This window comes from Synchiropus splendidus, chromosome 1 (genome assembly GCF_027744825.2).
Source record: "Synchiropus splendidus isolate RoL2022-P1 chromosome 1, RoL_Sspl_1.0, whole genome shotgun sequence".
NCBI classification, from domain to species: domain Eukaryota; kingdom Metazoa; phylum Chordata; class Actinopteri; order Syngnathiformes; family Callionymidae; genus Synchiropus; species Synchiropus splendidus.
Window position 1 is genome coordinate 41,187,206 of NC_071334.1, and position 72,089 is coordinate 41,259,294.

Genomic DNA, 72,089 nt, shown 5'->3' on the forward strand with positions numbered 1-72,089 from the left:
TTTTTTGCAACTGCCAGGGAAAAAAAAAATAAGTGAGGCATTTTAAGGGTTGTATAAAAATGTTCATAAAGGGCCAGAGAGAGAAGGATGCTGGCTATTGTGTGTGTGTGTGTGTGTGTGTGTGTGTGTGTGTGTGTGTGTGTGTGTGTGTGTGTGAGAGAGAGAGAGAGAGCGAGAGAGCGAGAGAGAGAACATGGCATCAGAAGTGCCAATGAACATCTGGCCTATATGCTGGTGATTGGTTGGGGAAGTTCCTTAGGATATAACACTTGAAAATGTCTTGGCATGATCCTGCAGCAGTGCATGCATGTTTGTATGCTGAGACACAGAAAATAAGTGATTTTATGTGTATGTGTGGGATGATTGCTCTCTGTGAGTGAGATTATGTGTGTGAGTTTAAGATGATTGTATTATACATTGGTGTGCATAATGTGTGTGTTGGGAGTTTTTACTTCCCATCATTAGCTCTAAACTCTCTTTTTGAGCAGGCGGCTGATTCTTCCCTTGATTACTATTTAGACTTGCTCTCATTTACCGAGCGCCATCTCGTCTATGTTTTATCTCTTGGTTTATACCTTCTGCAGCCTCATTATTTCTCCGAAATGGTTCAGTTTCCTTCACACTCAGGTTCAGTCAGAGGCCAGAGGAAGTTTGATGACATCGTCTCTCTCGTGCGATCATGTTTGTCAACACTGTTAATGCTCCTGTTGTTCCCAATAACAAGGAGGAGGTGGTCTTCATCTGGAGCAGGGGTCCAGTGGCAGTGGCAGTGTTCGGTGGGGTGTGGACGATGTTATTAAAAGTGTTGTTAAGAGAGCGGCTGCCAGCTGCTGCTGACAGGTTGAGGATAGAAGCACAGATGGTGTTTGATTAGCCAACAGACTGCTGTTGGTCCGAGAAGATGGGATGCTAGAGATGGGGAACTATGGATGACAAGAATGGTGTAAGGAAGGGTGCGTGTCAGAAGTGGTGCAGAGAAGACTCCATGGGCAACGATTATGTACCATCACCTGGGTGCGATCTTGAAGCGGCAGCTCAGAATCCCACTGTGGTGGCTGATTCAATTCAGCTCAACAAGACAGAAGTGATTATGGAAGCCAAATTTGTGTCTGCTACTTTCGTATTTGAAAAGTTGTTCAGAGAAGGCCGTAGTAGGGAACCCGCTCAAGATGTTGGGCCTGTCCCAATTGTCACCCTAACACTGGGGGACAGGACAGGTAGCCGTAATTCCAAAATGTTGCCAGCACTCGATGTACCACGAGAGCCTATGACGCTCATGTTGTCTTTACGTGTGAAGTAAGTAAAGCGTAACATCATGAAGTGCCGTTCTAATTTGTGAGGACGTCAATCACATCGGAGGGCACTTCATAGTGGAGGGCAGACAGAACGAAGTGCTTGTGAGAATGGTGCGAAATGGGATTGGGCCATTGTTCTCATGTTCTTGATTCACGAGGAACAACATGGAGGTCCTTTGACATAAATGCAACACTGAATTGAGTCAGGAAAATTGGTGTGGCTAAGAAATCAGATGAGAGAAATTGGAATGGGCTTGGACATATCCAGTTGATGGCCCCAATCTCCAAAATAGAACCTGATGATTGGGAGCCAGGTGAGCATTTGCCTACACCCCTCTTCAGTTTCAGTAACGTTCTGATGTCCGATGAAGCTGATGAGGACCCTAACTGGCACTGGGAGTGTGAACAGGTTAAAAGTAAGGATGCACCAAAAATTTTGCCAGATAAAATATTCGCCTGAAAAAGGACATTTTCACTGTCCATTGTTCACTGACATCTTCAATGCTTCCTTGGTGTCCTGTCATGTTCCTGCCTGCTTTAAGTCCTCCACTATCATTCCTGTTCCCAAGAAGGCCAGGATCACAGGACTGAATGACTACAGACCGGTGGCACTGACGTCTGTGGTCATGAAGTCCTTTGAGCGCCTGGTTCTCTCTCACCTGAAATCCATCACTGCTTCTCACCTGGACTCATTGCAGTTTGCCTACAGAGCCAACAGATCTGTGGACGATGCACTGAACCAGGCCCTTCATTTCGTTCTGGAGCATCTGGACTGCCCAGGAACCTATGCCAGGATCCTGTTTGTAGACTTCAGCTCTGCCTTTAACACGATTCTTCCAGCTCTGCTTGAAGACAAGCTTCGCCAGCTCGACGTGCCTGACTCCCTCTGCAGTTGGATGACAGACTTCCTGACCAGCCGCAGTCAGCGGCTGGGGACGACTGTCTCCGACACTCGGACCCTCAACATCGGGTCTCCTCAGGGCTGTGTTCTCTCTCCATGGCTCTCTGTACACTAACTGCTGCACCTCCAGCCACGAGTCCGTGAAGTTGATCAAGTTTGCGGATGACACCACCATCATCGGGCTCATCTCAGATGGAGATGAGTTGGCTGACTGGAGGGAGGTGGAGCGGCTGGTGTCCTGGTGCAGCCACAACAACCTGGAATTCAACGCACAGAAGACAGTGGAGATGGTCATAGACTTCAGGAGAGTAACAGTTTCTCTGTCCCCTCTCATGTTGGCTGAGACCTATTCCAATTGCAGACTCCTTCTGCTTCCTAGCAACCAACATCACCGAGGACCTCAAATGGGAGCCAACCACCAGGAAGGCCCAGCAGAGAATGTTCTTTCTAAGGCAGGAGGAGTACTTGGATAAGTGTGATGGAGCATTGTCCTGCATGAAAATCATGTTTTTCTTGAAGGATGCTGACTTCTTCCTGTACCACTGCTTGAAGAAGGTGTCTTCCAGAAACTGGCAGTAGGGCTGGGAGTTCAGCTTGACTCCATCCTCAACCAGAAAAGGCCCCACAAGCTCATCTTTGACGATACCAGACCATACCAGTACCCCACCTCCACCTTGCTGGCAGTCGGACTGGAACTCTCTGCCCTTTATCAATCCAGCCACGGGCCCATCCATCTGGACAATCAAGACTCACTCTCATTTCATCACTCCATAAAACTGAAAAATTAGTCTTGAGATATTTCTTGGCCCAGTCTTGACGTTTCAGCTTGTGTGTCTTGTTCAGTGGTGGTCGTTTTTCAGCCTTTCTTACCTTGGCCATGTCTCTGAGTATTGCACACCTTGTGCTTTTGGGTACTCCAGTGATATTTCAACTCTGAAATATGGCAAAACTGGTGAAACCCCTTCTCATTACAGAGATGCACATCATCTGATATGCTTAATTGGTAGTAGGCTTTCAAACCTATACAGCTTGGAGTAAGACAACGTACATACTCATTTGCCTAATAATTCCGCACTCCCTGCACAATAGTATAAACACAAAGATGAACAGGACGCCAAACACGGAGTGAGGAAACATGAGGGCAGGAAAAAACCTGAAAACAGAAAACGGGCAATTAATCACAAGCCTCACTAGGGGGGTCAACGGAAGACGCACTCGGCGGTTGCTCACCAGGCCCAAATAACGAAAAGCGCTCAGGGGTGGATCTAAATCATACACACGAGGAAAAACTCTGACACGGGGAAGCAGAAAAAATGAGTCAAGCCAATAACACTCACACGCGCTACAACAGCAAAGAGCAAAATGAAGGAGCGAGAGAAACTAAGGAGGCGGCTGAGAAAAGCCGTCAAGCACGCACTGAATTTTGAACGACAGGGAAGCAAGAGAAGCATGGATCGAAGGAGTTTTACAGTGAGGGCACGAAGCAACCCTCTGGCCACGCAGACTGGAACCCGGGTGTAGAAATCCGCGAGGCTTGATCATCAAACAGGCTTCCGCTGCGCAGCCATTAAGCTGGGAAGGAACAGGAAACGAACAGACAATAACAAAATAAAAGCATGGCAGAAGACACAGAACATGACACCATGACCTGAAATGCATCATGATTTTGTCATCTCTGTGGACAATTGATGTGTTTCCATGTTTATGACTAGTAGAAGTAATATAAGACTATCAGTGGCTGCTTTATTGTCATGCTTCTCAGCTGCATCTCAACAGCAGACAGTTTTTTTTGCATGTGTCTGTGCGTGTGTGTGCTTGTGTGTATGCGTATGTGCGCCTGCTATTATTTAGAGCAAGTCTCCTGTTCAACTTCTTTATAAATGGAAAGATCTGACATTATCCTTGACTTTTCGGAATTTTTCTTATATTTATAAATACGTGTATTTACCTGCAAAATCTGAAGCTTCTACAGACAGCAATCCGCGGTGGAAGTCTTTCCAAATTGTCTCACTGAATCTGTCCTATGCCAGCTTGAACATAGATCAAAACACATAGGCAAGAAAAATGGGAAAAATACATGACTTTATCTCAACAATAGCTGTGTCAGAATGAAATGGTAGCTACAGTGACTCAGACTGAAAAAAAAAAACAATCATTGAGATAGTTTTTTCTTGGCACTATTAAAAGTCAATATGTCTGCCCAGGATAATTTTCTTTCCACAGGATGACAGCGGCAAGACTTGACATCATATCCGTTTCCTGGTTAACAGTTGGAAGCTGAGCTCAAGCTCAAGTCTCCTGCTCAACAAAGCAGCCGATCAAACACACCAATTTAATATTCCTTCATTCACTGAACACCTGACGCCCCATTCCCCCACCTTAAACGGTGACAGCTCCCAACACTTGAATGGTCTGCTGATGATCCTGACACTGATCAAAATTACTGTATTTGGACTTTCCGACCCCTGTCTCACATGTGTGGGCTGCAGTTCATTTTATTGAGCTCTCTACATACGGCACACAACGCATGGTGACTCTGTGTCACCATGGACGACCAGCCACTGGTCGCTCCACAGTTCCATTTTGTGAGAGCACCACGGACTGCATTCATAATCTATATACATACTGTATTAGTCATTTGGCTAGAAAGGCGAGACCTGATCTACATGTTTGCACCATTTTTGGAACAGGATCTGTTTAACACGAGTAGAGACGGCACAGAAAGGTGGCAACGTGTTGCAGTTGACCACCAAGCCCACGATGCTTTGCGGTGTGACATGCCCCTTTCGAGCTTTATGCATCTGACTTTGTCAAGAGACACAGTCCAGCCGACAATAACATTGGCAAAATGTCAAAACTGTCGTCACGCCACAGTATTCTGTTGAAAAACAGAGAACTACAAAACAACAGAAAATATTGAGCATTTGGTTTACTGATTGTAAAATGGAACATGAACGCACAATGACGTGTGAAGCTGGTGTTGAGTGATGGAGAGAAGGACGGTAAGGGCACCAAGGCCAGATGTGCCATATCTCTGCTCCTCTTTATATGTGTGTGTGTGTGTGTGTGTCCCTGTGTCTTTGTACTGGCTAATCTAGGCGTCAGCAGCTTTTTGAGGCTTTTGTGCTGACAATAATCACATAGCGATCTTTCTTTTCAATTCATCATCAGCAACAACAACGATCACATGTCCCTTATGCACAGAGAGGGAGAGACAGAGAGGACGAGGACAGTTAGTGGCCGTCATGTTGCCTGGATATGTCACTGTGCATATGTGTGTGTGTGTGTGGACAGCCATCACCTCTGCAAACAACACACTTCATTTTGTTTGTTTTTTTCAAAGAATAATTTATTTAATGTGTGGCGGATGGACAAGGAATCAAACCACTGGTCAAACATGTAGCAGGCATTAGTCATCAGTAAATGTGAGTTGTTTCTGTCAGTTATAAATAAAAGAATGTCAGAGTCATAATTACGCCTATACAAGCTACAAATCACAGCATTTTCATTGTTTTCTTTTTTTTTTTGTTTTAAGTCTGCTGCGGCATAGGAAAGAACTTCACACATGAACTGACCGGCACAGATGACGTTCATGGAGACCCAGATCAAAGAGACAGTCTCAAAAATGTTTTATTGTCTGACACCACATTGCTAGAAGTAAATTTGAATAACTGATCCTCTGGATATAACTTGTTTATATTTCAAACACAAATGAAATGTCACAATTTATTTTCAATGAATGATGTAGCAATGGGTCAACTTCCCGTACAAAAAGTGTCTCATCTTTGACTCCGTGGGCACCAGACATCGTCCATCCCAGAGGGAGGTCAGGGAGGGTGTTCAGGAGATCCACACAGTCAAAAACAAACATCGAGTAAATCTAATTACAGTAAGAAGAGAATGTAGAAAGAATAAGGAAAGGAAACATCAACTGCCTTGGTTGAGAATTGGGAATGCTACTATTCTTCTCTATGCAGTACATGTGTGTGTGTGTGTGTCTACTGCGTTTGTCGGTTCATAGAAGAGAAGGTTATCTTTTACCAAGAAGGAAAACAACATTTTTTTATCATGAAAAATGTCCATGAAACCCAAAGACATCCACAATAAAAAGATTATTTTTCATATATTATCTTCTTTATTTTTAGGTCACTTCTTCTGAATCCCCCCCGCCCTCAATAAGTCAAGGTCACGGTGAAACAAGGGGTTCAGGGAGTCTTAAAGTAGCTGCATTTTCCTTGTTTTTCACCACAGATCTCGCATTTTCAGCTGTTTGTCCTTCATTTAAGTGTGTCTTCCTCCTTTCAAGATGATCGCAAATGTTGTCGTCCCCAAACCTTTTTGAAAGATTTTACAAGCTTCTTATGCTCCTCTGCGCTCTCCCGTGTTTTCCTGGGTTCCTCCCTTGTTCTAGTCAGTCGTGAAGGAGTTCTTGTAGACAATTTGGGGATTTAAAAACTTCAGGAACCTCACTGTCCAGTTTGCAAATCACTTTGTAGATGGCTTTCTTCCATGATGGGTCAGCGTCCTTGCCAGCCACAATGGCGTTGAAAAACTCTCTAAGTGTCACCTGAGCCACCTCCAGGAAGCGATCCGGGACCTGAGAAACACACAAAGAAGTAGGACATTGTTGTAAACCTGTTTGTTGAATGACACCAACGAGAACTTGGCAAAGCAGGCTACCTCATTCTGCTCCAAAAAAATAACATTTCAGTAAGTTCAGCTGAACAACAGAACTGTCTCTTCTGCGCAAACGAAACACTTCCACATCACTGAAGACGCAATCAAGCTGGGAACCTTGTTTTAAACCTTGATCTTAATTCAGCCTGTTTTTGATACTGATTCGTCACATGTACAATAAATTAACATGACGTTCTTGTTTTTTTTTTTTCTCTGGTCGCAGATGCTGTGATTATCTATGGGGAACAATTGCTTGGAATTACTGCGAGTCACTGCAGATGATTAATGACTTAATCATGATTTAATTAAAAGTAAAACCTGTAAAATTACTATTAAGGCCCATTTATGCTCCCTTTGCAATGAAATTGTACCCATCCTTTTCAAAACATGTTGCCATCACTGATCACATGCTTCCATGCATTCTTTACGTTGCTGTTCACCCATATATCCAAAGGTCCAAAGTCCAAAGTTTATGACAATAACAAACCAACATGGCGACTGTGCAAGAAGTATTGATAAAGTATTGATTGACATTGGATGTCGCTGTTTTTGCTCTGTTTAATTATTTAGTGTCACTTGGTTTGTATAAATAATCATGGGATTCAGTGGTACTGTCAGAAAGAGAGACACATACAGTATGGAGCTATTTATGCCAAGAGATTTTGAAGAAGTGTCGTCACATTTCACTCCATTGAATCCCATGCATGTAAACATGCAACGCAGAAGGCTGACTCAATGTCACACAGGAACAGTGTTGGGACTAACGCGTTGTTAAGTAACGCATTATCAATACTACGTTATCTTTTGTAATAACGAGTGGCATAATGTTTTCCTTTGCCAAAATTACTATTATCATTACTGTGATTTAAACATGCTTGTTACTTCACATTCACAACTTTTTAAAAAAGTTTCTATAATACACATGAAAAGCTTCCGTGATGGACACGAAGCCCACATTAGTCACGTAACGCAGCGCCGGGCATGTGAAAAAAAAAAAAATTCTGCAATCGATGACGATCCAGGTGTGGGATTCCTCATAATTTTTCCTTTTTAGCTGTAAAAGACCAGATAAATATTGTGGTGGCGTGCAAGCTATGTGGAGGCATGAAAACACTATGCATGTCCAAAACGAGGAATTCCGAAAAAGCGTTGACCAAGCTCGAGGAAAAAGAGCCTGAAGCAGACGCTGCTAAGGTTAGCTCGCCTGACGCCACAGGAGAAGCCACTTCAGCCAAACAGCAGGAGCTTGACTTCAGAATGTTGCACAGCCTCTATCTCAGAAGCAGTTGAACACAGAAGTAGCAAGGTATGTTGTGGAAGACATGCCACCTATCGCAACTGTGGAGTTGTCACTGCAGGTTGGTATAGTTGTGTTGCTGTTGAAATGATCATCAGCATTGGTTTTGCACTATTGTTTGTTCCTGCTACTACTAAATGTTCTGTAAAAGGAGTTGATTATTTTGGACTGCTAAAAGTATAGTTTCTAATTTAAATGATTACAATAAATATGCCCATCAAAAGTTTCAATATTGTAATTTGTTCACTTGCACTCATAATACCATTGCACCTTTAGGTCTCTAAGAGGCCACTTTGTAATAGGATTGCACTTGAAGAGGGTTAGAGCTTATAGTTCAATAGATAACCTTTATTACCCGGCTATGTAATGTAATGTAATGTAATGTAACCTGCCCAACACTGCACAGTAACGCAATTGGCAACTTGGAAAAAATGTTTCAAATATATATACATATATTTTTTATGCATTGGGATTGAGAATGTCTAGCATGTTTAGTTTATTATTATATTATATTATATTATATTATATTATATTATATTATATTATATTATATTATATTATATTATATTATATTATATTATATTATATTATATTATATTATATTATATTATATTATATTTGTCAACAGCACCCTTTCCACTTGACTTCATCAGTCATCAGTAACACCATTGCCGGGGACAGTTTTCAGTCAACAATGTTGACATTTCCATATCAGTCTTCAGCAAACTGGAAAAGATCACAGTGAACAATTTATGTGTCGCAAATAAAAACCAAATGTGTATTAGGAGTCTTCCAGGTGTTACTGTGGTTTTGTTTTTGAGCAGACTTCTTTAATTTCAGAACTTCCTCTCAGCAAACTTCCCCTTCAACACCTCATAGCTGTGTGTTTGCCATGTTCCTGACACACATAGACACACTCAGAATCTCAGGTGAAACGATAGCAGATCAACAGTTGTAACTGTCACCATAAATTCCTGACTCATTCTCCATCCATTTTGCTTTCATTACTTCAGTTAAGATCACACAAATGCCATGGCTGCAACACAACAAATTCCCCCTCCAACACACAAACACGGGACGCAGCCCCTTTCTCTGTTTGTGTCTATGTTATATAGTTTAAGATCCTACAGTATGTTTTCACTTTGCAGCGTTTGCGTAGCTGTAATTGCATCTGTTTTCTGCAATGTTATTGTCGGTGTATGAATGTTTTTTTGGTTCCAAGATGCACATATCTGAGTTGAGGTTTAAATATTGCTTATTGTACGTGTTCTGGTGTTTTTTGTTTAAATTTAGTATGTTTTTTGCAGTTTACTTACTGTGGCCGGGGCATACATGCTACTTCCTTTGAAATATGTACATTTGGAGTCACTGTTTTAAAACCTTTGAATTTCACTTTGCTTTAGGTTTTGTCCCAAGGAGCTTGTAGTTGCCTGCCTCGCACCTTTTTTTAACCCCCGTTTTTCAATTTATTTCATTAGCACATTCCATGACAAAAGTATGAGCTTTTACGATTCATGTCCCATGAATTACATGAGTTCACAAAATAACAAAGAACCTCAAAGTCAATGGTTCTCATCAGAGCCCATTGGAACAAATGAAAGTTCTGAAGATAGGATATGCCTTTGAAGCATCCTTATACTCTGAAATGACACCTTTCAGCCCCATCAATGACTGCAGTCACATGATGGCATTAGTCTGTAGTTTTAAAATGCATCTAAAATGCTTAGTCCGGCTATGGGAGAGAAAATGCCATTTATATTCATCGGACTATGCGACCAGGATAATCTGATTAATTAATAATAAAAATTATATTTGTTCCTGTCTGTGATTTTTATGTCATGCGTCCAGGTCTGAGAGAACAGATATTTCACGGGGCACGCCACCAAAGATGAAGCTCTGGGACGAGTACAATGAGAGCGACGAGGTCCGGGTCTTCGTGGAGGAGGACCCGGAGCTTCTGTTCGTCGACGACGTCCCTGCGCCGGCTCAGGACTTGGTCCTGCGGGAGGGCCCGAGTGAGGATATAGAGGAGGAAGTGGCCGCTCCTCCACCAAGACGTTTCCCACTCGACGATATGCCGGAGCTCTTCGCGTCGGCGATGGAGCGGTTGGGATTAAGACCCCCGCAGGACCCGGAGCCTCCTGCGGAAGAGGACTTGACTTGTTCGGTGCACAAGCTCAAATCTAAGCCAAAGAGGAGGCCGTCGACAACGTGCCCGAAGATTCCGTCGTTGTGGGGATTCTTAAAGACGGACATGGAGGCCCCGGCGACCGTCAAAACTCCAGCCGATGCTTACGAACCGTATGCAAAGGTGGACGGCGTCGACTGGAGGAAAGGCCTCCCTCCGCTGGGCGACACACTGGTCTTGTGCCTGGCGCCGACCACTTCGCCGTGGGCGACGGGGAAGCTGGTCCTCCCAGACGAGCCTTCCCGCTATATTTATACATACAATTGTGCGACCCAGGTCATGACGTTGGCCAACAATATGTCTCTTCTGGCCTGCTCCATGGACAGGATGCTCTATGGCAAAGAGAACCTGACCCCAGAGGAGCTACACGAGGCCCAAGTGTCCAAGGCGGCCTTCTTACGGATGGCGCAGGCCTTCATCAAGGCCGGAGGCCGGACCCAAGTGTTGATGCAAATGACAGCGCGAAGCATGTGGCTTAGCCTTTCGGCACTGGGGAACAAAGAGAGACGCGTCCTCGCTACTGTCCCCATGTGTGGTGATGTGCCACGGGGTTCCGCGGTTCCGGCTTCGCTGAGGCCTTTTCGACGCGTTCTCCGAGTAGGAGTTACGATGGCGCCATCTTCATGAACCACTAAGTCCGAGGTGTGTGAGAAGACGGTCGGCCATTTTGTGCGACCTCCAGTGGACGAGGGCGGCTCACGTGGGAGGTTCGGCTTTTTTGCTTCTCCATCAGCCAAGTCCACGCACGTGGCCGATTATGGTACGTCGCGAGGCCATTGAGGATGCCTGGAGACTATAGAACCCAAGATGCGGCGCGCCTACGGAAGCTGACGCACCGCTGGAGACGTCCATCACTGAGGACAGTGACTTTCCTTTGCTGTCTGGGATGCAGCCCTTTCGAGTTAGGCCCCTCACCACAGAAGTCAGATGTGGGGGGGCCAACGTGTATGCAGCTGGGCGTTCCTCCGCTGACTCAGTTTTACACGGAGTGGGCCAGAATGTGCGGCGTTCCTCCGCTGACTCAGTTTTACACGGAGTGGGTCAGACTGTGCGGATCTCTCGCGCCATGGTTCGACAGAACGTTAAGGAGAGGTTATGCTCTCCAGTTCTGCCGGCAACCACCTCGGTTCCAGGGGATCCGAGTGTCGACACCCCGCACGATGCAGGAGAGAGAATGTCTCGACCAGGAGGTCTCGACTTTATTGGGAAAAGGGGCGGTGTCGAGAGTGCATCAGGAAGACAGGGAGATGGGGTTTTTCTCCCTGTATTTCCAGGTGCCAAAGAAGTCTGGGCGGCTGAGACCAATCCTGGACCTCCGAGTGTTGAACCAGCACGGTGCGTCCGTTCAGGATGCTGACGGTAAAGCAGGTGCTGGAGGGCATCAGACCCGGGGACTGGATGCCGTCAATTGATTTGACAGACGCGTATTTCCATGTTCCCATTTTACAGCGTCACAGAATGTACCTGAGGTTTGCAGTGGGAGGCGAGGTGTTTCATTGTGTGTGCCTCCTTTTTGGCTGGTCCTTCGGTTGAGGGCCATGCAGGGAGGGAACTCATCCCTACGGGCTTCGCAGAGGTGTTAAACCAATAGCGAAGCCCGTTAGAGGGCAAAGCATGTATGACATCGAAATAATAGCTACTGAACGTAACTTCAGTTCTATGAATACGTCCTCTAACAGTCTGCCCAGCAGGCCCTGTTCTCCCTGAGTTTCCGAAAGGAGACGAATGGTGATGAACAGGGGGATTTATGGGGAGAGGTGGAGTCTTCCTGGGTGGAGAGTTAAGCAAATCAATTGTCAGGCGCAAGGCAGAGCCTCGGAGTGGTTAAACCAATAGCGAAGCCCGTTAGAGGGCTCCGCACGTATTCATAGAACTGAAGTTACGTTCAGTAACTATTATTTACCTACCTACCTACCTACCTTCCTACCTACCTACCTACCTACCTAATAGCTGGATTCGGCTAGCATGGAGCCGAGTAGCTGGATTATGACCCGACTGGGTGATGCTGCCAGAGCTGCAGCTACGTAGTGGAAGTAAACAAACTCCAAGACTAATCACGGTCTAATGACGTCTAATAACCTTCTATACAATGGCAAAGTCGTATGTGTAACCTGATGCAGTATGTGTGCTCCTCGGTCCAAACCAATGCCTGCAGTGAACACAACGCAAACCTGATATCAGCTGTGTTTTGCGATGCAGATGTGTAGATTTGTCTTCAACTTCCTTCACTCAGGTTGTTTTGATGGTTAGAAGAGGTAATTGGTTGGTTGAAGAAGACAATATTACCATTGCGTTGGTAACAGTTAGCATTGTTGCTAGGATAGTTGAAGTTCAAGCCAGTGATCAAATGCGCAACTCTGTACTTCAGATACTCCACATCTATCATTCTTGTGATACATAGACAACACTATCTTCGGAATATTTTATTTTATTCAGAAGCTTTTTTATTGGCAAAGAAAGCATGTTGACTATGATGACAGCTCCATGACAGTCGCGCCCGATCTGGACCTCTGAAGTTAAACTAGTTCATCAGTCAGCACCATTGCTGTCCACAGAGTGCAATATAACAGTCCATAACAGCTCCTTCATATCTGTCAGCTTCGATTGCTCTTCCCCTAGTCATAGGAAGGACCGAAGAACTCAAACCGTCACCCCTTGTCACAGAGGTGCGTTTCTTAGTCATTCAACTTATCTCCACTGCATGTAAAGAAGGAGAACATGACGGAATCAGACTCGGACATTGCCTTGCACTGCATTGAACCACAGTCAATGTGCTCTTGTAAATCCCTTGACATGCGTGAATAAGATACTTTTTTTCTGAATTTTACGAAGAAAATAAAAATACTGAGTGCAGAAAAATGTATCACTTTGGTAAGTCAACAATATTGTCTTTACCATGGAAGCAGGGCAGAACATGAATCTCACAATCCACCACATCACCACATCTGTTTGGAAGAGAGCATCACAGGAGAGAAGCCACAGAGTCCAAAACTAACTAAAATACACTATGATTGAGTATCATTTGAATCATACCATGGTAGGAATGGAAGATATGGGAAAAAATAATATAAACAATATAATAAATAATAATAAATAAATCACGCTAAAATGTTTCTATGTCTATGTCTAAATACGTTTGATCACATTAGAGTACCTCTTTAAAAAAAGATCATTTTTCAAATGTCCTGGCAGCTCTTATTTAAGCTGACGCGGTTCGCCACCATCGTTTACAGCGCTGTAGAATAATAAAGATGAAGGGGCAGCTTTTTTCCTTGCTTCATTACATCATGACTCGGCATGTTTCAATAAGGACGATACAGTGCTCAAAGCGAGAGCATCAAAACATCTGTTCACACTTTCAAGTTGACTGTGGAAACAGACATCAGAGTTAGAAACTATTCTTCTTCAATAAGTTGCAGAACAATTTCCAGGGATGATGAAATTTGGCACTGGTTGCGTCTCTGTAAGTCCAGGTCTGCGGAACAGAGGCTGCTGTTGCAGCTGAAGATAGAACATGAGATATAGAATGTTACACTGCTAATTACAGTGAACCGGCATAACTATTTTTTCTGCCTGATTAAGGATAAATGTTGGAGCTGATGCCTTTTGCTGCCTATATGTATAGTGTTCTGTGATAAATACAATAAAATGAATAACAGACACTTACACGTTTCTTAGCATCTCAAAAATAAGTTCCTCACATTTGATAACGCACCCAAGACCAGCTGTAAACACAAAAAATGAATGTTGTACAAACACTGCTTTTGGCTAGAATATATTTACTGTCAAACTCATTTTTGGCAGTTAAAACAAACGTGACTAGCGTGGTTATTAGCATCATGTATCACCAGCTGTATGTTCACACTCACTCAGCGACAGTGCATTGCGACAAACAGAAGACACGATAATTGTGTCACCAGATGTACTCGCCATTTTCGCTCCAACAAAGAACATTGTCGTGTTCATCTGGACTTGACCACATGCATTGTTTACAAATGGAGTGTTTTGAGATTTTCAGGAACAATTCTTGTTTTGGTGGAATATTAGGGGTGATACTGGAACTCAGAGAGTAAATAGTCAAGTGTGTGTTTTGTGTGGTGGAGAGGGAGCGAGAGGACATATTGTTTTTGAGACAATTTGAAATAAAAGTGTGAATGGGCGTTTTGATGCTCGTGCTCTGATCGGATGGTTGTTTTTCACAGAAGAATCCCATAAGAAACATCACAATGACTGATATCCATTGCTCAAGTAGGGCATTCCAGCCGGACATGTGAAGAGACAGACCCGTGATGACGGCTGCATCTTACAGAGAGATTTATTTCTCATCACTAAAAGACTGCGGTTAGTTGTCACCAATTCAGTAAACGTCAAAACTTCGTCCTTCTCTTTGAAAGTATAAGCTTGACAGTGCTGTGTATATTGTCATCTGTGATTACATTTTTCACTGTTTTGCCACTTTGCCTTTCCTCATAAACAAATGACGTGGTATGCGGGCTGGGTACCAGAGAACTAGCTTTACGACAGGTTGCAATTACATTTACCAGTGGCACTTCCAAAAAGAAATATTCTTAAACTACCAACTGCTGCCTTAACTAACCTGGATCAACACCACAACATTCACCAATATTAAAATTCGATTATGCGTTAGAGTTTTTCAGGAACATTTATAATGTCTTGTTTTGGTGGAATATTAGCGGTGATACTGGAACTCAGAGAGTAAATAGTCAAGTGGGTGTGTTTTGTGTGGCGGAGAGGGAGCGAGAGGACATGTTGTTTTTGTGCCAACACACAAGCATCTGCTTCCTTTTTCCTCCTCTTCACTCATGCAGCCATCAGGCCTGGTTTTAGTCACACACACTCTGGCAGCACACATCCACAAGCGCTTGCAATCCAGAGTGGAGTTGACTCACCCCTGTTTCCTCTCATCACTTAAGCCTCAGCACAATCAATGAAAATTCCCTCTTTGATAAGATGAAAATATCATTGTTTCAGAGTCTCAGGGCACAAAGCTTGACATTAACTCCGAGATCACTCAAGAACTTGCATTGTATCCAGCAAGAGAACCATCTATTCATTAGAAACAGAACGTGATTTAGATTCTTTAGTCTCCACTGAATGTTCTGCTTGGTACTCGTCATTAAATAGCTAAATTATTCAGGCTTCTTCAAACATCCCTGTCATCTGTCTGCCATGGATGTTGTAGGACCAACAGAAAATATTAAATTCTCAAGGGAAAGTTGAAGTAAAGGTCCTATATGTTCCTACAGGACACTGTCAATATGTTTCCTTCTTTGTTACACCTCTGGCAATCAGCCATTGATGTCACTAACAGTGGGACAATAGCAATAAACTTGGCCTTTGTTGGGACGGCATGTGACCGAGAGGAAGGGTCTGTGTCCTGAGATTGCGTCTCCCTCTATTCACAATCTCATGACCGTGTCTTTTTTATGTTGGTATCACTGCACCAAAGCTCAGCTTCCGTACGTTGGTGTTTGTGTCTTCTGCTTCCTTGTGTGAGTGTCACCCGTAGAGGACAATAGCACGGGTCATTTGACTGAGAGGCTGCAGACCACTCATATCACATGACAGCGGCTGAAGGCCACGTCTTTGTTAGCGGGCCTATTGTTGAAGCTAAGGAGACAGCTGGGGCAGGGAAAGGGAATCACTGCATGTACAGCACACACACATACAGGAAGGCACGGGCACACACTTGCCTAAGGGTGGGGTGAAGAGGGGTGGGGAGACTCCCTTGTGATTCCAATCATGGCTCAGTGACAAAGACGTTGCCCTCTTCTTCTTCCCAACTACAACACTAAGACACACACACACACATTCTGCAAGTAGATAGCTATAATTATAATGACAGAAGCTGGCAGGTGGCATTGTCTCAGCATACTCCTCTCAACCAGCCACGTACACACACACACAAATACACATTTGCACTTAAGGTGTGGGACTGGACGCACTTGAGGCTATGGAAAGAGAACAGGGTTAAAAATAGCTGGACCACAATCAGAGAAGATGTATTCTTAATCCTCCTTGACCTTTGAGACATCTATCACCAAACTGAAGAAGAACTTGAGAAACTTCCAGAATGCTCCAGCTTATAAGTACGTCTCAGCTTGATGGCCGCTGAGACAAGAGTACATCTGTTGTAAATGTCAAGTTAACTACACTGTCATGTTGACTCCTCCAACGCTCTCCATAACATCACCAATTTCTCTATCATCTGGAACTCCACGACTATCCTCAAAGCAACAATGCGTAACATTTAGACATAAATACATTATTTTCATATCTCCTGAGATGACAGGTTTCTGTTTGAACAGTCAAAATTCCCAGAGTCAGACTCTCCAGGTCTCTGTTAAACACTCCCTTACACTATGTAACTTTCCCTGGGCCACCAGCCCAATAACTCCACCCCTGCCGCGGCATTTTACGGCAGAGCGATCTCGGCAGCAAGCTGAGTTCCTTTGTTCATCATAGCATCATAGCAGAAGAATAGAATGCCAGAGCAAGATCCTGGACAAGATTCAATATAGGAGATGCATTTATAGCCTGGCAAGTACTAAGAGCTAAGAAAGGCTTTTTTTCTGATCCTGAAGTTTCTACTTGACTTGTATGACATTTTTGTTCATTGCTGTCTCTGTTGTGTTACCAAATCATTTTTAAGGGAAACAAATGTGTACGTGCTATACACTGTAGTGTAGTGCCTCATGTTCTATCTGTAGATGCTGCAGCTGAGTCCTGAGAGTGTTCTGCCTGCTCGGAGCTAGTGAGAGACGCAACCAGTGGGAAATGTCATACCTGGAAATTGTTCTGGAACCTATTGAAGAAGAATAGTTTATAACTCTGACGTTAGTTTCCACAGTCAATTTGAAAATAAAAGTGTGAATGGGCTTTTTGATGCTCGTGCTCTGATCGGATGCTTGTAAATGTCAAAACTTTGTCCTTCTCTTTGAAAGTATAAGCTTGACAGTGCTGTGTATATTGTCATCTGTGATTACATTTTTCACTGTTTTGCCACTTTGCCTTTACTCATAAACAAATGACGTGGTATGGGGGCTGGGGACCGGAGAACCAGCTTTACGACAGGTTGCAATTACATTTACCAGTGGCACTTCCAAAAAGAAATATTGTTAAACTACCAACTGCTGCTTTAACTCCCTGGATCAACACCACACACCACAACATTCACAAATATTAAAATTCGATTATGCTTTAGGCAGCTGCTTACATTTTCAATTGTGTATTAGCGGCATCTGAAAAAGTAATACATTATTACAGAGAGTTCTATAAGGCCTGACAATATTTTACCCTGATATGCTCGAAAGTTCACCATTATTACTGATTATTAACAGTGCATAAGCGAGACATTCATTTATCCACGGTTGTGCTGTACTACGGAAAAACTGCAATTTTCGTACCACAAAGCTCACGGGAATATTAGCAAATCCCACTAAATTTAAGAAGGAAAATAGACGTTGTTCATACATAAAGCACACTGAACTATAAGCTGCAGGTGCAGTGGTGCTGTCTGCACTGTAGAGTGGTCAGTGGTGCACCTGACTTAAAAATGCATGAGGATCACTTCTAAACTAGTTTTGACGATGGGGTCCGGCATGAAGACTGACTCACGAAGCTCGCAGATGTTCTGAACTTCACGAACTCACATCTTTTATTGACATTAAAGCACTCAAAATGCACTGTTTTCAGCTGGTGTCCGAAGTTCCGACATCACAGTCGGTCTCAGCCGCTGCTCCTTGTCTCTGGTCCTCCAGGAGATCGGCTCAGTGGGCGGAGCAGCAGACTCGCAGGCGAAAACAGCACTTTTAGAGCACTTTAAGGTCAATAAAACGCCTGTAATTTCAATGGTTGGATGTGACCAGGCTCAATATTTTAGCAGCATGACGCTCTTTAGCCTGTAAAAATCAATATATTAGCTGCATCGTTGTATTAGCCGCAGGGTTCTGACAGCCAGAACGAAGTAGTGGCTTATAGATCCAAAATTATGGTGGCCTCACATGACCAAAATTCAACAACTAATTACTATTAATTCATGGTGTGATATATACCGGATTTGGCCAAAACAAACTAAACAAAAAATGCGCAAGGTGTTTCTGGACATCTCACTATGAATATCCATTACAAGCCAAAATAATGGAGCAAGAGAGATCGAATTGAAAGCTGCTGCCTCTGAGAAAGAAACGTGATATCAATCCCACTTTCACAATCAACAGCGAGTCAAGCTCTACAGTGCATCACAAGGAACACAGATGGGTGAATTAGACTTAAATAAAAGAGACATTGATTTTAAAACGGAGGAGAAAGAAATGAGAGGTTTAGTCTTTTATGAAGTGCATTTCTTATGATACCGGATAACACTGAAATGTGTGTGTGTGTGTATGTGTCAGTGTCAAAGTCAAAGGGCAGATTCTGCTCACAGCCACTCCCTCCCTCCTTGGTATCACGGCTCTCTGAGATCGACACAAGTGTGACTAAGCAGCTGTGCCGCTGTGAAAAAGCTTCGACAAAAATGTGATTGTCTACATTCAACACAATTGCATCACTTTCTATACTGAATGTCTACTTTTCCAAAGCATTCTGAAACAATTTTCTTGGGCAAATTGCAATTGCAAAGAACGCTTGCAAGAGACTGTGTCAAATTTGACGCAGAAAAAACAAACCAATAAAAAACAACTATTTCCACCACCTCAGTCTTTAGCAAAAAAAGCACTGATCCTAATAGTTTTCTAACTTTACTCTGTAATTGAGAAAGCAAACGTACATTTCTATTTCAATACCACATATTCAACATTAAGGAAAACCTTTCAAATCATTTATCTGCTATCACTGTGCAGTCCAATGATTGTCTTCAACTCTTAGTGACGCATGTGTAGTATATTATATAATTGCCCAAGCATTTGCACAGACAGTAGGGATACGTGATGAAAACCTTTCACATCACTAACTTTTTCATCATCATCATCATGGAGAGGAGCAACTAACCAATCTGAGTTGTCTTAAAATCAATGCAATTTATCGTGAGTCAGTTCCAAATATGAAACTGAACAACGAGTTGCACTGTATCATGACGGTATCATGACTTTTACTATCTGCAGTCGTGCTTGCAGATAGTAGACCCAAGTCATCTTCAACTGCAGGCTGCTTTTACTGGCTTTAATTCTGGTCAAACTCATTGTTGCTGACAACTGAACATTCTGATCTTAAAAAAGAGGAAATGTTTCTTTTCCTCTTGGCAGAAGGCACCTTTCCCTGAGTGTCCTGGCAGGGAAATGCTCCCTGTCCCTTTCTCCTTTTGAAGTGGAGACTATTCCCAGTTCCTCCAGCCTCGCCTTCTCTGCCTCCCTCATTAGTTTTCGGGCAGTGCTGCAATTAGGACAAAACACTTTGAGAGTTGGGGGAAGGAAGGGATGGAGAAGAGAGGAGATAGTGGCGACGGTGAGCGAAAGAGAGAGGTAAACAAGAAAGAGGAGTTTAAAGTGTCCATGAAGAGGTGAATAATGAAGCGGCTATAATTAAGTCGGCCTGTTGATGCCAGCTTTTCTCATCCACAAATGACTGTCACCTCCTCATTGCAATAATTTGGTCATTTTCTTTTGTTTGTTGCTTACTTTACTCATCGTTATTGTCAGTAAACTAGACAATGAGACATTAGACAATTTAGGAAAGTTTGGGAAAGAGGTTACAGTTTTAATTGATCACCTTTATCAATTCATTTGTCCACTATTTACTTAGGTTATTTTAAAAGAGATGAAAGAATTGCACCACATTTGAAATCCTGAAATAATGTTTAACAAAAACAATCAGCAGATGTGATTTCTAAATTAACTCTCAATACTGCTTATATAAGACGGGATGCGATAGCGTGGAACACATCACCAGAGGGCAGGTCAGAAGAACAAAACAGGAGGAAGAATAGACATAGGGACGAATCAAGGTGGACGATGCTAAATTTGGCAGAAAGTGAAGACTTCTGTGTGTAGGGCAAGAGACTTGCTGAATCGACCATGGTTCCAGTTTCACGCTTCAGAGTTTGACAGAGCGAGGGAAAAATGGAAAGGGCAAAGAAAGAGAGACAGTGTCCCGGTTATGTTCCCTCAGGGTGGGAAGGAGGATGATGAGGGGGAGAAGGTGAAGACAAGCTCTGTACAGTGAATGTAGAGCCTGTCACACATATCAAAGGTCTATTGGTGTTTTTTGCAATAATGACTTTTAAAGTCATTATTCGGCCGAGTATCACAAGGCAAACAAGAGTTCTGATCTTGCTGCTGGTTGTTTTGAAACATCAATCTATAACATTTTACTTGTAGTTAAAGAAAAAAAAAATACTGTAGTATTTTTTCCTTCAGTCACAACCTTTCATCCCACAACAAAAATAAAAATGATACATTTGCACTGTACATCCTTGCCAAAGGAACGCTGATCGAAAGAAGAACATATTTTTTTTATTGGTAAACCCAACCGATGTGCTGACGCCGACCCCAGTCCATTGGCTCGGCTCATTGCAATGGACCAAGACTGAAATGGAAATTTTATTAGTAAATTTTCTACAGTGAGCAATTATTACCAAGTCAGTAAATGCAGCGCTACACATTAAAGAGTTAAAAACAAATGCCTCATTTCCCTTTATAAAATGCAAAGTGAAATAAACAAACACTGATCATAATCGGAAAGCAGCTAAATATGAATTTGCTTATGGGGTGTCAGGTTGTATGTGATTGATTTTCATAGAGAAATGAGCTGAAACTAATATCGTGAGGGGCCAAAGGTTCACAGACTTCTTGGCCTTTGTTTACTTTCACTTGTAAATTGTATCTTAAAATAACACCTGAAATGGCAGCGAATATAACTCAAGAAGATTTGCATGTGTGTCTTTTCATGCAAAACAAAGCAGTTCATGTTAAGTTTGTGTTGTGATTGAACTTTCAAACAGCTCCCCATCTGTGCAACTGCAAGTCCACCAAAGCATCAGCGTTTCTCCTTCTGAGCTGAGTTGACAACAGGGTGTGTGTGTTTCTGCAGTGAGGTGTGTGTGCTAATGGACATCTAAATGCTGCTGATGTGATGTCGGGCAGTTTAAGGGCCAGCATGTCCCCATTGACCAATATTGGAAGAGAAAAAACAGCCAGAGTGAATGTGACTTCTATAAAATCACTGTGACAAGGACACCCATGCCTCTAGCACTGTCCTCTTTCGCCTCATCGAACACACACAAACACAGGCACACACCACGACATCCACACCTCAGCAAAAATCATGAGGTGACTGTTGCATACGGAACAGCTGACTTGGTAGAGGACGACGCTGAGAGAGTTGGAGGATTTGCTGAATGCAGATGTCGGCATTTCAGAAGAACTAACTTCCCCTGCGTTGTCTTACTTACCTCAAAGTCATTAGCCTTGTTGTAGTGCATGTTGAGCGCCCGGAAAAGCTCGGCTTCACGCCCCACTGTCAGCTCCTCAGCACTGGTCACACCCTCATTGATAGCCTGGCGAGCAAACTTTTCCATCTGGATGTAATAGAACTCCCGGAAGTTGCTGAACCACTTGATCAGCTGGGAGGTGATGCAGCGGTTGAACTGGAAAAATGTAGACAGAAACCATCCTTAAATTTCATCTTGTGAGCCCATCTGAATATAAATATCAAATCCCTCAAGGGTATGTACAGCAAACAGTATTATATTTCCAATATCCAAACCATTTAAAAAATACTAGCTTTTATTTTGTTATTTTCACTCTGATTTACTGTCACTTTCCATTTTGTGATTTTTACTATTCTCCAATGTTTTTGCCAACAAAGAAGCGTTTATTTAATTAAGTTCCCTCATCACGCTTAAGGATTTTGCAAGAGAGAACCTGTTTACCCCATGGAAGTGACATTTTAAGTCATATTAGACAAGACAAGGACACTATTGTTATTTATTTATTTGAACAGTACTCTTATTGAAACTGTCAGTTAGTTAAATAATTAATTATTAGCTTTTGAATATAAATAAATCTAACTGTACCAGAAAGTCTGTATTAATATATACAGCTTGAATTAACCACCGCTTACACGGTTCACACACGCGCACACATGCATACCCGGAGAAAACCCACAGAACATGAAAAGTTCCAGAGCTGGATTCGAACCATGCTAATCACTGCTCCACTGTGCCGTAACTCAGGATTCATCAGCCTAAGAAATGAAGAGGCGCAGGAAACTGCTGAGTGAAAGTGTGCGTGTGTGTAAATGTGCATGTGTGTGGTTGTGCTTGTGTGTGTATGTGTGTGCTAGGTGAAGGGGAAAAACGGCTTTGACACAGAGATTACACCGGGTAATGTTACAAGACATCATCCCACAGGAACAAGGGGGAGATAAGGGGAAAGAGAGACGGGGGACATGAATGGAGAGAGCAAGTAAGAAAAAAGGAATGTGGAGAGGAAAAGAGGATGACGAGAGGGAAATACTTTTTTTTTCATAGAGTGACATAATGGAGTGTAACTGGTGTGTGTTTCTAAGCGAAAAGATATGGAGTGTATTTTACAAAGCATATTAGGGAAAAGCGCAAGTGTGTGTGTATCAAGCGGCTGTTTTGACCCACTAAGAGGGGTCTATGAAAACTCAGCAATTAACAAACACACAAAGACATGTTCATAAAAATCCTCTGACACGCAACATTTGCATACAACTGTTATCATGAAAGCGCTGCATCATTGGTTTGTTTTCAGACTGATGTCCAACTGTTGTAGTCACTAACTGTGCAAGAAAATAATTTCTCATGGGAGCAAAAATTTTCTCTTTGAGCACAGTTTGTGGTGTTTGCTTTGACGTCGTCACACCACTGGCTTTCACTCACTTATTTATTGTAGTCAGCTCTGTTGCACAGTCCAGCAACTAAAGAAAACCCAGGAAAACTGACCAGAGAAACTGATCTATGGTGTGTCATTCCGGATTTCCACTGTTGTGTGTAAAAGAGAGCTGAGGCAAAAGGCAAAGCTCTCTATTTACACATATAAATCCCGAGTCTCAGCTAAGGTCATGACCTGTGGGTCCTGACAGAAAGAACGAGATCCGAGATACAAGTGGCTGAAATGGGATTCCTTCAACTGGTGGCTGGTGTGTCCTGGGTGGAGGGTCGACCCAGGACCAGATGGAGAGACTAAATCTCTTCACTGACTAGGGAGCGTCTCAGGACACCCCAGCTCTCTGTTGAAGCTGCTGGCTACGGATAAACAGGCTCCGCTGTGTATATCAACCAGAGAGCTAGCGAAAGATGGTCAGTCTGCCGTGGGAAATCAGGGGAAAATGTCTGAAGATAAAGGCGTGCAATGTGACGACATCACATTCTGTACACCATTAGACCATTATTAAACCGCAAGCTACCTAAGGGTACTCCAAGGGCACTGCGTGACCCGAAGGGCTACCATTTGATCAGTAAACTCACGAGTTTTCACCATAATAACCAATGATGTAACAAAAATGGAATCACAAAATCAAACATAAAATGGTTATTACATGAAAATGTATTATTATTTTGTTTTTTAAACAGCCCTAGTTCTTTATGGCTTACCTGGTGCCCATGGGCACCATGTTGGTGACCTTTGCTATAGATCTATACTGACGACTCTCACTCACGGTGGGGACTGAGCACTCGTCACGAACATACACACGTCATCCCACACACACAGTTGGAGCAAATGAAACTCCCTAAGATTAGAATAAATTGATGCAAAAGAAAGTAAATTAGAAGCTGTATGTAAACCTCAATACAGTAGAAGCCAGATAAAGTGGATCAAACTGTTGTCCTAGTTAACAATCTGCGTTAGCATTCCGTCAGGATGTTGATGAAGATGGAAAGAAGATACTTGAACAGTAATGTGTTTTCAGGCAGTAACATATCAGGTTTAATAATCAGACATTGCAGTGTGATCTTTTTTGTTCACAACTGTTCCACTGAAGGACAATAACAGTAGTTAAGTTTTCATTTTTCATTTTCATCTGACCCTATGAGCTATTGAGAGTTTAGGTGCACGTGAATCCAGTAAAAAAGTCATGTATTTACTGATCCTTTAGTATGTCCCACGTTTTAAGAAACATTTTATGTACAGGTAAGATCGTGAGAAATTCAAAACCAAAAAAGTAATACATTTTTTGCCATATCACCGACCTGTATCTGCACACCTTTTAAAACAAATTAGTTTGCTGCCATTATTTTATGTAATTAAGCAAACCAAGATAGCCAGGTGTCAGTACCTATGACCATTGCTCCACTGTGACACCTGAAGCTCTTTTCCGCCCACCGTGAAAAAGTGGCTTAAAAAGTGAAAAAGCCACACCTCGACTGAATGTTCAGGCAGTGTGAGTAAGTTGTTCGGTGTTAGCTTGTGCTACCGTACGTTTCATTGCCTTCTCAGGTTTGGGACCAGAATTCCAAACTTGAGAATGAATGTTCATTTCTGGCGTCTCCTGATGGCACCTGAATGACTGCCACTGGTCAGCTTCTGAGGTTGGTTGCACATCTGATAGTTTTGTTAATTGATATTTCTGAGTGAGCACAAACCAGATAAAAGCAGACAGTGATGACACCCCAAACACAAAACTCAATGCTTGAGAGCAGGTTCCTAAGGTTCCAAAACAGACAGCTTGATGTTTTAACGCCATTTTTAATGTTTTCACCCTGGAATGAGTTTTATTTATTTATTTATTTTCATTATGAGACCAAAACAGGGAGGTACAGTGCTGCCGAGTTGGAAAATTTGGAGAGTAGGATAATTGCCATTGGCCAGAAACTGATGGCACCGCACCAGGCGCACAGAATGCCAGCCCCTGCCTCCATAAAACCACCTGCCCTACCACCCACCCACTGACACACCCGACTCATCACTTTCAGCACAAACCAAGACAACAAGAGAGGCCAGAGACAAAGGACAGACAGAGAATAGAGGGTGGCGAAGGGGGGCAAAACGCTGAGCTCGAGGAATGCCATTTTTTGTTTACAACTAAAATGGGGGGAGAGGGACAGTGTCAGAGAAAGTGTCAGGGTGCTCAACCCCCCTCACCTCTTGATGGTGGGTGTTGGCAGCCCCCCCAGGCCCTGTTGGAAGGGCAAACATACACATCCTTTAAGAATCTGCTCACTTCAACCAAATTTGTCAGACCTCTGCAAATTTTGTAGAGGACACTTGAATGTGCACCATCAACATAAATCTTCACATTTCCTGCAGAAGAACGAGGTGCGAGGAACTTTATCCATTAGTGTGTGCTTGCGTGCAGAACAGCAGACTGGCTCTTAAATGAAAGAAAAATCCTCATCATCATTGTACAAGGCCCATGTATGCCGTTATCGTGCTGGACTAAAAGGCCTAGCTTTGTAGTGACTGCCAACATGCCATTTTATGATGAGTCCCATCAAACGCCGTCTCCCTGGAACAATTTGGAGGGAAACTGATCTTTCAGTCCATTGAAACACTTATGCGTAACGTTCTATGCTGAAGGCTGTGTTTTTCGTCAGTGTAGGACGCAGAAGTCCACTTTCCCAACGTCAATACATTGGAGTGAGGATGGGTTGTACATTCAGGCAATGCAAATCTACATGTGACACGAATATCCAAGCTTTTTCCACTATTACCAGATTTTTAGTGCAACAGTGGCGGATCGTACAGAGAGTAGAGATTATATATAATAATCATACTCATGTCATCATATATGCCAGTGTTGTTTTTCTAGGTTTGAGTTTTTCCTCATCTCATGAGATGCCAGAACCACCTCAACACGCTCCTCTCAATGCGGAGAAGCAAAGTGACCGAAGTTCTCACCCGATCTCTACCAGAGACACCTGCCACCCTTGGGAGAAAACTAATTTCAGCCGCTTGTATCCGGGATCTTGTTCTTGCGGTCATGACCCACAGTTCATCACCATGTCATTGAAAGATTATTTTCTTCAATTTGTTAGCTACATTAGCTGTGTAACTTTGTTGGCCGTGGGGACAGCCTGTCGTGAATTGATTCCTGCTGAGACGCTCGAGATGTCTTCAGCTGGTGAACGTGCCGGCCCTAATGGTCACTCAGTGGGACTTGATCATTTATGTGTGTGTCAAGACCCCCTCAGCTGGGAGGACAGCAGCAAGTGAGAGTAAGTGTGTGAGAGACGGAAGGCGCTCCCTGAGCCACTAAGTGTGTAATTAATCCTCCAGTCTTAACAAGCTCCTAATTACTGCAAGCGAGTCTCTCAAGACGAGACAGCCAGCGCAGTCTCATGCTAACATCGTCTGGTCAGTAGGCAAGAGCTTGGATGGCACAATTAACAGTTTCTATATATGTGTGTATGTGTGTGTGCTTGCTCATCTGTGTCTAAAACAGTTGTCAGCTCAACCCACTTCCCACAGCGAGCAGGGCGACATTGTGCATAAGAGGCTCATCTTTAAGAACCAGTTTCCCATAGACCAAGTCCATTCAGGTCCAATTAGGGGAAGCCATTCAGGGCTCTAATTCCCTTACAGTGAATCTGCTTGATCCTCCTAACACATGCTACTTATTGTTTCTCTGGGAAGGAGGGAGGTAGGAGCCAGAGGGAGAGAGAGAAACATTGACCTGGATTTTGGAAATATGGTAATGATGGAGGCAATGAATGCTATGGCTCAATGAATAAACTCCCATACACACACAGTGAAGAAAAGAACAGCCTCTCAAATATTATAATATCCATTTTTTTATTAAGGAAGAAGAATATGTATTTGGTTCCTCCCACTGATAAATATGCCAGGTTAACTTGGATTAGGACTCAGTTAAAACCCAATTTGACAATAATTCATCATTTGCATAAAGTGATAAACAGCAGCACATCTTTTTTTTTTTTTTTTTAATCGGGGCTAAAATGTCTCAGACTAACAAATGAACCAACTGAAAAAAAAACAGTTTTCTTACGCAATTTGAAAATATACTGTACATATAAAGAAAACTAAGAAATTCGGTTTATCATTTAGCGGCATACAATCATTAAAAAAAAAAAAAAAAAAACTCATGCAACTCTGACAGCATCATGAAACAACAATTTGGGTTGCTTAGACAGCCACGCCGCAGAACCGACGCCCTGCATTTCACTCTATTGCTATGGTCAGACATCAATGTTACACACATGTCTGCCTATAAGACAACATTGTTTGAGGCATTAAAATTATGCTAAATATTTATGGTACGATGTTCACTTTAGTCACCATAGTGGAAAAAAAAAACGTTTTTTACCAGAAACAATAGTGTTTGACATGTAGCTCAGTGGTTTGTGTTTTTTATTTATTTATTTATTTTATGAATACTATTACTATTATTATTTATTTATTTTGTTTTGTTTACTGTACGATGTACCGAAGCACTTTCCAAGTTGGTGGGATCCTCCCTGACATTGGCAATAAAGCTTTCTGAAACCTAAAAAAAATAGAGGTACAATACTTCGAACATTAAAGGACTCAAACGATGGTCAGCTGTTCAATGACGTGGGGGCACTTCGAGGTACATCACAGTCCAAACATCTGTTCTGAAGTCATGGTTTGGAAATGACTCAACAATATATACTGTATTAATCGACATCAATCAGTAAAACAGAACCCAAAGGATATGGACATTATCCGGTGAGTCATTTGCCAAATTATAGTCGAAAGCCAGTTGAATATCTGCAGTACTGACTGTGATTATTGCAATTAAGCTGATAATTGATTAATTACACAAATAGAGAGTGTTTTCACTGAAGCCATTGGTCACTGGCTTTAATGTTCAAAAATGATTAAAAACAAGGAGTCGCCACCATTAAACATCGGCTAATTACTTAATCAACGAGTATAATTAATGACTAACAACTTGGTTGCGAAGTAATGTGTGTGGTGGGTGAAAGTATGTGTACAGTTCTACAAGTCTGTATGAGTGGATGACAATGAAAATATATTTAGGCCTTTGTAAACAATATATATATATATATATATATATATATATTCAATTAAAAAAAGAAGCGCCATTGAGAGTAAAATATCGATACATTTCCAAAAGAAAGCTTGTCCGTGAAACAAGCTTTTCTAAATGAAAGTAGACAATATTCCTGTGTTTTTCATATGAAGAGGCAGTTTTCAAAGACACAGTTCCAAATACAATGGCACTTTCTGTTTGCTACACTCATGAAGTGCTACACAGATTGTAGACAGTGAGTGAGACTGATTTTGAGTCCCAAAATATATTTGACGCATGCTTCACTATAAAATAAAATAAAATAAAATAAAATAAAATAAAATAAAATAAAATAAAATAAAATAAAATAAAATAAAATATTTCATGGCTTGTATTCTGGAATTGTTGACCTCGAAATAACATACATTGATTTGATTAGATCCCAGTGGTGCTTAACCCTTTGTCATTGTTCATATTGAACCAGGGCATTCCATTCTATATTTCTTTTGAGACCGTTAAATAGCTGTGAACCAGCATGATCGCTCCTCCTCATTTGTCATTTAAATAGAACATCACTGCATCCCTGCATTGGAAAGGAAACAAAAACAGCAATCGAAATGTAAACCTGTTGTAGCACTGTTGTTGATCTGCTGCCACTGCTGAGTTCCTGCTAATATCACATAATGGACTCAGCTGTTGATGAGGGTAGCAACCCTGTGTTTGCCTAGCAACCCAGAGTGCCAGTGACCCCTGTTGCCTTGGCAGCCCATATGGCTGTGGCACTGCCATGAGAAAATGGTCAACCCGACGAGTCAAACGATCGTTGGTGTAGGTGTTTATGAGGTTATGAGGTCTTTGTATCGTATGTTATGGTCATTTGAGCATCCCAACCACAAAGAGATAGATGAGAGATGAGACTCTTCCGGACTGCCTCCTTTGTACTAACAAACACACTGTGAATGAATTAAGCACTTTTCAGCAATTCATATTTTCAAAGGTTCTCCTAAAAAAAGGATTACGTGGAAAGGATATCTGTCTGAACTGGGTGACATGGAAATGAGGGTTAAGGTTAGAGGAGGTGGTGCAGGAGTGTTTGTGGGTGTGGGAGTTCGGGGGAGGTGTTGTGATTAAGGCCAGACATTCTAATTATGCTGCAACGATGTGACAGACTGAGACGTCCATCTGCACCCGCGACTCCAAAAACACACACGCGAGCACTCACACATAGTCTGAGCCAAATTGCTACAGTGGCATGTTACAGCGCATGCTAAGACCTCGCAATTGTAATGATTTTTTTTTTCCAGAAAGATCATTTAGTCTTAAAACATTTCCACTGCAACTCAATCATGACTGGTGTTATAACAATGAAGTGTCACATATTGATTGTTGTCTTTACTAGAGAACTTAAATTTGTTTTAGCACCCACATTTATTCACAATTATCAGAGTTTTCCCAAACCTCTTACCTTGACGTCCGAGAAGAACATCTTCAGCATGTTGGATGACGGGTAGCGGGTGTAAAAGAACATCAGCTTGGCCTTTTTCAAATGGTTGGGAGACAAACCTTCCTGAATCTGGAATCAAAACCGTTAAGGAAAAGTCTTTGTTTCAGCACACAGGCAATTAGAGATGTATATACTGAGAACTAACTGACCTATTTATTTCATTCATTAGCAGCCAGAATAAATGGCTGCAGTGTACACATTTGAGGCACGTCTCGACAAAATGCAATACAATCCTTCAATTACTAAAGCAGGGACGCGCAATATTAATAATACTTCTTGAATCGTTAATTTCCAAATTCAAATGCCGACCGCTCAAAGCTGTGCAAGGCTACAACTCTTTTCTCTAGTACAGAAAAGGGTGAGTTTGTTTGATAGGGTGGTTGAAAATTCCGTGAAACCCATTTTCAATAAGCACCTGCTGGCTTTGGAGTAAATCCCGCTGTCGGCACACATTCTTGTGGTGATATTTCAATGATGAAAACAATAATTGAGGAGGCCCGCGAATGCGTTGGTGCGCGTGTGTCAACAGCTGTGCCTTGCCACGCTGCCATTACCCCACCGCATTAATAGCCCTATAATCTATCAGAGAAGACGAGGCAATCAATGGAACCCCCCGCAAGGTCAATTAGCGAGCAAACATACATTTGCACGTGGATAGACCCGATGTGGCTCCAAGTGTGGGGAGCTGGTCAGAGAGGAAGTGGATTTTCCGGCGATCATTTCACTGAGAAGCATTCTCAGTTCTCTGTAACAGTGTTCTTTGGTGCCTCATAAGCAAACCAAACAGTCAAGTTAAATGTCACAAGTGCATTCAATCAATTCATTTTCATTGCAATGCAGAGTAAAATATCAACAATTTAGAGTCCGTTTTTTTTCAGGTGTCACCAGGATTTAATGTGAGCGCCTTGGCTTGATTTTGTCTCTGCTGATGAGTAATACGCCGTATTCTCCAGACTACATGTAAAAGTTTTGCTGGTCCTGTGACTTATACCAAGGTGCGACTGGTGAATATTACTATATATAATCTCGCATGGTCTTAAATGTTATTTCACAGTGACCGACATGACCAAGGAGTAAACGTGACATCATGTCAGAGATGTGACCCAATAAGCTTGATTCTCTCACAAATGTTTGATCATCCATGATAACGTGTCAGGAAAACATAAGATGTATCACAGAAATGGGCATGATGTTGGTGTTTTTTTTGTGCATTTCAAAGGATTAAAGACTTGATTTTGAAGACAAAATCGCAGCAGGTTAGTTCAACGTGAGCGTGCATGTTCCATCTTTTTGTAAATATTTTAGACTACTATGTCGTATCTTATGGAGGTGTTGGGGACCTCTAGGGATATTATGTATTTAAAATCTGGGTCTTTGCAACCCATGGCAGCCATTACAGCTGTGAGTTTTCAATTTTTTGCGTGTGTACAAGAAATTTCTCTGGGATTTCTTGTCATGATTTAAATTGCAGCCATTTGTCCACGCAATCTTTGCAAATCACCCTGTTGTCGACGTATCATTACAGATATACTTGTGTACACTGTGATACACGATGAATATATGTGAGTGTGACTGACTGTGAGTCAGTTTTTGTGAGTGACACCATCACTGACTTCATCAATCATTAAACAGCAGACACATGGGTTTAGCGGACACAGACGCTATTGACTGATGAATATTCATATCAACCTGATAGAAGGTCTTCTGGGATTTTTCAGTGTTCTGTCATTTAATTACTGCACCCGTTGACGCACTTAAGGTGTGAATGAATTGTGAGTGTTCAGTTAAAACTGCTTAGGAGTCAGAAATTTACAATCCATGCTTTTATAAATTCACTTCTGAAACAGTGAGGCTCACTGCATCAACTGTAAATTGACCTTACTTGTGAGTGTGTCTGTGCGTAGGACTGGCTTTGGGAGAAAGAGGAGGTGCAGAGCAATACATTCATAAATGAATGAAGGACATCTGCTCTGTTCTGTACAAATGATTAAAGATACACAGACCTGAGGGTGTGTTTTATCATATAGATGTGCATAGGTGCACGGGCCAATCCCAAACAGCACGTGGGGACTCTGCGTAGCGTTTAGGATAGACCTTTTAATGCTTGGGTGTCCGATCCTTACCAATTTAGTCTTTTTTGTCTGAACTATTTTACAGATAATCAATTTTTGGACAAAGAGGTTCATAGAAAATCACTTTGAATTGAATTTTTGGACCAAATGTTCAAATAATAAATACATATCTAGGGGCTCAAACAACCAATGACCTCTGACCTTCCTATTCCATAGCACAGAAACACGAACTCATGCAACCAACTACTCACACTTAAAAATAGACCGTTTCATCACCCTGCAGAGAACAAGGAAACTTTGCCATTTTTTTGGTTCAAAATCATGATGATACAACATCCAACGCTTCATATGACTTAACAACATGACCCCGTGACTCAAAGTGACAAGGACAGGTAAGAATCCTGATCTCAGAGTGATCAGGGATTGGAGGAATTCATAAACTGTGGCTTTAAGCTCCATTATTTCATCCATTAAGATGGTCTTGTGCTATTGGAAAAAGTCTGTTTTTGTCTACATCAGCTCAGTTACTTTCAAGGTAGAGATCAAATTACAATGTTAACAATAAAAATGTGTTCAGTTGGTTCAAATTATTTTACAGCAACACAAAGACTATACTGGACAAATCAACTTCCTTTCTAAAATCCAGTGCTGTGTAGTTATACTCCAGACTTAAAAACAAAATACTAGGTATATGTCAAAAGAGGTCACAACTTTCGAAATACTAATGTTGACCATCAAAATTCATTTCTCCCTTCAAACGCCACCATTTTGGAAAGAAATTAACGGTACAATCATGAGGAGGGTCAAATAGTTCTTTTTGCCATTAAAGCAGCTTTGAAGACGTGATCAAATCCTCATTGTGGCTACTCTGTTTGTAGGGTTCAAAGTCTTGTTTTTCTTTTCACTTTGTTCTTCAAACGTGTTTGCATGTGTGTGTGCGTGTGTGTGTGTGTGTGAGAGAGAGAGAGAGAGAGCTTGAGTGTGTGTGGCAGAAGCCCTCTCCATATGAAAGGTTAGGAGTGAAAAGATAAACAGCCACCTCGAAACACCTGGCCACACATTATGTAAGGGAGTGCGTGCGCATGTGCGTGTCTCAAAACAAGACAGAGGTAAAACACCAGCAGCTGTCAAGCAAATGCACGATTGAGACATGGGAGTCATCATTTCTTTTAAAAATGAAATCCACCAGAAAATCTCTACTGAGACATTGTACCCCCTTTGCTGGCTCATTTGCGCCACTCTGGTCATTGAACCATGTTTTTCCCTGTGACACAAATTTGGTCAACTTGAGTCCTAAGGTCTAAGATACAATATGTATGTAAGAGAGCTATTGTGAGCATTGGCGTGTGTCTGTGTGAGATTGCTGGCCTTTTCTTCCAACCATTGAACGCCATAATATGTTGCTCCCACTTAAAAGAGCTGGATAGAAGACACGCAACCTGTTTAATCTTTCCCTTTTTAAGATCGGATATCCTGTTTCATCTAGAACACTCAACAACAAAACAAAAAGGTGCATTGTAGGAAAAATAAATTCACATCCATTGATGTCGCAGATCTTCTAAGATCTGTTAGCTTTTCATGTGCATGAAGTGTAATTCATCACAAAAAGTAATATATGACAGAATACATTTCGTGATTGTTATTTTGTTGTGGTTTAGTTTAGCCATTATTAACACGGGTGCAAGTTCAAGGTCCTCACAGACGATCGCTGGAACGACTAAAAACTGAAATTAATGAGGAAAAAAAAATCTTTGTGATGATTGCATTTTTTTCCGTGTATTTATAATTTGATTTCCATCCTGAATGTGTATTATGTATTAAGCTTCCTTGAGGAACTTTTTTATGCACTTTTTGAGCATGTATCAAAGCCGTCTGCACATATACCAGGCATTGCTAGAGATTAAAACGCTTTCACTATTTAAGTGCATCAAAGAGAGTCATCAGGAATGTTTTTGTTTTGTTATATGGTCAAATTTAGTTTCTGCAAACAAAAATATTTGATGTTGTGAATGTATTTACGGCGCATTCCCGAGTCACGAAATGCACAATGATGAGATTCAACATCCTTGGGAAAGGAAAGTATACTGCAAGCTGATATCTAATCGTAGTCACTTGTGTCAAGCTTGATTCTGCAGCGAGATTAAACAGTCATATTCATTTTCTGAAACGGTCTACAGCTATTTTAAGCAGTGGTTACAGTATTACTCAGCACACAGAAGACCACATTGTGCCACTCAAAATATATACAGTATATATATATGTTTTCATCATGCAACCTCGTAATGAAAAGGATACCGTGCTGCTGGAGTATGGCGATATATCAGCCATGTCTTGGAGGTCGCCACACTCTGACTTGATGATGGACAGCGAAAGGTTCTCATGATGGCTCGGGGAGCTTTGTCTGTGATGGTGGTGACTGAGATGACCTCCTCCCAGGGAAGCCATTTTGGTTCTGAGGCTGACGTTTTCCCGAGTCATGTTTAAAGAGTCGGGTGAGGATCGGTGGTGGTCTTTCGGAGCTGGAGGGTAACCGCCACTGTGTGAACCAAGGGGGTTGTGGAAGGGGTAGCCCATCAGAGGAAGTGGGAAAGGGTGGCGAAAGGATGGAGGGCTGAATCCAAGTGAGGCTGTCAGAGGTGAAGGGTGGAGTGAGGGGTGGTGAGGTGAGGGAGGTGGTGGGAGAGAAGAGTTGCTCTCTCCTCCGCTGCTTTTGCGCACAACCAGTGGCAGTGCCTCGGTCTGATCATTGGGTGTACGCACACCACTAAGTCTGCCACTCAAATTGTTGAAGGAGTCCAGAGGGCTGGGGACAATAACGTCACCAAAGCAGTGCAGCCTTTGAGTTGATGGGTGGTAATTTGGATGGGGGCTTCCGTCCCCATTCAGACTGATGCCCAGAGCACCAGCATGGAATCGTGAGTCCGGGGTGAGGGAGGGCAGAGGGGTGAAGGGTGGCGGACATGAAGAGGAGTTTGATGAGGAGGATGGGGCTGCAGGTGTACTACTAAGGCAGCCATGATGGTTGCTAATGGCCTGTTTGGGTGAAGAGAAACCCTTTACCACTGTGTCGACGACCTGTGACACGGCACAGTTCAGCTCCTGTTTCAGAGTCTCAGCCAGCTGTTGGCCTCCCCCTGTAGACTCCCTCCTTCTTATCACTCTGACTCCAATTCTTTCCTCTTCATCTCGACCCTCCACTTCCTCCTCCATCTCGCCATCCATCAAGTTCTGTTCTCGGAGCAGTGCTCTGGCCCGGTCTAAAAACAAACCTGGATCGAGATCAGACAGGTCCTCCTGACTCGGCATCCTCTGGTCCCGGTGCCGCTCCTCCAGGCCATCAGAGCGAATACTGTCCTCTGACATGTTCCCATCCTCATCCCTTTCACCTCCTCTATCTCCTCTGTTATTCTCCACGTTCTCCTCCTCTTCTTCTGTCTCAGAGTCGTAGATCTGGTAGAACTTTTCCTGAAGTTGCCGTAATTGTTTCTGAAAAAAAAAAAAAAAAAGTCAAATCTACGGCACAAGTAATTGCCGGGTGATGCCCAAAGTTTTCTGCGAAGAACAGAAGCACTTGGACAATAAATCAGATGAAGACAATGGTAAAATGAGATTTTAGATCCAATCTTTGTTGGCAAAATACCTGCATGTCTTCCAGCTGCAGCCTCAACTGCCGACGCTCCTCCTGCCGCTGCTCCTGCCTGGAACACACCAGCTGTGTGAAGCTATGCTGCTGCTGTGGCAGCCGCTGCTTCCGTTTGTTTTCCCGATAAACCTCAACGGCAGTGACCGTACCACCCCTAGACCTGGGAGGGCTCAACAGGGAGGAAGGACGGTCACTCCGGCTGTGGTTGCAACTGCTGTTCCCGTCACCTCTGTGGTCAATGCTGCTGTTGTTGCTATTGTTGGCGTTGTCGCAGTGGCTTTCTGATACATGGTCTTCAGCATTGGGGCGGACCAGTGGTGAGTGGCTCATGCCACGAATTATGTTCTCCACTCGAGCTCGCTTGGCACGGAGATGTTCATCTGAAAGCCGATCTAAGTCAAAGGAGGAGAGGGCGAGGGGCTGCGACGGAGCATGAGAGCTTAGAATTGCGGAAGGTAGCGGCCGTCCAAAAGAGGAGGAAGAAGAAGGAGGATGAGGATGGCCGGGAGAGCAGTCAGAGGGGCTGTCGCCGTCTCGTGAAGAAGAGTTGCTACAGGCGTCCTCAGCCTGGATCTCTGAGCCCCCACTGGACAAAGCCCCATTGCCCTACAAGTACACAGAAGAGCGTGCATTCTGAGCAGGTTGACAATGATGATGAGGAGAGTTGAAGACAAAAATAAACATGATATTATATAGTTGGGTGTTGGGCGTACCTGGAAGCCAGAATCACTGCCTCCATTCTTGCCCATGTTATTCTTCAGAAGCTGAGAGATAATGGTGGCTCCAGCAAAAGGCATCAGCGTATCTTCATAGGAGTTTGCCCTCTTCAGCAACTTCCTCAGAACATTTGACTTCTGTGTGTCACCGGAGCAGTCTCCATCCTGATCGAGGCCATGTGACTGGTTCATGCTGCCCAGTAGGTTCTCCCTGGCACGAGTGAATATACCTACAGTCCTCTTTACCCCGATGTCAACACGTCGGCGCTTTGTCTGTCTTGTTACAACGGCGACGCTGTCATGATCAGGCATCACGCAGAAGATTTAAAATAACATGACCAAGGGTCTTCACACACTCACACAGGGGCAGATGAAGGAGAGCAGCAGCCTGGCAAGAAATGGAAAACAGTTTCTGTATTTTAGCCTGACATATGTATTATTATCTTCTATGTCTCTTTTAATATAATGTTTAATGAGAAATATTTTTTGGCTCTTTATGGATTGTATTATTCTTTTGTCATATCATCACAATATTTAGCAACTTTGATTTATAGTTAAGCTCTTTTTACTATCTTAACAGACAGGGAGTCACATGGGGAGCTTTGATAAAATACACATCAGTATGACTGACCTGAAAAGGCAAGGCTTTCACAATAATTCACAGGATTTTTCTTTCTTCTTCTTTTTTTTATTCCACACCCATTAATAGCTGCTGCACTATGATTTTTTTTTTTTCCAAAGGTGACTATCTACATCCCAATAACTCTACATGTAAGAAAGAATGAAGTACGATTCAACGGTTCTATCAAGAATCTCTTGCGAATCTACCAGATATTCACTTTACCGTCAAATGACATCCTCATAAGATAAGAAAAAAAAACAACTTTCTCTTGCAGTTTTATATTCATGAAATAAGTTGCGAACGACCCCTGCCGCCCTTTAGACGTTTGCATGAATTTTGCTTGCGATTTGAGGGTCAGGTGCATGCAAATATTTCACAAATAAGTTTTGCCAAAGGAGAGAGCAGTTCCTCTCCGGTGTCAGACATGTTAGATGTCCTTCCCTAAACAGCGAACCAAAGACATTTTGGACAACTCTTTGTGTCCGAGATTGAGCGGTGTTTGCGTCATTTGGCGACTGTCCTATTAGGACGATGAACTTTTCTTCTGAAACATAGACCAAATTTCGGGTATTTTTTCTTTACGCTGAACACGAAAGTAGAACTGAGATTGTGCCAGTGGTTTTCTGTCACACTGATGACTTCTCTCCTTGTTTTGTAAAGACATGAAGAGTGAAACTCATCTTAGAGCAAATAAGTCAACACCGCTGGTCATACTGGCATCAGTCAGTCTGCTTCGTCGCCCTCATGCTGTAACGAATTAATACTTCTTATGCTTGGAACTTAATAAACTTTCATTTGCCGCTTCGCAAAAATACACTTTGCGCAAATAAATTCAGATACCTCATGACATAAAATGCCGTGTTTAACCTAACTTTGGGAAACAAGTTTGAGGTCTCAATTTTGTTCGTCTTCTAGATTTTAAGTTTCGCCACCAACGCATGTCCACGTAAATAAAAGCACTCGCTGATGAATGTTAATCCACGGTGCTCACTTGAAATTGGTCAAACGAATTCACCTTTACGCACTACTTTCACGCGTCATGACACATTTTTCGACCCCGCTTACAGTGTGGCGCACAGCTGAGAGCAAAGCATCAAATTCCCTAAATTCAACACGTTCCAAGAAACGCCATAATGTCTGATGACGGTGGCCGGTTTCAGGTTAGAATTGTATATATCTCGGTCGGACGGGGAAAACAAAGTTCTGCCTGAGGTTGTCTCGGATGGGCACGCGGTACAAGCTGGCTCAGTCATGAAGACGGTCCAACATTAAACTCAGAGATCACAAGAGTTCCACTTACTTGTTTCTCAGTCGAAGAAGACGCGAAAAACAAGGTCCGCGTGTCGCTGTGTGTGTGTGTGTGTGTCTGCGTAGATGGGAGAGAGACACGGTGCTCCAAGAAAGTGTGTGTGATCTGGAGAGAGTGAGAGACATAGATGAATGGAGAGAGACAGGTCGGAAAAAGAGAGACGCAGAGTGTAAGAGAGAGAGTTTGCTCTTGTGCGCCGCTCTCCTCCGGGGATGGAAGTGTTCCGCTTCGAGCGCAACAAGCCCACTCGTGTTTTCTCCCTCTCACGCTTTGCAAGACTCCCGGCAAGACTCAAGAAGAGACGCACATGAAGGATAAGTGAAGACGCTGCGTCACTGGCCCCGGAGTGAGGTAACGACGCCACCTGACCAATAAGAAGACGGAACCGCGGACGCTGGATTTGGTTTATAAAGAGCGACTCGGAGCAGCAAGATGAGGCAAGAGCGCACAAACTGCCAGGTCAATGAAAAGACTTTGCTTATAGTGCTCATTAACTACTTTTGACTCTTTTTTAAGGGTCACTGACTTGGTGCGAGACAATCGAATAATAAAGTCATTGATTATGTGCTCAGACTAGATTTATGGTTATTGAAGTGCATTTTAATGCGAAATCACTTTTTATTGCACTTGTAAAGCTGAAATGAAACACATTTAAGACCCCTGTTTGATCTCATATCAGGGTTCATGCGCGGACTAACTCTGCAAAAGACAAAATCTTAATAAAACTAAACAACAATTTGACTTATAGATAATAATATCTGCTTGGCCATTTGGTAAGTTTCAAGAAAAAATTGAAGCCGACAGCCATTCCACAATTTCAAGCACTAGACGGGTATTTAATTGACTTCGTGATAAAAAAAAAAACGGAACGGCCTTTTTTGGTCATTAAAAATGACTCGTGTGGGCTGATATGACTGAAATTAATTTGAAAATTCGGCCAAACTTTATTAACTTTTAAATTAATTACATATATCACTTCACCCTGACTGAAAACAAGTACCTGTAAAACAAAACCCATAATCAAGTTAATTTGTTATTCGTGGAATTGGCTGAATGAGTATTTTGAGTATTTGATTCTTTGATTCTTCTTGTTATTTCGAAAATTAACTTAAAAGGACACAAATGATGTTCAGAATAATATTTTAATCAAGAACACCTCTGTCGCGGGTGGAAACCTTTTTTAAGAAAAATATTGATATATCTGTGTTTACTTGGACTATATTGTTCCACAATTATCTATTTTTTATTAGTGTTTATTTATGTAGCGTCTGTTACAGCATTGCAATCCAATTTGCGCTCGATCTAAGTCCAACGTCTATAATTTCCTTTGATATATTTCAGGAATTCAACGAAAGTGAAACATGTTTTCCTGGAGAAACCACGGGGAATGCACACGGGCCGAGACTCTCTTCCGATCTGACCGCAGTTATTTGGCACGCACTGACGTTGCGGGCTGCTCTTTTCATGTCACAAATGCGCTGGGAAATAAAGATGTGACCTATTTCGCCGCGGGTGATGTCGCGTTCTATTGTTTGGCAACTTTGAAATAATATTTCTGCGAATTTAAGTGCAAAGGTACCACGGGCAGCGGAAACCATTTTTCTTACAGAGACACCCCGTCAGAATTAAAAATTGAGATTATAGCGTGAACAGCTTTTTTGTGGGGGAATTGGAGTTTTTGTTTGGAGCTGTACAAACGAAAGTGAAATACGCCTCCCCACAGTTTATTGGTGGGTCAGAATGAACCCCTTTTTTCAGTCTAATAAGTCATGTAATGATTACGTGATGAAGCACCCCGTTTTCGGCGGATGTGATGTGACCCTGAACCTGTGTGTGTTTCAACTAATAAAAAGATTATCATTATCGCTTGTGTGAGTTGTAGAGTGTGATATGCGAGTGTTCGGCATGCTGAAGTTCTAATAACCCACTATCCAGCGTCCGTCTTGCCAACATCGATCACATCAAATTCCAGAATGCTGATTGGATTATTTTCGTTGACCACGTCATGTTCTTTGTGGAGCTGCTTCACTGAGGGAGCGATTTTCTACTACCCCATAAGCAGGATGTTATGAATTATATTTTCTTCAGGTGATACATTGGAACAATTCTAGCAACAGTGTTATATGTTTTATATGTGTTAAAACATATTCAAATGGTACTTAAAATAGAAGAAATGTAGTCTGACCTCATGCATCAGGGGATTTAGGTGGCGCCACCTATTGACCACCTGTCACTGCTAAATAAAGTCTCTGAAATAGAGTCTTTCATCCACTTTCTTGATCTTGGATCATGGGGACACCCAGACTACTCTCATTTGCATCTCCATTGATCAGTAAGACTTAATGTTTGTTTTTCCCAGAAAAGCATGCATGTTTGCATTTGTAACAATTCAGTCAAAGATGGAAAACTCTAATTTGGACAGACCAGGTTTCTCATGTTGCTATGACTCCTGTCCCTGATTTTTCCAGCATCAAAGTGAACTGAACTGGGCACATTTTACTGGAGCTGCTTCTTGTTTTCTTCGGTTGGCAAATGCCCACTTCTAGACCATGGGCAAGGTAAGGTACAAGAATAAAATGCCATTTTGAGGCTGCATCCATTGGTTCTAATCTCATCTTTTTCCGTGCTGGTTTTGAAAAAGTGCTCCGTAAAAACAAGGCAGTTTCAGGCGTGCACACAAATGCACTGGTGACAAGTACAAATGCCTGGCCTGTTAAACTGGTGTTTGGGACTGGCTTCTCTGTAGAATGTGTGTTCACCTGCTGCTTATTACAATGAAAGAGTAGCTGACAATTTTCTGTTTATATTTACAAGAAGTGGTTTCATAATGTATCATATATGGTGCCTTAAAATGCCAAATGCAGGGAGGACTTTTTTCATGACATTTCGGGTCCCATTTTACGCTCATTTCTGTGACCTGAAATGATATAGAGGAATATTGTATGGTTCTTTTGATAAACACCAACATTTTGGAACACGGAAAAAAGAAAGCAAAGAGAAGTAATGACAATCGAAATGAGGGTGGGAATAATGGCCGAGATAAGGACAGACGCTCTTTCTGTCTTCTAGCCCCATTCTCTGGCCCTATTCCCCTCCATAAAGATGCTATTAGTCAGGACATTAGTGAAGAACAGCTAAAAGCGGTCAGTGTTGAGGAGGGTCCGAGGGTTTGCGCTGAGAACTGTGACACAAGCACACACACACACAGAGAGTAGAAGCAGCAGGTGAGGAGGTAAGAGGTGGTAGAAACCGTACTCGCTGCATCTCAGCTCTTCTGCAGTCAGTGATGAGCTGCTTTGCAGATGTGCCACCAGATGGTGGAATTTCTGATTTAGCAACATAGCAACTGCAATCTGGACTATATCCACTCACAATTTCAAATTACATTTTTGTAGTAATTACTTCATGCTGATACTGCTGAAATGGAATGCTAAACTATGGTAAAACTGAATTCAGAATGCAGTGTTGCACTAAGCGAGAACCAGAAACATGCATTGATGACATAGGGTCAGCTCCTGCCGACGCATCTGTGTGGGTAAACAAGCTCATCAGCGTCCCACAGGGCATGTCAGCCTGTTTTCCTCACCAAATGATGTGGAGCACCATAAAAATGGGTGAAGCAACTTAAAAGACCAAAGCGCAACAGGCAACCACAATTTCACTGCTGTACAGGAACCTTGTGGCCTAAAGGTTGTCTCAAACAGGTACTGAGAACTGTAGAAGAAACAGGAACGTATCATCATAACCACACAATGTCATAAATGTTTGTCAATTTAGAGAAAAAGAAAAATCGATTTGATTGATCGAGACACGAAACTGCAGGAACAAAAACACAGTATCTGACCTGCTATTAACAAATGTGTGCAACTCAGTCAATGTAGTGCACTTGCATCGCTCCACTGAAGTGTCCTGTTGAAAAAAAAAAAACTGAGCAGTAAAAACAAGTTATGTTTGGTTGGTTTTTTTTCCCCATTTTTTGTTACACTATTGATCATTATTGGTAAGTATTTGAGAGGAATGTCATTTATCATCCATTATATATTGTGAATTTGTGATTTTGATTTGTGATTTAATTTTGTACTGACCAATAGTAGCCCTTCCGGTCACACATTGCTCTTGGAGTAGCTTGCAGTTGCTAAAAGGTTGGTGACCCCTAGTCTAGTAGATGCATGCATAAACGGAAGAGCACTCAAATAATGATTGTAGAGGCTGAACCATAGTCTCCTTCAGCCCTTTAACTAATGACATTATGTGTCCACAGTCCTGTGATATGTCTATTACTTGTGAAACTTGGCTCTTGTAACATTTCCAAATTATTCCATCTTGTCCTCAGGGACGCTGGGAATTTCCATAATTCATTATTGTTCTTTGCTGCGCTCTCTTAATCGCAATTACTACAGGTTGTCCAAATAATTATTTCTCTTGGTTCATTCAGTCTTTTTATCAGTGCTTTCGAGCGCCACGCAACTCATGTATTTATTCATGCTCTTCTGCCTCTGCAGGGTACACGACCCCAGCTGAATGGATGCTGTGCGGGTTTGCTGCTAATATGCTCATGCGTGGACCCCTTTTTTTGTTTGCTCTATGTGAAGGTCTTAATCTCGGCAAAGCCATTTCTGCTATGAGACTGCCAGCTGCCTCCTCGTGCCCTCACCGCAATGTTATGCCCAGCCACTATGGGCCATCAGTGGGCGAACTGGCAAACCAGTCTAGGGTCCTGGGTCTGGGTCTTGGCCTGGGTCCCTGCCCTTCATTCTTCAACACAGCCCATCGAAACATCAGTTATGGTCTGACTTGGCCATGAAACCGCCTTTTTGGCTAAGGGCCTGAATAGATGGGTGGAGAGGGGGCCGGAAGAAAGCCTGTAGCTGGATGTGCAGTGGAGTGAAGAGGGTGGAGAGGCTGACAATGCTATCAGAGTGCTGGCGTACGTCTCTCAAATGTATACTGCTGTGTTCTCATTTATCACAGCCCTTCACACGGAGACGACAACAAAGAAGGATGCATTGTGAAAAGGTGTAGAGGGTCACAAGAATAAAGGAAAAGGAGACGGAAAGAAACACAGGCAAAAACAACAATGACAAAGAGATATAAAAAGAATATCAAATATGCCTTTTTACAGTGCTGTAAAGAACTCTGGGAGAGAAATGAGTGAGAAAGAGTGGGGATATGTGAAAAAAGAGCCCATCGTGTTTTCCACCAGTTTGTTGGCTGAAGCCTCTGTGACATTGTCTGGCCTTCTGGATCCCCATGGAAACAAAAATCAACATGTTTGCTGGAAATGCTTTCATTAACCTCTTGTAGCCGAGCCAACAACACATGACAAGGGCCGAGTGAAAGCCAAATTAAAAAATACACACAAATAATAGAACAAAACAAAGGATAAGAACAACTTCGGTGGCCGTCATTGACCCGTGTCGTTTTGTACACAATGGGGCAGTCAGCGCAGAGGGGTTGGACTTTCTCCACATTCTCACTGGCCATGGATTTGGAGTCCAACTGCGTTCCACGTGAAAATGGGATCATATATATTTACTCAGAATATTAATATATTAGGTGTAATTGTAAAAAAAAAAAGAAAAAGAAAAAAAAAAGAAAGTAGCTTAGGCAAATTCCACTACAAACTAATTATAGGTAAACTGTTATGGTCACTTACTAGACAGAAATTAAAACATCTCATGGTATACAGATGAATAAATACTGACTACTTAATAATTCCGTCACTACTGAAACCCTGACCTTTGGATTAACATGACCACTGTCTTGGTGGACAAACAGGTTTGTCGCACCATCTTTGTGAGGACCTCTCACGGACATAACCCTTTCGCCAGCCTCTTCCCCTAAACCTTACCATTCAAATCACATGGCCTAGCTCAACCAGGATTCTAAAACCAAACTGAAACCCAATTATAATGAGCAAGTTATTTTTGTCGTTTTAACACTCAAAATTCAATGTACATTGGCCAAAATGTCCACACAAGACAATTATGTGCACACACACACAGGTTTGTTGCACCATCTTTTTGAGGACCTCTCACTAACCCTTTCCCCAGCCTCTCATCCTTAGATGGTCTTTATTAGTCATATAGTGTTTTGCTATTTTTATGAGGACCTTTCATTGCAATAAGCCTTTTCCCAGCCTCTCATCCTAAGACGAAGCATCCAGAACAAATGGCTCACTTTAACCAGGACATTAAACCAAACTGAAACCCAATTATAATGACACAGTTATTTTGAAGTTTTCATCCACAAATTGAGGCTTTACCGTGTGGGGCGTCCGGCAAAGGTGATTGTTACAAAATAAAACTGAGCATTTAAGGATTCCTTCTGCGTCCCTATCAAGTAAAGCATCATATTTCCTCTTCCAGCACATGGTGTTTTTTTTCTTATAAATTGAATATTATATATATTTTGTATATTTTGTCTCAATATATTCACTAGGTCAGTCATTTGAGGTGTGTTCTGGAAATTTTTCAATCAAGAATGTTGAATCTGGCAAGTCCCCAAGTGTTTGGTGTTCACACAGAATGGAAGACAAAGAGTATCTTCTTGCCAACCTCCTTATCAGACTCAGTATCAGCATCAGCTTTATTGCCATGGTCAGTGGGGATCCCACCAACCAGGAAAGTGCTTCGGAATAATGTGCAGTCAAAAATAAAATAACCACAGCCTCCTGCCAGAGGAAAGAGGCAGAAATAGTCCATGAACAAGATGAGAAGGGTCAGCTCCGATCCGACCTGCAAGTCTCTGGGTCCTGGAGACATACATGAAGAGGTGGCAGTCTGCAACCGATCACCTTCTCAGCAGAGCGTACGATGCGCTGCAGTCTGCTCTTGTCCCTGGAGGTGGCGCTGCTGTACTACACGGTGATAAAGGAGGTGAGGATGGACTGATGATGGCTGTGTAGAACTCCACCAGCAACTTTGTTGGCAGTCGTACTTTCCTTAGCTGCCGCAAGAAGAACATTCTCTGCTGGGCCTTCCTGATGAGGGACATGATGGTCAGCTCCCATTTGAGGTCCTCAGTGATGGTGGTTCCTAGGAAGCAGAAGGAGTCCACATTGGGAATGGGCGAATCAGCCAACATGAGATGGGGCGGTGGAGCTGTTACTCTCCTGAAGTCTATAACCATCTCCACTGTCTTCTGAGCGTTGAGCTCCAGGATATAGTGGCTGCACCAGGACACCAGCTGCTCCACCTCCCTCCTGTAAGCCGACTCATCTCCATCTGAGATGAGCCCGATGATGGTGGTGTCATCTGCAAAGTTGATCAGCTTCACGGACTGGTGGCTGGAGGTGCAGCAGTTAGTGTACAGGGAGAAGAGCCATGGAGACAGAACACAGCCCTGTGGAGACCCGATGTTGAGGGTCAGAGTGTTGGAGACAGTCGTCCCAAGCTGCACACACTGACTCCGGCTGGTCAGGAAGTCTGTAATCCTCCTGCAGAGGGAGTCAGGCACATTGAGCTGGGGAAGCTTGTCTTCAAGCAGAGCTTGGAGAACCGTGTTGAAGGCAGAGCTGAAGTCCACAAACAGGATCCGGGCACAGGTTCCTGCTGAGACCAGATGCTCACCCCTGTCACATGCTCATCCCTATCACATGTTCACCCCTGTCACAGTTCAAAGTATAACATATGACCACTGCACTGAATTGAAAAAAGTGAAGGGTCAGAAGGTACTTGGAAAAACAGTGAATTATTAGAGAAAATTTAGTTAATTAATATACATGAAGACTGAAAACTTCGCTTCAGACAAAATTGCCTCTAAGAAGAACCATGGTGTTGAATTCCAATTTTCTGCATCCTGTTTCACAACACATTCCTACGCATAAATATGAGCAAAGTTTTGACTAAAGTCTTAACCAGTTCCTGACAATCACATTCACATGTTCCAAACAATAATTTTCCAATCAGGTGTTGTTGGCAACGGTGGGAGCTAGTCATCTTATTGTGTTATGGTCTACAAAGGTTCCACAAGAAAATGTCAAAAACAAAAGAATATAAAAACTAAATCACTGACATTGCTAGTTACTAATCACATATGAAACATTGAAAAATATGTGAAATTGTATATTAAACCACACAATGACGTGACAAACATTTGCAATAGCTACACAGTCAAGGAGAAAGTAGGACACGTGTGCACTTCTCTGCTCAGAGAATCAATTAAAGGCCTCTATTTTTCCTCTTCTTTAATTGTAATTGAATAACAGAGTTGTGTGTCAGCCTTTTAAGGAGGTGCCTAAGGCAAAGAGAAGGTCCGGTCCTGCTCCTGTTTAGCTAGAAGAGCGGTACAAGATAAAAACATGTTTAGTAATAGGGTCGTTAGTGAATCTAGCACAGGCTATCACACGCATAAGCAAATGCAGTCAGACCCACACACACAGTAATGGAATTAGGCATGCCATTAACGCTAAAGCTCAATGTAGCTGAAGTAAATATTCCCGAAAGGAACGTGCATTTAAGATCCAGCAATGCCGTATTTGTCAAAAATGTTATCTATCAAGAATTCCATGAATAATGGTTACCCCATGCAGTCACCATAGCACAGCGAGACGGTGGATGTGCACTTGCTTGGTGATGTTGCCGTTCACAAACTCAGTGACAATTATAGTACAATTATAGTTCAACCCACAGTGTGATTGTTTATTTGTTGTTTAAAGCGTCAACTGACAAATCACATTTAATGCAACATTATTTCTCCATATTGTTAAAATGTCAAGGCTAAACATTATTCGGATATGCTGTGTTTCAATTATGAAAAACGAAAAGTTAAAATGTGATGTACTTCAGACAAGATTCTATGTATTTTCACAAGTATAAAAGTTTTTTTTTTTCTCCTGAACAATTCATTGTCGACATCTCAACAAGTCATATTCTGGTAGTAGTAAGAGTTTGGGTGGCACATTAACAGGTCAGGATGGTGGTTCTGGTCAGACAGGTAGAACATAAGAGCAAGGCAGATGGCCTTGAGGACTGGTGAGTCGTATCTGAGAGAATGAGCACAGAAGCTGTTCTTGGTCCTTCACATATATTTCAGTGAGTTCAGAGCAGACCTGGGTCATGCATTCGTCAAAAGGATTGGGGTGACTCTCTGGTATTTCCCAAAAATCTCTCTTCCACGTACAACTGGTCAAAACAACTGGTGAACAGCAGCTCATATAAAAGAAAGGTTAGTATGAGGGTTAAGCCATGGAATTGTGTTCCTTTCGCTTTCTGTATATTGCACACATACATGTCTATATTGACAAACAAACAAAAAAAATAAACGTTTGATGCGATTAAACATGCTTTTTAAAGTTTAGTTCAGGCGTCACCATCCTTTTAGCAACTGTGAGCTCCAAGGGCGACTATCGCTTCAGTGCACACTTTTGAAATCACAATAAACAATGGATGATAAATGATATTGTCTCGTTTTCACAATAATTACCATTGGTGCAACAAAAGGAAAAAAAGTAAAGTAAGAAATAACAAAATTAAACACAATAAGATAGTTGTTACATGAAAATTTGAATTATTGTTATGATGTTTTTAATGGTCCGTGGGCTACTCCCCTGAGGGCGTGATCACATGAAAAGTGAATGGAAATAATTGTATGCTGACACAACACAGCCTGTCGATCATTAAGCTAAAAGTGTAGTGAGCAGCTCATAGTTTTAATTTCACCACCAAACTTGCATGCTTCATATTTTTCAGATGTAGCCCACTAACTCCCTCACCTTTGAGAAATCTCTATGCTTGTGGTTGAGGAGGCGAAGCACTAACTCTGCTGTCTGCCACCTGCTGTCTGCTCACACGGAAGCAAACTAAACACATATTTCCAAGTAGCACCCCACAATCAAAGAACCTGTAAAACCTCACAGTCCATTTACCTTCAGCACAGGTGAGCGGAAGGCCACTGTCAGTGTGTGTATGTGTTTCAGTGAGAACATTATGTGTAAGTGGGAATATTTAACAGCCACAAATCAAACCAGAAAATCTGAGCTTGGGCAAAGTTGTTCACTTAACAAGAAACGTATTTATTACTACTTTTTTTAATGGACGTGTTAGCATTCATAACATAAATATGATTTGTACGTCAGTGCAGTTAATAATCAAATATTGCCGGTACATCAAGGGTTACCAACCTTTTTGAGCTGTGAACTTGGGGGACACGATGGGCTGCTACCAGTTTGATAACTCACACAGCTGACTTTATAGTTTCCTCAGAAGCTTGGTGGAATTAGTAAAAGCATCTAATTTCAAGCACAATTGAAAACAGTGCAGGTTTCATTTGTTTAATTAGAAGGAACAACAAATACACAGTAGAAGCACACATTTCTCCATGCATACAGGGATTAGAGTCACTCAAGCAGAGAGTGGTGGGATACCAAGCTGCCAGGTGACAGGTTTGGCATGTCATCCTTGTACCGGTGACTGTACAAGGATGACATGCCAAACCTTGGATCAAATTGAATGGAACACCACACAGAAACTGAGGCAAAAGTTCAGAATGTGGAAAAAGTCAGGAATGAAAAAATAGATTAAGAGAAGACAATTGAGGAGATTGAAGCGAAGGAACCGGCACAGAACGTGGCATTCTTTTCTGTGCTCAAAAGAATGACTGAAGTCTGACAATATCAATATCACTGGTAACCAGTGTCGGGCAAGTTACTTTAAATTAGTAACTTAGTTACAGTTACTAGTTACCTCGTTCAAAAGTAACTTCGTTACTTCAAGTTACTCATTACTTTCTAAGTAACTAGTTACTAGGAAAAGTAACTGTAAAACTGCATATTATAGCGGAGCTCAAACATACGTCATCGGGCTGGGTCAGGAACCAGCAACTTTGGGACAGAATGGGCATGTCTTCCACAACATACCTTGCTGCTAGTGTGTTCAACTGTTTCTGAGATAAAGGCTGTCCAACAGGCGCTCCCAAGTCAAGCGTCTACTGTTTGGCTGCAGTGGCTTCTCCTGTGGCGTCAGACCGGCGAACCTTAGCAGCGTCTGCTTCAGGCTCTTTTTCCACAAGCTGGTCTACGCGCGTGGTTTCTGAAGATGTTTCGCCAAATTGGAAATGCTTGTTTTGGACGTGTTATCGAGCCTCCACATAGCTTGCCACGACAATGTTCCTCTGGTCTTTTACAGCTAAAATGGAAACATAATGACAATATGTCCACAATGGGATTTTTTTTTCACATGCCCGGCGCTGCGTCAAGTGACTAATGCGGGCTTCACATCCACCATGGAAGCTTTTCATGCGTATTATGTACCATGCTTTTTAAACTTTTTAAAGAGAGAGCATGCTTAAATCACAGTAATGATAAACATGTTGGTAATTTTGGTAATTGGTAATTCAAAGGAACTCGTTATGGCACTCGTTATTACAAAAGAAAACATAGTTCCTATAACACTTACAATACTTAATAACGCATTAGTCCAAACACTGCTGGTAACACAGTTCATCTCACGGAGGGATATAAGAAGAGGAGTGTCATGATCCGCTTTTACTTTGTCACTTCCTATGTTTTGGTTCCTTGTTTTCCTGTTTGCTTTCTCACTCCCTCCAGCTTCATGGCAGCGCAGCTGGTCCTCATCTCACTGATTGCTTCTACAGAGATTTATACCCTGGAGAACCAGCATGTGCTGCAAGATGATCGTTTTGTGTGCTCTTGGTACGTTCTCTCTCTTGCGATAACCCTGATCTCTGGTTTTGCTTCCTGTTTCTCGCCGCATTCTTCTCCTTTGCTCTTCGCCTTTCTCTCCTCTTGCCTGTTTCAAGTGTTAGTTCTCCGATAGCCTCGAGTGTTTGTTTTACTCACTCTTTTAGTTCTGCTTGTGTGCTAGTTACTTCCTCGATTTGAGTGTGTACTTTTACCTCAACCGAGTGTCCTTAGTTAATATATAGGCTCGTGAGTTTTAGATCCGAGTGCATAGCTTTCTGTTCTTCCCGTTTTCAGGGTTGTATATTCACAACTGTTTTCTGTTCCAGGTTTTTCCCTCTCCCTTTATGTTTGTCCTCCACACTCCGCTTCGGTCTCGTCATCCTTAGTTCACCATATTGTTTGAGTATTATTTGTTATTTGTATTAAAACTTGATTGAAGTCTAAAGTTTGAAGTCATCTGCTCTTGGGTCACCTTAGCTTAGCAAACATGACAAGGAGTCCATAATGCACTGCAAACAGTAGCCACCTCATATTTCTGCTCTCGACACAAAGGAGCAGCCACTCTTATTTGAGCGTCTCTCAAATAGCTGAGCTCCTCACCTTTTACTAAAGGAGAGTGAAGTCACACTGCGAGGAAAACTTTACTACGTTACTTGTCTTTTACGTTGCCGTTTTGAAGTCAGACTCAAAGTGACAGATGTTCTGGTCCCTACTCAATCCGTCAAAATACAACATAAGGTCAATCAAAATGTTATTAATTAAATGGACAGAGGAAGAGTATCGCAACATACACTCAAGCACGTCAAACAGCAAAACAGCAGAAGAGCGACTTTTCTGGTTATAATTAAATACTGAACAAATTACATATAGAAACACCATGGAAGTTTCCTTCAAGTCGACTTTTTCTATTCTATTTTACATCATTCTCCTTCTATGGTTGTCACGTCAGTGAAATAACTGAATGGCAATGATATTTGGGAAAGAAAAACAAATTTAAAATGATGTAAGAGTCATTCTGCTTTCAGCTCCTTTTCATTCAGGTAAGATGCAATTGTGGAGATGAAATAAACACATGCATTAATTTAGCTTCAACACTGGCTTGTCAGGGCAGCAGTGTTACCCCAACATTCGAATGATGAGAGGGGACTCTGAATTAATGATTCATATCTCTCTGCCATTAATTTCCCTGCTGTCAAATAGAAACTGCTTTCTATGAGGTAAAATAGTTTTAATTTCACATGCATTCACCGTTGTCGGTTAAAGTACTCAGAGGAAATTTTGTTTGCAGAGAACCAACAGGCATGATACTCATTTAGGAGTGTAATATTGGGAGGCTTCATATTTTTGGCAGCGTATACGGAGAGAGAGAGCATATCCAGGTTTGGGAGATGGTGCCATAGTGATCACCGAGATGGCTTGACCTCCCTGTCACCCCCCATCTTGTTTGTGTACGGCTTTATTTGTTGGAAACAACAACAGGAACCAGCCTCTGTAATTATTCCTTAGTGCTGCTTCACTCACTGTAATTATACACCCTACAAGCCTCGCACATGTGCATGTTCGCGCGCAAGGCTGTGTGTGTTTGTGTCATAGTTGCAGTATTTGTCTATCAAGTCAAGCGGCTGGGTATGTGTCGACAGATGTTGGTAAAGATGGGAAAACCGCCATATATTTCTGACTAAAATACAGGATCCACATTTATATTTGCATGCATGACTCTTAATAGTAGGTGTCCAAGGAAGAAGTGTGGATTTCTTCATAACACTAGATCACTAGATTTACAGGGTTCCTACAGGTTCAGGCGAGTAAAATTCAATACTTTTTAAAATGTCATTTAAAGATGAATTTGAGATCTAAAAAAATAAAATAAAATTAAAACACTACATGAGTTAGATATGTTTAGATCTGTTATTTTTCCGGTATTAGTTGTGTACTGCCCAGCTCGAACACGTCGCCAAAGTAAGTCAATTGCCAGTGGTCGAGGTTGTTGGTTGGACGGTGGATTGTAGATGCCACATGAGTCTGTGAATCTATAAATTATTTTAAACATAAATAAATGCTACCAGATATTTGGAAATTCGAAACTAGTAGTTACTCTACGTGCCTGTGTTCATTATTATTTTACATTGTTCTTTTTATTTTGTTTTGTTGTATTGTTTGTTCATCTTTCACATCCAGTGTTTAAGATTAAAAATTTAACTTGATTTAGTTTGTCATTTTGTGGTCACGTGGGTTCTCGCGTGACTACAGCTGATGATGATGCGATATGCGCAATTGCAAGCTACTGTTTCAAGAAGGATAAAGTGTTTCCTTAAGCAAGGGACCAGATAGCGAGATGAGACGAAGTTGATTTATTTTGGACAATTCCCTCAAGCCACGTGCTGCCAACAAGGTATTTGTTGAATTTGCACTATATTGTATCAGTCCTTTCACATGCTGTGCATGTAGCCATTTGTTTTATTAGTGTCCTTCACTTTCCTGAAAATAAGTTGCTGGAAAACCTCTTGTGTTTCTGTTTGTGCGTTACAGTGAAAACCCGGACTGTTCATCAACACGAGTGGCCATTGAAGTGACGCCACTGCTCGTTTCCGTTGTGTCAACCTGCTTCAACCTGTCTAACATCCTTTCTGCTTCCAACAAATGGAAAAAAAAGGATGTGGAAAAAGGTTGGCCAGAAGCTGGCTCTCTCTTTAACTCAAACTCCTGCGTGACAAGTTCTGTGTTTTCTATTCTCAATAGCCCTTCCAAACAATCCAATAGATCTTCCATAAAGAAATTGCCACAGACAATGCTGCAAGCCAAGTCGTTCTACAAGTGTTGCAAGAACAAGAAAGGGAGCAATTGGAAAACGCAGAGTTTAGAAGCAGAAGCAAGAAGGAAGGTAAAAGATCTAGGGGATGCAGCAAGGAAGCACTGTTTAGAGAGAGAAGAGGAAGCATAGAGGAAGAATTTAAGCGCAGCACAACCAAGAATGCGTGTTTATCGAGATCCAATTACAAACTCTGAGAAGGCTGAAGAGAACCCCTAGCTCAACATCTAAGGTGCCACAAAAGGGTGACAAACATACCCAGTGAAGACAAAAAGAAGCTAATGAAGGTGTTAACAAATGCTCTAGTGACCAATAGAACCCCAGTCCCAGAACCTACTATATACAGTGGAGATCCATTGACTGGAAACACTCATTCCGAACCTTAATAGACCAAAAAAAAAACAACATTCCAGACAATGAGAAGTTATACTACTACTTACGTGAGCAGACAAGTAAAGGGAGCTCTTGAAGGCTACTTTCTGGAACTGAATCTGCTTATGTTGCAGCAAGGGAGCTTTTGCATGAGTGATATGGCATCCCCTTCACAATTGTTAAATTCTACAAAGATATACTCCAAATATAGGTCCTGAAGACAGCAATCAGCTCAGACAATTTTTCCTCCGCAACTGTGAAGTGGTCATGATTCATATCAAAGAATTAGAAATATTAAATGACTGTAATGAGAAAAGAAAATTACTTTCAAAACTACCAGACTGGCTAACTGCAAGATGGAACGGCAAGGTTGCCCAAAATTTATGGAGAGATATCTCTGCCATCTAGATTTGCAAACAAAAACAAAATACAAACAACAAAATTGAATAAAAAAATAAAAAAAATCCAAAGAATGATGTTTTGATGCCCTGTTATTAAGGTTTGAAGACGAAAAAAAAAAAAAAGTTTTACATAGTATTTTAAAAAGTTTTCAATACAACATGAAAATTAATAATATGAAGTAACATGAAGTTTTATTTGGGTTTCAAATTGTATTTACAAATTAATTTTTTTTTTTTAATTTTTTTACGATTACTTTTCTTTTTTTTTTTTTCTAAACTGATGGCACAGAAATGGCTTTGCGGGCGTTTCCTTGCTCTGTGGGTGGAGCCGAATCAAGACTTGATGAAGACATTGATAATTTCAGACTTCACTGACTAAAACCTTGTCGATCGTCAGTAATCTCTCTCACTGTGTTCAACGTATTGTGGATCGTGGATCAATCAAGACGCTTCGTATTACGCAACTTGTTTTCGCTATTTCCTTGTCAATTAAATATGACAATGCTCATTCATGTTCAGTTTTGGCTGTGAAACGGCGTATTCTGTTACAGCCCGTTATCAATTCATATCTGAGGTGACGACTCGTAGTGCTAAAAAGTGACATACAAATAAGGTGGCAAAGCCAATGGTGGCTAATATGTTGTCATTTTCAAAAGGCATGGTATATGAAATTGAGTTCTAACTTCCTGGGTGTTTTCCAATGACGTTGCGTTCAATGTCGTTGGCGGAAATTGGACATTTGTCATCGCAGAACCTTACAGCGTGGCATTACACACACACACACACACACACACACACACACATATATATATATATACCGTAATTTCCGGACTATAAGCCGCTACTTTTTTCTCGCAGTCTGAACCCTGTGGCTTATAAAACGATGCGGCTAATATATTGATTTTTACAGGGATATTCCAATCAATCGGCCACCGATTATGAAAGGCTGAACTCGTTGTGATCTGTGAATGCCGACCACTGCCTGTCATTGCTGGTCACAAAATCCGATCACATGTGACAGCAGCCGTTCTGATGAGGCACCGCCCGCGGTTTGTGATGCGTCTGCTCCTCCCTCCCGACTCGCCACTCGCTTGGCAACGGCGTGTCTAATGCGGAAGCTTTTTTCAGACTGTCATGTCAAGTTTGCATCCTGCAGCACATGCACGTTAAAAGGCGTCAACGCCACAAATTCAATACGATATTTAAAACACCAGCACTTGACGGAGCACAGAGAGTTTTCTGGTGCTCATGAAAGTGAAACTGCAGGAACCAGCGGTCACTCGCGACACCGGTCTGAGCGTGACGTTCAGAACGCGAAGCATATTGCCCGAGAAATAATCATTAATTTCACCGCGCCAGATGAGCAGCCTTTCTCAGGTGTCGTTTTAAGACGGAATCAACTGGGACCGAATCCGCTGCAGTCTTGTGTGTGTCAGATGCAGCGTTCGCGGTGAATCTGAAACGTTTGCAACCGTCCAGAGTGAGAACTTTCATGAAAGAAGTTGAAGACAGCTACTTCAGCTGAGTGCTCTCCCTGTCTCTCGGAGCATCCCGAGTTTTTAGAGTCTAATGAGCATGCTCTTTGCTGGCAAAAATATTGAGCTTCGTCACATCAAACCGATGACATCACGGGCGTTTTATTTACCTTTAAAGCGCTCAAATTGCGCCGTTTTCGCCCGCGTGTCCGCAGCTCTGCTGACACAGACGATCTACTGGAGGGTGAAAACAGCGCTTTCTGAACACTTTAAATGTAAATAAGATGTGAGGAGTTCATGACTGGAGTTCAGAACATTGGCAAGATTGTTTCATGAGTCAGTCTCGACACTGGACCCTGTTTTAAAAACTAGTACTAGAGGATCGCTAGAAGTGATCCTCATGCATTTTCTGTGGCGCAGACAGCAACGGTGCACCCGCGGCTTATAGAGCGGTGCGGCTTATGTATGAACAAAATCCATTTTCCTTCTTAGATTTGGTGGGTGCGGCTAATATTCCGGTGCGCTCTGTAGTCCGGAAAATACGGTATATATAAGACTTCACAATTTTATGTCAAACTGTGAAAATGCCATTGCAAGCGTCCCAAAGGAAGGATGAATTTCACAGAAGAACTTGCGCTGAGTTCACCTCAAATGGAAAGCTCAAGTTCAAGTCAAATTCCATCCATTAACCAGAAGAGGAGTGCTTTCTACAGTAGTAACTTTTTATGATCCTCTAGGCTTCATTCATCCTTCTTGGCAAGCAAATCCTCCAGCAAATGTGCCGAGAGAAAATCAGTTGGGATGCTGAAATTCCAGAAAGCTTGGAGCCACAGTGGGAGTCTTGCATCAAAGACTTACCTAAACTGGAGGAAATAAAAATCCAAAAATGCCTCTTGCTCCTGAGCTTTGGTAAGGTTAAGACATCCAAGCTTCATCATTTCGCAGATCCGCAACTCTTCCAGACTGGCTCTTGGCTACATAAACAATGATGCCAGAAGGTTTCAAGTGTTGGTTGCCAACAGAATAAAGAGAATAAAGACAACTACGAGACCTGAACAGTGGTCTTATGTTGCTACGGAAGACAATCCAGCAGGTCATGCTTCACGAGGACTGTTGAGCAACTCAAGAAGTCAAACTGGTTGACGAGACCCAGTGGCGGGCCATGCATTTTACACCTTGGCCTTCAGTTAGTACATCCCCCCCTATATATATATATATATATAAAACGACCAGTAACTAGTGTACTGACCATGGCATTACTGTCCTGGATTGGCCTCCCAAGTGCATTAATGGACATTTTCAAATGATTGATTTTGTTTCGCTGTTATAAATTTTTTTTTACTCGGTCTGAGGAAATATTCTAATATTTTGAGACAGGATTTTTGAGTTCTCTTAAGCCCATCCATTGTCGCCCGCTTATCCGTTGCCGGGTCGTGGGGGCAGCAGCTTCAGGAGGTCACGCCTAATGCCCTTCTCCCGAGCGACATCCACCAACTCCGACTGGGGGATCCCGAGACGCTCCCAGGCCAGCGTAGAGATATAATCTCTCCACCTGGTCCTAGGTCGACCACTCGGTCTCCTCCCAGCTGGACGTGTCTGGAACACCTCCAAAGGGAGGCGTCCAGAGGGCATCCTGATGAAATGTCTGAACCACCTCAGCTGACTCCTCTCAGTGTGGAGAAGCAGCGGTTCTACTCCGAGCCTCTCCCGAGTGACAGAACTTCTCACCCTATCTCTAAGGGAGACGCCTGCCACCCTTCGGAGAAAACCCATTTCAGCCGCTCGTATCCGGGACCTTGCTCTCTCTGACCCAAAGCTCATGACCATAGGTGAGGGTCGGGACGAAGATTGATCGGTATATAGAGAGCTTTGCCTTCTGGCTCAGCTCTCTCTTATGGACAACAGTGCGGCGAAGGCATTGCAATACCGCCCCTCATGCCCCAATTCGCCGACCAATCTCCAAATCCCTAATCCCCTCACATGAGAACAACACCCCGAGATACTTAAACTTCTCCACTTGAGGCAAGAGCTCAGTCCCAACCTGGAGAGAGCAATCCATCCGTTTCCGGTTGAGAACCATGGCTTCGGACTTAGAGGTGCTGATCCTCATCCCAGCCGCTTCACACTCAGACGCAAACCGATCCAGCATGAGCTGTAGGTCACGTGATGATGAAGTCATCAGAACCAAATCATCTGCAAAGAGTAGAGACTGGATCTTCAGGCCACCAAACCGCAAACCCTCCTCACCAGAGCTGCGCCTTGAAATCCTGTCCATGTAGACCAAGAACAGGATTGGCGACAAAGCACAACCCTGACGGAGACCAACCCTCACTGGTAATACATCAGACTTGCATCCAAGTATACGAACACAACTTCCGCTCCGGGAATACAGAGATAGAGGGACCACCACCCCCGTCTGCCACTCGTCCGGTACGGACCCAGATCTCCACACAATGTTGAAGAGGCGTGTCAACCAAGACAACCCATCAACACCCAGAGCTTTCAGCATTTCAGGACGAATCTCGTCAATTCCCACAGCCTTGCCACCGTGCAGTTTTTTGACTATCGCAGTGACTTCAGCCCGAGAAATTAGTGAAGACTGCCCATCAGCCTCCAGCTCTGTCTCCCTTACAGAGGGTGGAATGTCCGGATTCAGGAGTTCCTCAAAGTACTCTTTCCAACGGCCAATGACATCCTCATTTGAAGTCAGCAGCAAACCATCCTTGCTATAAACAGCTTGAATGTTCTGCTGCCTCCCCCCTCCTGAGGTGCTTGACCGTTTTCCAGAAGCGTCTTGGTGCCTGGTCGAAAGTCTTCCTCCATGGATTCTCCAAACTTCTCCCACACCCTTCTCCCTTGGCCTCAGCAACAGCTGAAGCCGCAGCCCTTCGAGCCAGACACCTTGCAACTGCCTCAGGAGTCGCACAAGACATTAGGTCTCGGTATGACTCCTTCTTCAGTCGGACGGCTTCCCTGACCGCTGGTATCCACCAAGATGTCCTTGGGTTGCTGCCCCTTGAGGCACCGATCGCCTTCAGTCCACAACTCGCAACTGAAGCTTCAGCCATGGTGGTTTTGAACACCGACCACTCGTGCTCGATGTTCCCAACCTCCACAGGGATGTGTGAAAAAGCTTCCTGGAGGTGTGACTTAAATGCTCCTCTGACAGCTTCGTCCTCCAGACGTTCCCAGTTCACTCGCACTATCCGTTTGGGTTTACCTGGATGGTCTAAAGGCTTTCCCGGCCATCAGAGCTCAGCCAATAAAACGATCACAAAATTGACCATTGACCTACGACCTTGGGAGCTCTGGTACCAAGTACACTTATGAGCCTCCCGATGTTCGAACATAGTGTTTGTGATGGAAGAACCATGTCTAGCACAGAAGTCCAACAACACAGAACCGTTCAGGTTAAGATCAGGCAGACCGTTCCTCCCAATCACGCCTCTCCAAGTTTCTCCGTCATTGCCCATGTGTGCATTGAAGTCTCCCAGGAGGACAATGGAGTCACCGGGCGGGGTCTCACCTAGGACCCCATCCAGGAACGCCAAGAAGGCCGGATACTCAGAACTGCTATTCAGCAGTAAAAGTTTTCCCTCCCCGAAGCCTAAGCCTCAGGGAGTCCAGCCCCTATCAAGGAGCTTGGTTCCAGAGCCCAAGCTGTGTGTGGAGGTGAGCCCCACCAGATCTAGTGAGGTCCACGTCCCCAGAGCTAACCGATGCAGCCCAAGGTCTCTTCGCCAGCCTTCTCTTGAGCTTCCTTGAAAGGCCTGTGAAGAGGTTGTTACTCTGTTAGAAGCAGACAGCAGTTAGGATTAAAAAGGGTATCTCATTGAAGTAACATTTATTGTTTGACTATTTGTATCATTCTGAGTAAGAGGCAAGTTATTACAGTGCACCTCAGTGTTCAAGAAATCACACTTCAATATTTACTTGATTTGGTGGTGTATCTGTGTTCATTATTATTTTACATTGCTCAGAATATTAGTGCCTGTGTAATGCTCCACTCATTTGCTATTTGATGGAAATGCCTCAAAAACTGTCACATGGCTATGTTTTATCTCTCAATAGCTTTCTGAAGGGCATGCCTTTGGGCATGTGACTGATGGGTTTCTGTCCTGGTCCTCACGTTTTCATTTTTTTTTTTTCATTTTGAAGGGAAATAACTTCAAAAGAACCAGGTTATTATAATTTTAGCAAGATTTTAGCAAGATTGAGGTGAGCCATTTGTTTTGGATAGTTAAAGCTGGGGGAAGTGTTATGTTTTTCCCCACAAAGATATAAAGACTAACATGTGTGTCTGTGTTTATACATGGTCCAGTTGAAGCACCTTTCTATAACTGATGCAAACTTTGTGTGCAATGAAGGAGAGTCCTTCCAAGACTTCCTGGGGACACGTCTTGAACATTGGCTTCTTAAATGATGTTGAAAATAGTGCCGACCTTAGTGAGTGCGAGGTGGAAGACATTTAAGTATTGCTGAATCTTTGCTAAAAAGTGAGGTCACCATCGGTGAGTAGCAGTATAGTTTCATTCTAGTCCTTGTCGTTCTAGAAGAAGCTTCCTAGACTTCCCAGAGAGGATGTGTGGTTAATCGAAGCATGTGAGGGCCACACAGGACAGAAAGTGGTGAGGTATGCAGCAGGAGTTAACAGGGAGCAGCAGGGAAGGTTTCAAGTGGAGACTAAGATTACACCGGGAATGATGTAGTGAGAGGAGGAGCTGTGGAAGTATGAGCTGGAAAGGAGAGGAATGAAGCTCAACAACAACAAATATGAGTAGCGAGGCAGAAGGTGGTGAAGACTGGTGAAGAAGTGAAAATAAATGAGTTGAGATTTTAGAGATGAGTCATAGAGAGTGATGGACAGATTAAGAGAGGTGAATCGGAAAGTGCTGGCAGGTTGGACCAGGTGAGGACGGTTGTCCGTGATGATCTGCGATTAAGTGACCTGCCTACAGGTTAGAGACAGTATCTCTGATACAGACAGGAAGCAGAGTCAGGCACAGTTAAAGATGAGCAGGTTTTCATTGGGAGTGACTTGGAAAGACAAGATGACAAAACCAGTATACGAGAGGAACACAGAAACTCGGAGACCAGATGGTTTGGTATAGTCTCCAAGTTTTGCAGAACTTACCTGGTCAGAAGTACGTCCACTGGTTTGTCTGTCCCTTCAGTATTACGCCCGTAGTCCTTGAATCGGTGTATAGCATTTTAGTAGCCTATGACAACGGCTGTTTAAAAATGAGTTGACCGTGCGTGCCTGTGCACATGCATGCACGGCTAATAACTTTTACTGTTATGTGCAGTGGACCGAAAGCTATTGACACACAAAACGTATCGCTGACGTTTTTTGAGGCATTCCCATCAAATTACTACGTTCTGTGCCGTGGACGTTTTTATTGCTGCAAAACAATACAAATAAACTGAGTAGAGAATATGACAATTAAGAGTACATTTGTCGCTAGAAATGCAATCAAAACTCAACAGAAGCTTTTTATTGTTTTAGGATATCCCAATTTAGAGCAAAAACAGATCGGATGTCCACCATGTTTTATATTCAGACAGGAGAAACCTGTCAGTCACATGGCAGTTTGAATGGCATGCCATTCAAACTTCCTGTAGGAGCGGAGGATCACATCGCCAAATGTGAGCAAAACACCTTTATAAGGACCTAAATTCAAGTAGCTCTATTTATTTAATCAAGCTACAAGGCTTATTTTTGTACAGATGTTTACCGTTCCTTTTTCATAAAGCAATTTGTCAGTAATTGGGCTGGGGTCGGGGCTTTGGATGCCCCAAAACTTTTGACCGGCAGTGTGTACAAAGGCTATGTTTGTGTGTTCTGCGCTCCAATTGTTCCCCTCAGTCCTTAATCTCAATTTTGCCCGACAGCAAGAGGTGTCTCAATTCTTTGCTGTAGGGTAGGTACAACAGGTAAGCAAGTCTTCTTGTCATTAGTATGAAAAGGAAAATTCGGAGACATTTGGAACTTGTTAAAGAACAAAAAAAAGTGTTTTTGTTTTTGTGACTTCAAAGGGAAAATGGCTGACCTGGATTCAAGGTGATTTGTTGACTCCTGCTCGTCAGGTAAATTCTACTGTGAGGTTTCTTTGCACCCTCCAGCTAAATCTTATCCATTATTAATGTCTGATCACAGTCTCACAGGATGAGTATCTATTATTAATCTCAGTCTTCTTCTCATAGGGTCCTACTGTCGCGTCTTCATCTCTATGTCCACGCATGTTCAGGACTGTCAGGAGAAAAGCTAATAACAGGTGTGTCTTGCATCTTTGCTTGCTCCTCCTTCAAGCTGTACAGTATTCCTTATGAGTGCCTATGAGGTTGGTCAAAGTGTCAAATCTGTTTGTGGTAGTGTGAGTAGCTCCTGGGTAAAGAGGCACTTTTGCGAACTGCTAAACATGTGTGTTTGTATTAATGATGTATGAAGTCAAACTGTTGGGGCCAATTAGCATTTTTTCTCACACACACAAACACCTGGGGACGCATCTTTCTTATGTCTTGTCAGCAGTGTTGCATCTGTCCATAATGCACCTGATATCAAGCATTAAATGGAAGCGATTAGGTAAAAAAAAAAAAAAAAAAAATACTTAACTTTACATAAAACAACAAACACCCATCATCTTCAGGATTGAATCGGAGCATTACAATAAAATGCTCCTTCTCCCCACTCTTGCTTTGAAAGTCGACTTTCCCACTTTGGTTCTGCTTCACAGAGTCGAGGCATGGCCTGCTTTTGGCAGGAACACCTGCACCTGATCCCCGAATAAACACTGCTGCTGTAAATGGTAGGAAAGAAGAAAATGCCATTCACCAGCTCATCTATTCTCCAACATGGTATTTATCACTTTGTACCCTTGGTTGCCTGCCTCGTGTTTCTTTGTTGCCTTGCCATTTGGTGTTCAGGCTTTTGCTTTGCTCGATACATTTACTTACTAAACTTATTTTTCATATGGATTGAAGAATTGGAATTTGGATTTATGTGTACTGGTGGTCCAATTTCTGTTTCGAGGTTTCAAGGGTCTCATATTCAGCGTTGATGTTTACCGGTTGTGTTTGTTTCTGTTTCCTTTTTTTTGTTTTGTTGCTCCTCCACCCTGTTTTCAGACAGCCAGCAGGGACCAATTCCCCTTGTCAACATTCCGTCTTCGACTACCAGATTCCAGACTGCTGTGCCAAATGGTTGCTTTGCATTCTGTTCTCTCTTGTGATTCTTTTTGTTGTTTTGTATATTCAGATTTTGCGCATGTACTGTATGTTTTCTTTTCTATGAGTTATTAGTTTTTTCCTCTGGTGAGTGTTCTTCTACTCCCATTTTTTCTTTTTGTTATTTTTTTCTACTCCCAGTTTTATTCCTGTTTTCTTCCTCGTGTGCGTGTATTTCACCACAGAACGGTTTCTGTTTGTTGGGCCTTCTGTTTCCCCCCCGGTTTGAGGCTTGTATTTACTCGCCTATTTTTTGTTTTCAGTTTATCCCCGACCCTGCGGGTGTGTCCTCTTGGTGGCAACAACTTTGGTTCTCCATTATTGTCAACCCATCCTCACTCCCATGACATCATACAGGTATATTGACGTTGGGAAAGTGGACTTGCATCCTATACTGACGACCCATAAACACATCTCCATTAACATAATGCTAACCTTTGACATCCATCACACTGGGTTGTTTCTACTCCTGTCTATTAACACCTTTGCCCTTTCAACTGGCCTAATATTAGCCTGAACTCCAACCCAGTTCATTAGAACTGTTAAAGCCTTCTGGATAGGAGGCAAAATGTTTTCTTTGACTATCACTAGTCCGGTTGACCTGATTCAAAACTTTGCTGCGTGATGACCCGGATTCACTTCAATATGTGACGCCTCAGAAGTCAGACCCTGCTGTACTAGACCTAGACTAGACTGTACAATCTCCAAGTTGCTTTAGGTGAAAGCATGGTGTTATAAAGAGTTCTTAAAAAGTGTAAAGAAGTAGGGATGACCTTGGTACTTTCACAAACAAGGTCATCCCAAAATATATGGTACAATTGATGGCACTGCCCTCCTTATTTCATTCTTTGTCATTCTTCAGTTATTATTATTGTCATTCCTTGGTCTTTTTGAAGCCAACTCACTGTGTCATCAAAGAAGTGTGATATATATATATTAAAAATGATGGCATAATCATGTCATAGCCTGACTGTATGCACCTTCTTACCAGATTCTTCTAATGAAATGGAGTTCTTTAGTTTTTAATTAATACTCAATCTGCTTTTGTGTCCCAGTGAACTTCATAAATGCCATGCATTCAACAAATAACAATTAGACTTAATTAAGATGATTAAAAACTCCCATCTAATCCGCTAACAGTGTGTTTGTATAATTTCTGTGTGTGTGTCTGTGTGTGTGTGTGTGCCTCCTCTTCATGCTTGACAAATCAAGAAGATCAGTGTATAATGATAGAAAAACAAGTGTGTCCTCAAGACACAGTTGCGCACAAACACGCATTTGCAAACAATCGCATCCTCAAGATTGACAAAGCTTATCTATATCTGCTAATTAAAATCTTGTGAGCATTAATGAGAGACTTGGAATTAATATTTACTCTGCTCTGTAAGTCTGTGTTTGTCTGCTTTAATAAAAACATTTCACCTTGCAACAGTATTGACAGTATCAACATCCCACAAAAAAATTAAAAAGAAATAATATTATAAAGTGCAAAAAAACGATACTAAAGAGCTTAGAAACCATGTGAACAATGTGCAAGAAAATGCTGTTCAAGAAGAATCCTTCATTGTAATTTTTTTAGAGATGAATTGTACGTTTTTATTGCCACAGGAAGAAAGGACCTCCTGTGGCGCTCAGTCTTTGAGTTGGGTAGACTCAGTCTGTTGGTCCATGTGCGTCTGTATTGGACCAGGAGCTCATGAAGGGGGTGGGTGATGTTGTCCAGTATGTTCCTTAGTTTCAGGAGCGTCCTTCTCTCCGTAACCGTCTCCAAGGAGTCCAGTTTCAGCCCCACCACATCACCAGCTTTGCAGTTGAGTCTGTTAGTGTCCGCGACCGTTAATGTACTGCCCCAGCAAACCACAGTGAATAGAATTCCTCTGGACACCACCGACTCATAAAACATCCTCAGCACGGTCCCGCAGACGTTGATGGACCAAAGCCTCCTCAAGAAGTAGAGATGACTGTGTCCTTTTTTGTAAAGGGCATCAGTGTTCCAAGCCCAGTCCAGTTTATTGTCTATGAGGACCACAAGATATTTACAGTGGAATGCAAAAGTTTTCAAGATTTTCCTTTATAAATCATTGGTTGTTCGGATCAGCAATTTCAGTTAAATATATCATATAGCAGACAAACACAGTGATATTTGAGAAGTGAAATAAAGTTTATAGGATTTACAGAAACTGTGCAATAATTACTTAAACAAAAGTAGGCAGGTGCATAAATTTGGGCACCCCAACAGAAAAATTACATCAATATATAGTAGATCCGCCTTTTGCAGAAATAACAGCCTCTAAACGCTTCCTATAGCTTGCAATGAGGGTCTGGATTCTGGTTGAAGGTATTTTTAACCATTCTTCTTGACAAAACATCTGCATGAATACCTTAGTAGAATTTGAGCAGTGTTTATGGTCGTTGTCTTGTTGAAGTATCCAGCCCCGGCGCATCTTCAACTTTGTCACTGATTCTTGAACATTGTTCATAAGTATCTGCTGATACTGACTGGAATCCATGCGACCTTCAACTTTAACAAGTACCTGCACTGGCCACACAGCCCCACAGCATGATGGAACCACCGCTAAATTTTACTGTGGGTAGCAAGTGTTTGTCTTGGAATGCTGTGTTCTTCTTCCGCCATGCATACCGCCCTTTGTTATGTCCAAATAACTCAATTTTAGTTTCATTAGTCCACAGCACCTTATTCCAAAATGAAGCTGGCTTGTCCAAATGTGCTTTAGCATACCTCAAGCGAATCTGTTTGTGGCATGTGCGCAGAAAAGGCTTCTGCTGCATTATTCTCCCACACAGCATCTCCTTGTGCAAAGTGTGCTGAATAGTTGAATGATGCACAGTGACACCATCTGCAGCAAGATCATGTTGTAGGTCTTTGGAGCTGGTCTGCGGGTTGAGTTTGATTGTTCTCACCATCCTTTGCCTCTGCTTATCTGAGATTTTTGTTGGCCTGCCACTCCGGGCCTTAACTAGAACTGTGCCTGTGGTCATCCATTTCTGCACTATGTCTCTCACAGAGGAAACTGACAGCTGAAATCTCTGAGCTAGCTTTTTGTATCCTTCCCCTAAACCATGATGTTGAACAATCTTTGTTTTCAGGCCATTTGACAGTTGTTTTGAGGCTCCCATGTTGCCACTCTTCAGAGAAGATGCAAAGAGGAGAACAACTTGCACCTGGCCACCTTAAATACCCTTCTCTTGATTGGCTTCGCCTGTGTATGTAGGTCAAGGGTCAATTAGCTCACCAAACAAATGTTGGGTTCCAATAATTAGTGCTAAAGGTATTAAAATCAATAAAACAACAAGGGTGCCCAAAATTAAGTTATTATTGCACACTTTCTGTAAACCCTATAAACTTCATTTCACTTCTCAAATATCACTGTGTTTGTCTGCTATATGATATATTTAACTGAAATTGCTGATCCGAACAACCAATGAATTTTAAAGCTACATTTTGAAAATGAGCAGAGGTGCCCAAACTTTTGCACACGACTGTATAGCCCTCAACCATATCCATATTGACCCCCCAGATGGAAACGGGGGTCACAGGAGACTTGGTCCACCTTAAGTCCACCACCAGTTCTTTGGACTTTGCCACATTGAGCTGCAGATGGTTCAGCTCACACCAAGCAACAAAGTCCTCTACCACAGCCCTGTACTCAGTCTCCTCACCCTTGCTGATACATCCAACGATGGCAGAGTTGTCAGAGAACTTCTGAAGGTGACAAGTCGCCGACCCATAGTTGAAGTTCGTAGTGTAAAAAAAAAACAAAAACATATATATATATATATATATATATACACACACACACATATCAAACCATACTTCAATGATTTTTTGCGCCATCGGGAGTCCAGATCACTACATAGCCCCCACCAGAGGGGTCAGTTGTCCCCCATCATCCAATATAAAATCTCTTATGTGTCTTGGCGACACCAATTTCGGTGTTCAGTTTCAGTTCCTTCTTGCTGACTGGGTAGTAGATCCACACTTGGTCCCCTGGCATGAACGGACTTCCCTTGGACTGCGCGTCATAGACCCTCTTTTGTCATACTCCAGAGTTATCTTGTGCCTTACAGGTGTGCTCATGAATGGACGGCAGCCATTTCAGCACCCTTCTATTGTGCTTTAGCAATCTCAGGTTCTGTTGGGCCCCCACATATCAAGTCGACAGGCACTTGCAGCTCCCTTCCAAACATGAGTGCAGCTGGAGTGCACTGGTTGGATTCTTGGACAGCAGTACGGTAGGACCACAGGATTAAGGGCAGATTACGGTCCCAGTCTCACTGGTACTGGTCAGTAAGAATGGCCAGACGGGTTGCTAAAGTGTAGTTAAATTGCTCCACAAGTCCATCGCTCTGCGGGTGGAGTGGAGTTGTCCTGGTTTTGCTCACACCAAGCCGAGGGCAGATCTCCCTGAATACTTGGGACTCAAATTTTTCCCCTTGGTCGCTATGGGGTTCAGCTGGGACCCCGAAACGACGAAACATCTCTTCCACCAGCTTTTCTGCAGTTGTGGTGGCACTCTGATCAGAGACTGCATAAGCCTCTCGCCACTTCGTAAAAGAATCCATGCCCACAAGAACATAACAGTTGCCTGAATCAGTCACTGAAAATGGCCCCACAATATGCATACCAACTCACTCCATTGGAGCCCCCACCAGATATGGCTGTAAGGGAGCATGGGAAACATGGGCCTTTTTGGGTGGTGCAGAGGTCACAACAACTGAACTTCATAGTTCTACATCCCTCCTGCAACTTGGCCAATAAAATGCCCACGAAGTCGATTAGCGTAGTGTTACAGAGATACCATAGTGTCCTGCCCCCATCAAGCCACGGACTGCATGAAGAACCTGTGTCCTAAGTCTCTGAGGCTGTTGTGTTCGTTTGTTTCTTGTGCTTTTATTTATGTTACTTCGGGTTTTCTTGGTTCAGTGTTTCCGTTTTCCTTCTTCGCCTCCAGCTTCCCGAGCAACGCGGCTATCATTCATCTGCCAATCAAGCTGCTCTCCATGTTATCTACAGCTTGTTGCCACCTCGTGTTGCCAGATGGTTGCTTTGTGTCCCTACGATAAACTCTCTCTTGATCCTCCGCTCTCTCGTACTCCTGTTATATTTCTAAATTCCGTGTGAGTTTGTCTTTCTTTCAGCCACCTGCTTAGTTGAGCTCCTGGCTTCATTGTCTGTCTCTCGCTTCTCTCAATTAGATTCTGTGTGAGTTCTTTGTATAACTCACCTTTTGTTTTTCTCTCGTCATAGTTATTCCTAGTGTGTTTCGTTGTCCCTCTTAGTCAGGCTTGAGTGACTTATTCCCCTGTTTTATGTTTCAGTTTTTTTCCCCTGCCCTTGTGTGTTCTCCTCACTCAGTGTTTTAGTACCGACGTCCTTGGTTTCTCAGTTGCTGTTTGTGTTTTCGTCGTATTGTAAATAAACCTTGTAAATTTACTCTCGCTCTCCTGAGTCATCTGTAAGCAATCAACAATCCGACAACTGGATCTGACTCATAAGACTGCCATGACAGAGGCACAAGCAGTTGTAGCAATCTTGTCTTTCTGTGGCGCAAAGGATGTAAGGAGAATGGAGTATGATTTGATGTGAGAGAATAGTCAGGTTGATTGGTTATTGGGTGACTGTGAATTGTCTGGCTATTATATTGGCTGTTACTTCCATGTCCAGAGTCCATGGATCTTCCTCCATTAATGAAATTGGAACAATCGCAAACCAATGTTTTACCAAAATGGTCACGGGAATGAATGTTGCAGTTAATAACAGCACGTTTCTTTCATGATCAAAGTGCAACAGACAGACTTCAACAAACAAACAGAGCTGGCGATGATATTGTATATAAACTTTCCAGCTGGCCTCCAATGTATCGCGGTTTTTCCACTGTGACGTCATCATTTCAAGCCCTATTGCTGTCTAAACTTATGCAGATTGTGTCTAGGCTTTAGGAAACGTGAAGACTATTGTAGCTGTTATGCACTCTTTGAATTGCAGGGGAAACAAGAGTTGATTGCCACATATGCGCTCAACACTAGATGGGAGAACCATTGCCACTCAGTTTTGTCATATTATTAATGTTCATGCACTTGTTCAGCTGTACATTGCTTATTTTTACATGACTGAAAGTACTGGGGCACTATGCAAATGCCCACAACAGTGAGACACAATTGTGGTGATAAAAAGTCCAGTAAAGCACACATGGCAGAAAACAGAGAACAAAGGAGATAAAACAGAAAGCCAATGGCAGAACAGGAATGACTCAGATAAATTTCACAATAAAACCTCAAGGATCAGTAAGCGAACACGAATGGAAAACAGAGTTCTGAAGAAAAAGCCAAGTTTCCTGCATGGGAGCAATGACTATCTGGCACACAGCGCTGGAACAGCAGAGCAGATAAGCAGGTGAAGCTGACTACAAGATCAGGTGTGTGCCATTAGACGATCAAGCTCAAAGGAGAGAAAACAGGGAATCAATAAATGTTACACTCATGGTTCTGTTGGACAAGTATGATTTAAACCACTTCAGCGCAGACCCTGCGATGCCCAAAGAGTGGACGAGGCGCGGAAGTAAAATGTTGTAATGGACTGTATCAAAAGCAGCAGTAAGGTCCAGCAGAACCAACACAGCATCAATCCAGCATCACAAGTTAAGAATGTGATATATAATAACTTTCAAGTATTTCCTCCATTCCTGAATCCCTATTTTACTTCTCCCTGCGACATAGCCTCCCCCTCCACTGCCCTTCTACCACCTCTATCTCAGGGGCATATGTCAAAAGGAAGCAAGCATCTGCTGCCCAAGTGGGGATTTTCTGTCACTGTTTTTCTGTGCCAGAAGTCCATTTCGTGTTGCAGCACGAGAATGGCCACATATTGCCTGGCTATAGGCATTAATGCATCTATCACCAGAGATGTGCAGTGCTAAGAACAGGAAATTCCCAATTGTTGCTGTCGTTTTATGAGTTAACATTAAGGATGGTGCATGATTACATGGGTAAATAAAATACATACATAAAGACACAATGGTAAAAAAGATACCGTTACAAGTGCAGGGATGTTTCATCTGAAACTAAACTCTTAAAAGTGAAGGCTAAAAGGAGAATTATATTTGAAGCGAGTCTGATGATGTGAGCAGGTGGAAGCAACACTCATGAGACGGTGTTACCTTCAGTGAATTGTAGTCACTTCACACATGCAAACAATGCAACTGGTAATTGCATTCCACTGCTTTTATAATGTGCGAGTGTGTACCTCACTCTCTAAGTCATGAGGATGGCCACACAAAAATCAGGTCCATGTTCCGTGTGTTCCTCAAGGTCCTGAACCAGTCTAATGATATGTTCACGTCACATGCAATTTAAGGGACAAAAGAAATTGCATAGTCAACATAGATCCACGAACACGTGCAGCTGTCAGGCTACAATTCGAAACGGTGTTACCTATTTGGCAGCTTTCAAGGGATATGTTTCACTTGTAGTATCAAATAATGATGTAGAAAAATCTGACCTTGGGGCAATAAGTCACAGCAGGTGAACCAATCAAAGCCCAGATTTTACATTGGTGTATGCAGAGAGGGAAAATTCAACATCAAATAAGAGAAATTTAAACAAGAGAAATGGACACTCATTGTGGCCGGTGCTGAAATTCATGACTCACCCAGTTGATAGATTAGATTAGATATAAACTAAAAAATAAAAGTAATAAAATAAAAAGAAATAAACAGATTAAACATAAATAAATAAAATATAAGTAAACATAAGTAAATAAGATAAGATATAAGATAATACATAGGTGTCCTGGATGGAGTGAGTCAGGTCATCAACTTGGCTACAGTCGTCCTGTCTCCCATCTCCTCCACCGAGTCCAGAGAATGATATGATGATAATGTGATGGACGTAGAGACAACAGCATCCAAGCCTTCGTAGAGACAGCAATTTCTTTTTACTTTAATACAATTCCATAAAATAAAGCGATGTGTCTCGGCCCATCCAATCTACATTGCTTTTAATGCATTTTCAGAGCTGGTGTGAGTCGCAGGTGTTGCTGAATTGTGTTGGGTGTGACTGTACAGTTAGATTTGTATTGCTTTCTGTCTACTGAATGAAAAGAGGTCACGTCGGCACTGGCCTATTGGCTAACCTAAACAGAATACACATGGTTGTCAAGTTGGGCAGATGATGTCGTCACTTTTGACACAAATGTTTCAGCTTCTTGACAAGAATGACTGCATGGAGGAAACAGTGTAGTGAATTGACTGTGAATCAGGATGACAATTACTTCTTATTACGCAAATTGAGCTTGCATACACATCATAAACATGTTGTTTAATGGATAATAAATACTAAGGTCACAAAAGACACATTTCAGTGCTCTAAATATGGCATGCACTGACTGTGCAGTGTAGTTGTAATCCTCCAGACTCAGATGATGTTTGTTATATGGTTTTGCGACATTTGCTTGCTCAGTCACATACACATCTTTTAGACCTCTTCACTCTCCATTTTACCATGAGTAAACAACAGCGAGGAAAAAGAAAAGAGTAAATGTGTCATTAATAAGAAAGAAAGATGAGCTAATTGTGTTGCATGCTGTGGAAAAATCAGAAATCCATTAGTGGAAGGGAAAATGTGGCTTTTTTTTTAAAACAAATGATGTCTGACAAAGGAAAAAAACCAAGAGCGCTTTTACCTTTAATTTGCTCCTATATCCCCCGATTTAAGAAGGTCTTCTTGTGTGTGTCTGCTGTGTGTGTCGAACCACACGTCTGTTATTGTTGTGCTCTGCTTAATGCATGCCAATGAGTCGCAAAAGGGTCTACTTTATCTAATCTCCATAAATGACCGAAGAGTTCAAGAAGGTCAGCCACACAAACACTAAACCAAATCTCAATAGAAGGAGATGGTGAAAGAGAAATTAGAAGAAATGATGGACGGGGCTGGTGTAAGTAAGGACAAATAGACCGGATGGACTCTGGTTAAAACAATTAGTTTTGTTTTTACTGCTCGACAAACCTTCAGAGGTCACCGCCCTTCTGTCTTCTTTTCCAAAATGATGAGCTAATTAAGACAAAAGTTAACTTTTTTTTTGTTGCCTCGATTAATTCTCAATACAACAAATAGCCACCTTAATTTTTAAACTAAACACGTAAAATGGTCCTTCTTCATCATCTGAAATAATGTGACCTCACACCATTTAAACAATGCAAAGTTTGTAATGGGATTTGAATCAAAAGTGGAAATAAAATAAATAGATAAATAAAAATGCAGTAATGGCAGAGCCACAAAGTACACACTACGACGACAGTGCATGATGACTGACTCGGCGATGGAGAGAAATCCGTACTTCTTTGCATTATTCACACAAACCCATATATATATATATATATATATATATATATATATATATAAGGGGTGAGATTTGTGATTAATTAATCTCAATTAATCGCAGTTCAATGGTATCAGAGTATTTGCCAGAAGAAGCCACATTTTTTCAATTTGAATGAATTTGGTAAACTACTGAATGAAATGATGGACTCATACATAAATTTAAACAACAAAATATTGGTTATTTTGCATCAGTTTGACAATAGCAAAATAAAACACGATGGTAGCTATGTACAAGTTTTTATATCACATTATTTAAACTAAAGCTCTTTTAATTTCTTGAAAATATTTGTATAAGAATTTCAATTGCATTCAGAATAGTGGAAACCCTGGCCATTGTGTAGTGAAACACATCCCTGAACAAAAGCAAACAGATGCTTTTGTTTACTTTTTTTCAGGGATTCCTCCATCTTTGTTGTTGTTATCATCCTAACTGCCGCGTGTCTTGTGCATCTGTGTGATCAGTGGACCAGGAACTTCTACACTTACAAAGGTTCCCTGTTGTCTGGAGAGCAAACTGTTCAATTAAATAAAATTGTTTTTGAATGTAATTAATTAATCTTAATAATGTTGTAATTAATACATCGTAATTAACTTGTTAAAGTCC

General features: G+C 42.3%; 1 protein-coding gene across 1 annotated transcript; it reads right to left on the bottom strand.

The window, feature by feature from the left end:
* Nucleotides 1-5,562: 5,562 nt before the first annotated feature.
* On the bottom strand, nucleotides 5,563-38,452 carry prox1a (prospero homeobox 1a). The gene is made up of 7 exons (XM_053853172.1): nucleotides 38,153-38,452; nucleotides 36,228-36,618; nucleotides 35,512-36,120; nucleotides 34,167-35,357; nucleotides 29,761-29,868; nucleotides 21,766-21,960; nucleotides 5,563-6,793 (listed from the first exon to the last, which is right to left on the bottom strand). The coding sequence occupies exons 2-7, from the start codon at nucleotides 36,540-36,542 to the stop codon at nucleotides 6,608-6,610; spliced, it is 2,604 nt and encodes an 867-aa protein (XP_053709147.1). The 5' UTR covers nucleotides 36,543-36,618; nucleotides 38,153-38,452; the 3' UTR covers nucleotides 5,563-6,607.
* Between the last annotated feature and the right edge of the window lie 33,637 nt (nucleotides 38,453-72,089).

Excerpts from the sequence above, each read along its gene's own strand:
- prox1a (XM_053853172.1), bottom strand. The coding sequence starts at position 36,542 with ATGCCTGATCATGACAGCGTCGCCGTTGTAACAAGACAGACAAAGCGC. Across the intron at positions 36,121-36,227 it reads GCAGTGATTCTGGCTTCCAG|GGCAATGGGGCTTTGTCCAG; the intron begins GTACGCCCAACA and ends GTGTACTTGTAG. Across the intron at positions 21,961-29,760 it reads TGTTCTTCTCGGACGTCAAG|TTCAACCGCTGCATCACCTC; the intron begins GTAAGAGGTTTG and ends ACATTTTTCCAG.